The sequence below is a fragment of the Dipodomys merriami genome, unplaced genomic scaffold (assembly GCF_024711535.1).
Source record: "Dipodomys merriami isolate MVZ:Mamm:240054 unplaced genomic scaffold, mDipMer1.0.p SCAF_129, whole genome shotgun sequence".
Classification (NCBI taxonomy): Eukaryota; Metazoa; Chordata; class Mammalia; order Rodentia; family Heteromyidae; genus Dipodomys; species Dipodomys merriami.
Genome location: NW_027202593.1, coordinates 2828357 through 2889304, shown reverse-complemented (window position 1 = coordinate 2889304; position 60948 = coordinate 2828357). Strand labels below are relative to the sequence as shown.

General features: G+C 54.7%; 1 protein-coding gene across 6 annotated transcripts; it reads right to left on the bottom strand.

The window, feature by feature from the left end:
• Positions 1 to 1870: 1870 nt before the first annotated feature.
• Positions 1871 to 53803, bottom strand: Trpc6 (transient receptor potential cation channel subfamily C member 6). 6 transcript variants are annotated; one of them, XM_070018354.1, is made up of 13 exons: positions 27451 to 27654; positions 25217 to 25994; positions 23769 to 23951; positions 22296 to 22460; positions 18889 to 19105; positions 16677 to 16910; positions 15079 to 15343; positions 13261 to 13456; positions 12290 to 12493; positions 11270 to 11344; positions 3473 to 3556; positions 2589 to 2664; positions 1871 to 2304 (listed from the first exon to the last, which is right to left on the bottom strand). In XM_070018354.1, the coding sequence occupies exons 2-13, from the start codon at positions 25907 to 25909 to the stop codon at positions 2150 to 2152; spliced, it is 2547 nt and encodes an 848-aa protein (XP_069874455.1). In that variant the 5' UTR covers positions 25910 to 25994; positions 27451 to 27654; the 3' UTR covers positions 1871 to 2149. The 6 variants fall into 6 exon arrangements, 5 of the variants coding, with proteins under 5 accessions (XP_069874455.1, XP_069874458.1, XP_069874457.1 ...); XM_070018357.1 differs by lacking the exons at positions 25217 to 25994; positions 27451 to 27654 and adding an exon at positions 53759 to 53803; XM_070018356.1 differs by lacking the exon at positions 3473 to 3556 and having other exon boundaries at positions 27451 to 27655.
• Positions 53804 to 60948: the final 7145 nt, after the last annotated feature.

Below are 60948 nucleotides of genomic sequence, written 5' to 3'. Positions count from 1 at the left end.
TCAGGAAAAGGGGTGACGTCATTGAAGAGAAGCCACCGTGGAAGGACAAGGGAGAGCAGAGGCAAGGGCCGAAGTCCGTCTTTCCCTGGTATCATAGGTACTGATGGAGGTTGGGAAGTGTGTGCGGATCTTGGATCATGTGTGTGGATGCACATGCATCATGGTAGACAGGACGTTTATGTGCACGCATATAGATATGCATTCTGTGGGCTGACAAATGATAGCCACAAGGTGATTGCAGGTGAACTTTTTCAGTGCAAGGAAATGCTGCCATCTGCCCTTTCCCAACTCGGCTAATGAAAGCCCATCATGAGAAGAGTGAAGGGTAAATGTCAGACAGTGAGTCACAGAGCTCCTGAAAAGGTTAAGGTGAAAGCAAAGCCGAGCCTGAGCAGTGATAATAGGTAAACTTAATTTCTTCCGAATAAAAAAAATGCTCTTTTTGTTGATAGGAAAGTCTATTTTCCTGGATAATAATTACTAGAACCCAAATGGGGGACGAGGAAGTTGAAGATTCTCTTCCCAAATGTCAGCACCAGCTTCCGCACAGGAGCGAGGGGAAATGAAATGATGTCCTGCGCTCTCCTGGAGGCCGGGTCCGTCCCCCCTTCAGCTGGTGTGCTGTAGTATCGGCAGACGGTGCTAGAAGCCTGGGGGCATTGGAAATAGGAATCTGGCTCTTCGCTCAGTTTAAGCAGTGGAGCTGTGTGTGAGAGGAGTGAGCTCAAAGCCAGACTCCATCCCGATTACAGGCGCTGGCCAGCCAGGTGCCTTCCGTGATGCTGCTGCCTTGCTCATTGCCGTGGCCACTCCAGGGCTGCCACGCTTCGTGTCCAGCCGGTCCGTCGGGAAAACCAGGGCGTGTTTCCTGGGGTTGTCGTAGGCAACGCGTGCATGCCCACATCGTCTTGGCACGCAGCAGCCTGGATGGGCATTGCATTTGGTATGCGGCTGGGTTTTACCAACGCTGGGTGCCAAGACTGTCACGGGACACGTGGGAATGGACTTTCTTGCCTGGCTAACTTCTCAATGAGCAACAGCCACACATACAAAATGACAACATAGATTTTACCGGGGATAAAAAGGTTTTCAATTCCTGTTTCATCTTTAACACAAAATAAGAGACTTGCCCTGAACCCTCCTTCACGGAGTCTAAAGCCCCATCTCTGGCATGCCCAGCGTCCTCTGGTGAGAGGTTGAGCCTTCTCAGTTAGGCTGCTGCAACAATCCCTTGGAGAACACCCACAAAAGCCAACTCTTCTCCTACACACTGGGGAGCGGAGTAAACCAACCAAAAGGAGCCTGGGCGTGTGTGCAAATTCTCACCCCTCAACAGCCAGGTATGAGAATATCTATGGGTGCCCTCAGAAAGTGCTCAAAATACATCCTTTCAATTCACCCTCATAATCCCAGAGGGGGGCCGTTGGCACGTCTCTAAAGGTTCTTATTCAGACAATATTTTTTGAGTAACAATAAAAAACTATAACAGAGCTTTTGAGTATTCACAGTAGCTACAAAAGTTACAGGAAAAGCATTCTGTGTACATATATGCACACATACACACAATCAGACCATCTGTGTTTGCAAGGGTCAGTGGGGAAAATAGTTTTTCGCATGAAGTTCAGTGCCATCAAAGAGATGAATAAGAACACGTAAGCTGTTCTGTCTGCCTGTTTCTTTGAGGATAGAGCAGGTGACGATCGCACCGCATTATTTAAAGATAAGACGACTGCCCTCCCCCTCCCCCGCTTCAAAGCTGGGGTCACCAAGATCAGGTTCTCTAGTCACCTGAGACCCATTCTCAAGCCAGAACAGCCTCGTCCCCACAGTTACCCCCAAGAAAGCAGTCTTAAAAAAACAAGCACCAAACCACTAGACAAAAAAAACTTCTTTTATGATCTGCAATCTTTACCTCAATGATGAAACAATCAGCAAAGCTACAACACCATGATCCCGTGGACCGTGATCCCTCGGACCGTGATCCCGTGGGCTGCGATCCCACGGACTGTGATCCCGTGGACCGTGATCCTGCGGGCCACGAACCCAGAGCATCATCTCACTTTTTCTATCATTGGCACTTAACAAAAATATATCAGAAAACAATATGGCTTCAAGTGGACAAATACAGATTTCTAAGGAAGGATCTGGATTATCTTTTGCTGCTTTCCTCTTGATGTGGTTCCAAGGATAATTTCTCCCCTAGTTTCCTTATGAGTTCTGCTAGGTCCTCTGTGTTCTGGGACTTTTCTTCAAGGAGCTCGTAGCGGAGGCTGGAGATGTCCTGCTTGATTTCCTTCAGTTCCCCTGGGGGAAGCAAGGGCGGAGAGGGGTCAGCCGCTCTCGAGGGGCTGGCCTCTGTCCCCATGTCCTTTCCCAGCAAGTAGCTGCCCAGGGGAGCATGTGGCTACTTCCCTAGACAGACCACAGCAAGTTCTGACGCTGCCCCAGGACGCAGCTGGAGAGGCCAGGGGAGGGCTGTAACCCCAGCCACCCTCCCGACCCCTCACCTTCATCCACCCCTCCCGACCCCTCACCTTCATCCACCCCTCCCGACCCCTCACCTTCATCCACCCCTCCCGACCCCTCACCTTCATTCACTTCGTCGCTCTCCTTGTCCACCTGCGCCTGCAGCACATATCTTTTGATGAGCCGCTTCATTACTTTCTAGACAGAGGAAGGAGACGCTCGGCTCAGAGCTGGGCCGGGGAAGCCCTCTCCTCAACCTCACTCCTGGGCTGCCCCGCGTGGGCCAGTGCTTGGGAGTGAAGATATCCAAGGGGAGCAGGTGAGGACAACAGCACCACCCCACTCCACTTTGGGTGGCCGCCATCTTCTCTGGGCTAAGGACTTCACCTCCGCAGAGAAAACGTCCTGCACCCAAGTCCTGGCATCCACGCCAGCGTTCCTCTTAAAGCGCTAGAGACGCACAGAGCAGCCCTGCTGCGGGACAGGTGCGAGCCAAGTGCCAGGCCCACCGGAAGAGAACGAGGCCAAGTGGTCTCGGACGGCCCCACACGCGGCCTCACCAAGACCCAGGGCCAGCTTTGATGTCATGCTCGCTGTGAATTCTGGAATACCACTTTCAGCATCTAGATGCAGGTACATAGCCACTTAGATTTCTCTCCATGAACACCTACCTATGTTATCTGTCTAACTATATATAATACAGACATCTAGCAGAATATTCATAGCAAGCAGAAATACCTGAATGGTGAGGTCTGAAGTGAATGTTACTCGCTTATGATCTAAGGTCAGCCTTTTGTGGTGAGCATCTCCCAAGGCTTTCTCTAAGTTGTTTACTTACCTATTCAGTACTTAAGACATGCCTGGCATGTTGCTCTGGATAAATATTTGCTGTGGGAATATGTCATTGTCAAGCTGAGAAACATATCCTATCTCATTTCCATTTCGTTACATGGTTTATCTACACATGGCCGGTAACTGGCCCTCCTGCCCTCAAATGGATACGCACCTGATACCTTCCTGGAGGGCTATTGAGACTATTTAAGTGCAAGTCTTCCGAGCTCCTTATACTGGGTTGTGTATCGTGCGCAAGCTGCAATTCGAAAAGATTTAGAAATTGTTGTTGGTCCCAAGTAATGTCTGCGATCATTGGTTCCATGCATAGCCACAGGCAATCTCGTATATGTGAGTAATCTTATCTACCTGTACAGGGCCATTATCCTTCACTTGCTTGAGGTTCTGCCTCCAAACAGCCCTCCCGTCCCTCCACGCCCCTCCCCCCCCCCGCCCGGCCCGTGGCCAGCAGAGGCTGTGGAGACCTCACACTGTGGCTGTTCACCCCATTGCCATGAGACGCTGTAGCCTCAATAAGACAACCACTGGCAATGGTGCCGTTCTTACATCACCAACAACAGCCACACCTGCCATGGGATCCCGAAGACAAACCCGGGAAGGGCTGGGGGGCCGGACTTGGTACGGAGGAAGCACGGGGCGTCCTTTGCATTGGGGGATCCACAGCGTGGTCCATCCCGCCAGCCTTGTCAATGGTATTACGTGACAGAAGCCCACCTGACAGATCTCAACAGAGAACCGTGCCGCGCATTGCCCAGCTGGGGACTTCCTCTACTAATGTCTGTCCAGGAGTGGGGGAGAGATCTCTAAGGCTGTCTCCACAGGCTGCCCTAGCTCACGGGGCAGGTCAGAGGGAGCAGACGCGCTGAGGAGACGCAGTGAGAGCCGCGATGGGCGTCCCCGTGTCCACGCGCTCGCAGGGCGTAGGACTGGGCGCCGGGAATTCAAGGGAGAACCAGAAATAGCTGCGGTGAAATAACTAAGTGAAACGAGGTAAGAGATGGCAAGACTGAAAAGAACTGGGAAAACAACGTCAGTTTGAAATTAGTGAGGCCCCTCTCTCCCGTCCACCCCCGGCAAACACACCAGGGAAGCCTCCCCGCTTCATGCTTTGTGCACAACACAGGGCTCTCCATTCATTTGCTCTTTCCCCAAGTGCACCTTCCTGCCTGTGGCCCAGCGTGTGTGTGTGTGTGTGAACTCAAGGCCCGGCGTGGGTGTGAGCTCAAGGCCTGGCGTGGGTGTGAGCTCAGGCCCTGCGTGGGTGTGAGCTCAAGGCCTGGCGTGGGTGTGAGCTCAAGGCCTGGCGTGGGTGTGAGCTCAAGGCCTGGCGTGGGTGTGAGCTCAAGGCCTGGCGTGGGTGTGAGCTCAAGGCAGGGCGTGGGTGTGAGCTCAAGGCCTGGCGTGGGTGTGAGCTCAAGGCAGGGCGTGGGTGTGAGCTCAAGGCCCTGCGTGGGTGTGAGCTCAAGGCAGGGCATGGGTGTGAGCTCAAGGCCCTGCGTGGGTGTGAGCTCAAGGCCCTGTGTGGGTGTGAGCTCAAGGCAGGGCGTGAGTGTGAGCTCAAGGCAGGGCGTGGGTGTGAGCTCAAGGCAGGGCGTGGGTGTGAGCTCAAGGCAGGGCGTGGGTGTGAGCTCAAGGCAGGGCGTGGGTGTGAGCTCAGGCCTGGCGTGGGTGTCAGCTCAGGCCCTGCGTGGGTGTGAGCTCAAGGCCTGGTGTGGGTGTGAGCTCAAGGCCCGGCGTGGGTGTGAGCTCAGGCCCTGCGTGGGTGTGAGCTCAAGGCCTGGCGTGGGTGTGAGCTCAAGGCCTGGCGTGGGTGTGAGCTCAGGCCCTGCGTGGGTGTGAGCTCAAGGCAGGGCGTGGGTGTGAGCTCAAGGCCTGGCGTGGGTGTGAGCTCAAGGCATGGCGTGGGTGTGAGCTCAAGGCCTGGCGTGGGTGTGAGCTCAAGGCAGGGCGTGGGCATGAGCTCAAGGCCCTGCGTGGGCGTGAGCTCAAGGCCCTGCGTGGGCGTGAGCTCAAGGCCTGGCGTGGGTGTGAGCTCAAGGCAGGGCGTGGGTGTGAGCTCAAGGCCTGGCGTGCGTGTGAGCTCTAGGAACAGTTAGGCCTCCGAGTCTTGTCCTCGCCGGCCCAGCTGAGACGCGGGCATTGTGTTCCCTTCCGGCCGCCCCTCCTCGCTGCCGAGCCACACGCGGGCATTGTGTTCCCTTCCGGCCGCCCCTCCTCGCTGCCGAGCCACACGCGTGCTGTCGGCGCGCTGCAGGCTGCGGCAAGCAGGGCCCGTGGCGTGTGCCCTGGAGCAGGGCTGGAAGAGGATGGAGGCCTGTAGGCACTTCTTGACCAGTGACAGTCACTTGCTTTGCGGGCGCTCCGCGATGCCAGGCACGCACGCCTGGGTTCGAGCCCAGGTTCACATACAATAGACACGCGCTGGGCTTCCCCAGCCACGCACCCTCAGCCTCCGGAGCTGGAAACCCGTGCCGCGCACTGCAGCACCGACAGCTCCTCACCACCCATGCCGCGGCCAAACCACCCCAAAGCCATGGCCCGGGACCGGAGGAGGGGCAAAGTCACCTCTGATTGGGAGCCACTAAGATGGCTAACCAGTCTACGGCCATACCACCCTGAACGCGCACGCTCTCGCCTAATACAGCTGATGACTCAGGACGAAGCGTCTGTGACCAGCTCTAAGTGTGAAACGTTAGATTTGAATGTAAGTATGACATGCGGTTTTAATTTCTATTGATGTCTATTATTAATTCTATTTCTATTAGTTTCTTCTAACACACCATACAAATCCAACAAATACTTATGGAAAAATTGGGAAATGCAGCGCAGGTGTAAGGAGGGCCTGTCGCCACTGGGTGGCAGCAAGTCCTCGTCTTCATTTCCATGCACAGCAGCTCAGCTTCAAACTGGAAAAGTGCTCTGGGGCTGTTCTTGGAGAGCCCAGCACTAGGCTGGGAGCAGGGCGTGCACCGCCGGTGGTGTGGACGCAGGACTCATGGAGGCAGAGAGCACTGGGCGCCAGCTTCCTCCGGTGAATCCACCCTGAGCCTCCCAGTGCTGCTCTCCCTCTGGCCCTAAAGTCCCACAAGCCAGCTCTGTCCAGCTCTGAACGAAGCAGGAGCTTCTCTTATACTTTCCTATTTTCTGCGTGCTCTATAGCTTTTTCATTTTCTAACCCGTTTGCCACGAGCCTGGGCTGATTGTAAGTTCAGAGTGGGAAACATGGCTGTGTGCCGTTCACAGAACGTCCGAGTGTGCGTCTTCTGTCGGCTCTCTCACGTTGCGGGTGGAAGTCTCTTGTTCCGATCAGAAGCCGGGAACGGAGCCGTGCACCAGGCAGCTGCAGCCGTGTCCAACGCATGGTCCGTGGGGAAGCGAAGGTGTGCGCAGTCGTGTTGTACGGGGCTTGAAAACCTGCTTTACAAGTCAACCTGACTCTGGGCCTACCATTTGTCTGAGATGGGACTTCAGGCTGGTAGTCTTCCTCCCGTGGGCCCAGGCTCCTCAAGCAGAGACCAGAGACTAGATCACCTCCTCCACAGCCAGCGTGTGGACCCCAGAGAAGAGGCCCCTAGACACCGCTGGCACGTGGTGCTGGGACACTGCCAACAGCTCTTTTCCCCTAAGTACCAGGCCCTGGGTGGACTGCACGGCTGGTTTAATCTAGTCAGTACAGTGCAGACATAGAGGCAGCTGGCTGACCTGCTCTTTGCAAAGAAGCGATGCTTTTGTTATAGCAGACATTTTGCCAATCATGAATGGAAGGTGACTAGATAAGGAGAGATGCCTCTTTGGATTGTTCTATAAAACATCCATTTCTTTGCCATAAAATGGTAGCTTTTGTACAAGTGTACTTTTCTTTAAGAAATGAGTTGTCTAAGGCAGAGTGGTGAAGGCCTTGAAGCAGAGCATCAGTACTCCAAGGCAAGTCTACATAATATATATATATGTACATATCTATACATATGTACATATACATACATACATATATACATATATATGCATACATACAGACACATGAGTATACATAGAACCAATTGTCTATGTGTACCTACCTCAATTTATTGTGGCTATTCTGCATACTTGAGTTTTATAGAGAATTACTAATAATTTTTTTTTTCTGGTCCTGGGCCTGGAACTCAAGGCCCAGGTGCTGTCTCTAAGCTTCTCTGGGCTCAAGGCTAGCGCTCTACCACTTGAGCCACAGCGCCACTTCTGGCTTTTTGTAAGTAGTTCATTGGAGAGAAGAGTCTCGTGGACTTTTTCTGCCTGGACTGGCTTTGAACATCGCTCTCAGCCTCCTGAGTAGCTAAGGTGACAGGCAGAAGGCACCAGCGCCCAGCTGGGTTACTAATGTTTTTGAGACTAATACTTCATAACCTCTTAATTAGAAGAGACCACGGTGCAGCATGCTGCCGATGATATCACGATTCTCAAAGGGAGACACAAGCACCGCAGACCTAAGAGCTCCATCCCCTCCCCACCCGTGTGCGCGCTCTTCTTAGATGTGATTATTCAAATGCGAATAACATGTACTCTGTTGTCACAGCTTCTCCTACCTTGCGAAGCTGTTGTTAATGGTGTGCTGCTAGCGCAGGGGCTGAGCCGGCAGAGCCGGGTTTAATATAAGCCCCTCCCTCACTACAGTCATCCTGGAAACGTCAGTGTCCATCACCCGTCCTGGTTCTGACGGGAGGTGTGCGGCCGTCCGTCACCCGTCCTGGTTCTGACGGGAGGTGTGCGGCCGTCCGTCACCCGTCCTGGTTCTGACGGGAGGTGTGTGGCCGTCCGTCACCCCGTCCTGGTTCTGACGGGAGGTGTGTGGTCCTCGTTGAACCTCACACACGCAGACGCCAGCCAAGTTTCTCAAAGTTCATCACACTTTGTTAAATTGGTTGGATAAACGTTTGGAGAAGTTAACCGTATTCTTTTGTGAGCGTTCCCCGTCCTTGTCCATCCGTCCATCTGCAATGACCCCAGGACCCCCTCGGAGTCCCGCCCTCCTCCCACCTTCCTCCGTTGGTGAGCTCTTCTTGGCATGGAAATTCCAGAATAATTTCACTGCGCCAAGGTAACTGTAGAAAACTCCATCTGCTACATGTGCCTGGCTAGGTATTTCATCGCAATTAGTTCAGGCTGCCTTCGAGTCTCCAGAACCGAGTGAGGCTTTTCTCAGGCCTAAGTCCATAGCTGGAACATGGGGGGGGGGAGGGGAAGGGGGTTGAGAGTGCTCCTGCCAGAGAGAGAGAGAGACAGGGGGAGGGAGAAGGAAAAGAGGGTGGGAAAGAGGAGAAATAAAGGAGAAATCAGAAGAGAAAGAAGAGTGGAGACAAGAGGGAAGAGTAAACAGGAAGCAGAGTGAGGAGAGGAGGCGAGAACAAGAAGGGGGGGCTGGGAAGGTGGCTCAGTGGTAGAGCGCTTGCCTTGCATGCCTGAGGCCTTGGGTTCGATTCCTCAGCACCACATAAGCAAAAAGAAAAAAAGCCGGAAGTGGCGCTGTGGCTCAAGTGGTAGAGCGCTAGCCTTGAGCTGAAGAGCTGAGGGACAGCGCCCAGGCCCAGAGTTCAGGCCCCATGACCCAACACCCCCCCCAAAAAAAAAGAAGGGGAGAGAAGAGGAAGAGATGAGAGGGACAGACGAGAGAAGGAGATGCGAAGAGCGGTAGCAGAGGAGAAAGAAAGAGAGAGAGAGAGAGAGAGAAGGGACAGAAGAGGGGGTGGCAGAGAAAAAAGGAGAGCCAGAGAGAGGAAAGAGGCTGAGAAAGATGGGGGGATGAGAAAGAAACGGAGAGGGAGGAGAGAGGAAGAGGGGAGGAGAGAATGAGAGGTAGAGGAGAGAGGAAAGAGAGAAGAGAAGCAATAAGAGAGAGAGGAGGGAAACGAGGAATGAGAAGGAGGTAAGGGAGATAGGGAGAGGAGGGAGAGGCGGGGGGGGGGGAGAGGGGGAAGAGGAGGGAGATGGGAGAGGGGGGAGAGGGGGGAGATGGGAGAGGGGGGAGATCTGGGGAGAGGAAGGAGAGGAAAGGGGGAGAGGAGGGAGAGGTGGGGGAGAGGAAGGAGAGGAAAGGGGGAGAGGAGGGAGGGGGGAGAAGCGGGGGAGAGGCAGGGGAGAGAGGGAGAGGCGAAAGAGAGAGGGGGAGGCGGGGGAGAGGGGGAGAGGCAAGGGAGGAGAGTGGAGAGGGCAAAAAGAGAAGGGAGAGGAGTAAGAGGGAGCAAGTGGGAAAGAGAGAAATGGGAATGGAGAGGGAGGAGAGGGAGGGAGAGAGAGAAACGGAGGACAGAAAGAGAGAAATGAGAGACGCAAAAACGAGAGAGGAGGGGAGGGAGGGGGGGAATGGAGGGCGTGGAGAGACCGCCCGTGTGTAATCTGTGCACAATCCAGATCTACTCACACGTAATCATCCATCACCATTTCTCTTTCTTCCACTAATTCGTTCACTTCAAGTTACTTTTTTTCCAGATACATCCACTTAACGTGTTTGAGCTAGACTCGTGTTCGGTTGCGTTCTTTCTTGGGACTGTTCCTGGCCGGGCGGGTCTGACTGCTCGGCCCTCCCAACCGCGGGGCTGTGTGCGAGTCTGTCCTTCCTGCACCGGGCCCTCGGGCTGTGTGCCTGGAAGTCAGCTTGACCGCTGCCACGCTCTGCAAATGGCAGGGGGTCTGCCGGGCACGGGGTCTGCGGGGCACGCGATGCGTCCTGGTGACAGCCTCGGCACAGTGGTGCCATCGGCACGACGTCCTGGTGACAGCCTCGGCACAGTGGTGCCATCACACAGCGTCCTGGTGACAGCCTCGGCACGGTGCCATCGGCACAGTGTCCTGGTGACAGCCTCGGCACGGTGCCATCGGCACAGTGTCCTGGTGACAGCCTCGGCACGGTGCCATCGGCACAGTGCCCTGTCTGCTCACCGTCACCAGACCCGCCCAGACTGCTCTGTGAACCTCTGGATAGAAATATTTTAGGGTGGAGAGGCACAAACTCTGCCCTGTATTTTCTTCCTTGTTTTTCCAGACCTTAAAAATGAAAAAAAAAAAAAAACCCACCCTCAAGAAAATGCTCCTTAACTGATTTTGAGCCAAACCAGGCTGAAGACCAAATACGGGCCGAAGGCTCACTGACTGTGCCCAGCAGCCCAGAACCCCAAACCGCACTTGGCTGTGTTACTTGCAAATGACATCGCACTCACCTGCTGTCCCAAAGGGCGCCGGAAACAAGTGTGGCTCAGAGTTCCCTCGCGGCTGGCTGTCTCTGAGAGCCACGGTTTTGCTTAGGCCGTTGCAACGTGGGTTACTACCTGGCACCGAGTGGAATTCCTGTCTGACACACCGCTCCTGTACTTCTTCTCTAACTTCTTTAACTGTCATTTGTCTCTGACTTCCAGTTGTAGCCTACTCTGTGCTGCACTAAGCAAGGAAGCAAATAACTCATCTCCAAAGATTCTCCTTCTTCAAATTAGGGAGTTATGCCCGCAGGACCAGCCACAAGCGCCACTAAATTCCAGCAGTGCCCGGTCAGCAGCCTCTTCTCTCCATGTCCTCCTGGGATTCCAGGTGAGCCACCACCCCACGCTCTGACAGCCTGCACTGGCCAGGTGTGTTCCCCTAATCTACAGACGCTTTGAGTCGTCCCTGGGTCCAAGAGAAATTCCTCGCTCCACCCCCACCCCCACCTCACCCTCCCCCCCCCTCCAAGGACCTAGAAACCAGCACCACTAAAAAACGTATGCGGAACACATGCACACACGTGCATGCGCGCGCGCACGCGCACACACACACACACACACACACACACACACACACACACACTCACATCTTGCTAATTTTATGTAGGTTATTTCGACCTCCCAATAAGATTTAAGAAAGTTGTTAGAATTCTCTAACTGTCTCTTGCCTATTTCTCGAAGGCAGCCCTGACCGGGGTGAGGCTTTGTTCCCCCAAATCTCATCTCACCTGTTTCTGGTCAAGTGACAATTTTGAAAGATCTTCATGACTTCCCAGAATTCCAAGTTTCTTTTCTTCTTTACTCTTTTAAAGACAGCAAAATGAGTACAATTACAGCGCCAAATCCACTTTTCATTCTGCAGTCTATAAAGCCATCTGGTGCAACTCCCCAACAGGTATTTTGTCTAAGATGGAGACTGCCCTCACTACCTGACACTTGCTTTTGGTCACTGGCTGGTGCTCTACCACCTGATCCACACTCCCAACCCCCCACCTCCTTTTTGAGTTCTTCCTTTGGTAAGTGCTTAAACATTTCCTCTCCTCAGACCTGCACTCTTCATTATGTGATGGGAAACGGCTTCCTCGGGACTGGCAGAATGCCGTGGACATCTGTAGTGAAAGCTAGCCAACCTAGACCTTACAATCGGCCTGAGCGCTGGTGTGCCGGCAGCATGGGCATGCGCACCCTGCCCAGCTTCCTCTGCCAATTCATCTGACTCCGTTATGTTGTGGTCATCATTTCCTCCTGCACTAATACGGTGGAGGAATCCAGGACAAGAACGTTCTAGAACTCCAGAGGGGATCAGCTGGTGCCCCCAGACCATTCCTTCCCCAGCTATGGGCTGAAAACGCTCAGCTCCCACATCGTATGTGAGCAACCGAGTTCAGAACTTTTCAACGTAGATGTGAGGTCCTGCCAGCTGTAAGGAACCGTGACACTTCACGTTGCTCTATAAGCCACTGGGAAAGCGACTGTCACCAGAACAGCAAAGGTGGACCCTGCAGCGTGGGAAGGGGGGAGGCCCGGTTAGCACCTGCCGTGCCCGGCACGTCATTGCTGGGATGTTGTGTGAACTCAGGTAGAAAGCGTCCAGCGGCTCACACTAGGAGGCCTGTGCTGGACCAAGCGGCTGGGCGGGGATGGGTGAGCCCTGCGTGGGGGACAGTGATCTGGACTACGTGACCAGGCCCGGCCCGTCACACACCGTGCCTGCCTGCTCGGGTGAGGGCGTTCAAGCTCCCCGTTACCTCGTTCATCTCCGCGTCCTCCCGGAAGCCTTTTCTGTGCCCCACAAACAGCTTCGAGACCCACTTCTTCAACTTGACTAGGAGATAGAAGAGGGACTTGGGGCTGGGCACCAGGTTGAACGGGACCGGCAGCGTCCTGCCCTCCTCGAAGTAGGAGAACCAGAGCTTGGCCCTGGCGAACTTCCACTCCACGTCGGCATCGTCCTGTGCACAACACACAGCCGCTCAGAAAGGGGGTATGGGGGTGCGTGCCCAGCCCCCCTGGGGTGCGCTGACCACCTGGCACGGCCGCCAGCAGATCAGGCCTCAGAGATTTCTCTGTGTGCAGAGGTTCTGCACGCGCACATGCATGCACGTGCGCGCACCTTTGCTGCGTAACGCTGAGGCTTACTGGACTCAAGTTTCCAATGTGGGGAGGAACGGCTTCTGGGCCCCGTGCTCACTCAGCTGAGCCGCCTGCCTGTGCTCTGTTGCCATACTATTAAAAAAAGCTCGCATGCCTTCATACATACGAAGACAAACGTTAACCGTTTCCCCACGTTCTAAACCAACACTGACAGCGTCCTCTCTCACTCTTCTATAGACTGACTGCCCGCCACACAAGACCCAGATGAAGATCTGGAATAGAGATTTGTACTACTAATTCTCAACTTGGAAATGGATCGATTTGGAGGTGCTACCCAAAACAGGAGGCAACAGAAATGTGTGGAAGCATTGGTATTTGACTAACAATCCACGCTCGCACTGTATTTCTTCCGTCTATGAATTAGACGCATCTAACTTCTTTTGTTCATCGTCCTGCCTACAGGCAAAGACTGAGAATGCTCTGGCTTACTTATTGAGCAGGCATGTAAAAGAGGAGGGAGGAGCGGAGGAGAGGTACTGGACACCTGTCCCCTGCCCACTGCCGCCTTGCTCTCTGGGACACCTCTAACCCGTCCGGCAAGGGCAGGCACGCCGGCCTGGCGTACCTCGATCTCCTGGAAGGAGCTGTTGATCATGGCGATGAGCATGTTCAGCAGCACGATGACCATGGTGACGTTGTAGACACCGTACAGCACGTAGCCGATGTTCTCGATGAACTTGTGGTTGTAGTTGATCACCACAGACTTCACCTCCGAAAGCCCAAAGATGGCCCAGAACAGCGTCTTAAAGCTCTCCTCCACGCTAGGGACAGTCACAGAAAATAAGGAGATGCAGACTCTCACAAAAGAATTACAACCGCACGATGTTTGGATTGACTCTGTATCTTTGCAAATCGCTAAGGATTCATGGGGAAAATTTTTTTTTTTTTTTTAGTCAGTTGTGGGGCTTGAACTCTGGGCCTGGGTGCTGTCCCTCAGCTCTTCAGCTCAAGGCAAGCGCTCTACCACTTGAGCCACAGCGCCACTTCCGGTTTTCTGGTGGTTTATTGGAGATAAGAGTCTCACAGACTTTCCTGCCTGGGCTGGCTTTGAACCGTGATCCTAAGATCTCAGCCTCCTGAGTAGCTAGGATGACAGGCGTGAGCCAACAGCGCCCGGCTTCATGGAAAATTCTTTACTTGCCTGAGCCGCTGTGTCCTTCTCGGCTGAATGTGCAGGATGACGTATTTTGGGGAAGAACAGGGTCATACCAAACACAAACTATCTGGCACAGAACAGGTTCTCAGTAAAGGCCAGCCTCACTTCACCATCACACCTCTTAACATTTGAAAGAATCAAACTGCTTTGTCCACAGACTCGTTAAGTATTTTGCTTATTAATAAAATACAAATTGCTAGTCTTCCTAGGTTTCTGATCCATCTGTACTTTTACTCCTACCCAATAGAAAATACAGGCGTCTTGAAGGAAACATGGCAGCCTGGACTTACACAGCACCCCTGCATCCCAGAACTCAGTGCTGCAGGGATTGCAGGGTGGAGCTAAGGCCCCTGGCCAACCAGGAGGTCCCCTCCCCTGGGCGGAGCTAAGCCCCCTGGCCAACCAGGCGGTCCCCTCCCCTGGGCGGAGCTAAGCCCCCTGGCCAACCAGGCGGTCCCCTCCCGAGAAACCTGCAAGGAGTGCTACCCATGGCAGCCCTGAAAACCCACATCTCAAGGATTTGTGTTGGGTTTTTCATCTTTTTATGGGGGGAAAAGGGTGGCACAGAAATGGAGGGAGGGAGGGTGAACTAACACAGCCATGGTATTTAATACACGCTATGTGAAAAATGAACGCCACAGCTGTGGGCAAGGATGGGAGGGGAAACTGGAGAGAAGGAAGGGGCTGGGTGGCACCATCTGAAGACACGTACTTGTCACCAAGTCTGCTACACCTTAGCAAGAACAAGAAAACTGTATTTAGAGCAAACACATGCTCCATGGGGCAGATTCCTCCCCATGACAAGACCGGAGAGGTTGAATGAGGAAAACGACCATTCTGTTCCATGCCCAGGAATTCTGGGTGAGCAGAAAGCTCAGGAATTTACAGGGTGTCGGTCCAACACAAGGGGCTACAGCCAACTACAGGTGCCAACTACAGGTGCATCTGGAAACTATCTAAATGTTGTGATAAGAGAATTATGTGTGAGAGCTACTTACCCTGATATTCCGTACTAAAGTGTTAGCTATGATCATTTAAGAGGAGGAAGGTTCCTATGTTTTAGAGTCTTTTTTTTAAAATCCTTTGTTTTGTTTTTAAATGAATAACTAGACAAGAAATCTTTGACCAGAGCAAAGACGTATGTGAATACTGTTAAAGGAATATTTGCTAATTAGCCCATCTGCAGCCCGCTCTCCGTCAGCCAAGCCACGCCCCCAGGACACGCACGTGGTGAAGGCCTCATTCTGCTTGGCGCCGATGTAGTAGGAGTAGAGGTTGAACATGCCGATCATGAAGGCCACAAACACCATGATGAAGATGACCATGAACTTGAAGATGTCCTTCACCGTCCTCCCCAGCGAGATCTGCAGAGGCCCGAAGCTCTCGTTCGCTGGCAGGATGTACGCAATTCGGGAGAAACTCAGCACCACCGCAATGGCATACAGACCTTCGGATATGATCTGAGGGTCTGACGGGTCCCACTGTATCCTGGCTGGGAAAAGACAGAGACCAGGGTGAAGGGTGCATGTCTTTAAGCTGCTTATGTAGCCAACTTCTGAGAAGAAATATAATTCTATTAACCACCTAGACCAATACTGGAAGTCTGTCATCCTAATGGACTCTTGAGCCATCAGCCATATTTAAGTTATAAAGGTGAGATTGAGAGGTGAGACCAACCTGTCTGCTTTGCTAGTGATTTCCCACAGAAGCACACGTTGCTAACATCATTAAGAACTCAGACTATAGGTTCAGTTGTCTGTAAAAATTCCAGTATAACCACTGATAGGCTATCTCTATCCATAGCTACGTCTCAACCGACAGGACCTGTGCTAGTGACTCAACTAATCGTAGCTTTCCTTCTCTTTAATATTGCTCCTACCCTAAATTCATGTACATTCAGTGTTTGCAAAGTTTCTGACAGTTCCTTAATAAACTGTAGCATTTATTACATTATTTATATTACAAAGTTATTTAAAATTACTAGAAGTAACATTTCCTCTGAATAGACTCAACTCTATTTTTACCACAAGATTTTGTGATAACTCACTTATGACTTTTCTTGGCATGAATACACAAGGTCATCAAAAACCCAATTAAGAAACCATTATTAGGAAACAATACAAGACGGTACGTAGCAAAGAGGAAAAACATGCTTCTTAAATTGAATTTGTTTATTTGCTGAAAGTATAATTAGAAAAGGGAAACAGAAGCCTAAAGACGAAGCTCCATTTTTGCGATGCTCTGAATGGAAGTATTACCTAGAAATAAGTTTGAGACTTAAAAACTGTATCTTTTGAAATCTTGAGGGGTAAAAAGTACCTAAAATAATCACGCAAAATCTCCTTTATGAGATGTCGCCACTAAATCCATTTAGGTGCCAGTTTTCAGTACGCGACTTACCATTCTCAACCCCGGTCCCTGCTCTGTACGGCAACACGGGCGCACAGAGTCCTGCATCTACCTGCGCCCACCCCTCGGTCCACACGTCCCTCCACACCGCCGGCCCCCTGAGCTCCACCTGTGAGAGCAGGCCGTCCTCCGGACCGGCATCCCCGCCCCCCCACTGCCACCACGTGGCAGCCTTCCCTTCTTTTTGTAATGCTGAATAATATTCCACTGTCTGTGAAGAACTCAAATGCAAATTATTTTTATCGATAAAGGGAAATGAACACAAGCTATAAGACAGATACTTTCCATGGGGTTTGGTCCTGGAGACGAAGGAGCGACATGGGAATTTTATAAGGATTGGACAGATGACCAAGTATAGCTGACGTGTCTTTTACAAGAAAATGATCCGTTTGTAGGGTCTGTGTGTGTCGGCTCACCCAAATTGTAGTATTTCACGTTGTCTCCCAAGGCAACTTTAGTCAAATCCTTCAGCGTGTCGTTGGCGTCGATGATGCTCTGGGCTTTGGAAGCGTGCCAGAACGCCATGAACCTGGCAATGAACGAGGCTGCGAAGATGGCCAGCATGCCGAAGTCCAGCATGTTCCACAGCTCAAACAAGTACTCTTTGGGGCCCTGGATCCAGATTTCTTTACATTCAGCCCATATCATGCCTGCGTCCGAAAGGGTTACACAGCACGTCAGTCCCACGGGACCTCCTCGCTCCTGTCAGTGACATCTGAAAGCTCTCGGCTCACACCGAAAACTCTTCAGCCTCTGGCCCGGCTTTCCTATCCAGCCTATTCCCACCTCCTCCCCGCCCAGCAACGCCAGCCCCTGTCCTGAGAAGCCTGCACACATTAGAGAGCCTTTCTGCAATTAAGTCAAGTTAGAAAGCTGAAAATGTCAGGTTTCAATGTCGCAGCGTAGCAGGTGACCGGTCAGGGGTGCTAATGATGCACATTTTCATGCCACTTTTGATAAAGTTGCATAGTCTTTCCAAACATTCAGTGTTTGGGAATAATACTTGCTTTGAGATCTGACCCTTGGGGGGTTGAGAACTTTAACACTGGTTCTCTGTGAAGTCTCCAGCCTGCCACTTGAGCTTTCTAAACCTTTGAAGATGAGGACGGCCATTGGCACCTCCTTCACACAGTGTTACAAGGCCGAAGTAAAAGTAAACTAGCACCCTGCCTAGCCCGGTGCCTGGGACTCAAACACTCTCAGAGCGCTTCCTATTTCAAACTGCACATACTTCAGAATATTACTTGAGAGGTGGAGGAGGAGAGGGAGGAGAAGGAGGAGGAGGAGGAACAGGAGGAGAGGGAGGAGGAGGAGGAAGAGGAAGAGGAGGAGGAAGAAGAGGAGGAGGAGGAGGAAGAGGAGAAGGAAGAGGAAGAGGAAGAGGAGGAGGAAGAAGAGGAGGAGAGGGAAGAGGAGGGAAGAGAAGGAAGAGGAGGAAGAGGAGGAGGAGGAAGAGGAGGAGAAGGAGGAGAGAAGAGGAGGAGGGAGAGGGAGGAGGAGAGGGAAGAGGAGGCAAGAGAAGGAAGAGGAGGAAGAAGAGGAGGAGTAGGAAGAGGAGAGGGAGGAGGAGGAGAAGGAGGAGAGAAGAGGAGGAAGAGGAGAGGAGGAGAGGGAGGAGGAGGGAAGAGAAGGAAGAGGAGGAGAGTGAGGAGAAGGAGGAAGAGGAGTAGAGGGAGAAGGAGGAGGAGGAGGAGGAGGAGGAGGGAAGCAGAAAGATAATGAAGAGAATCCATGATTAAGAAGAAGATGTTCAGCCGGGCGCTGGTGGCTTACACTTGTAATCCCAGCTACTCAAGAGGTTGAGATCTGAGGGTTGTAGTTCAAAGCCAGCTTGGGCAGGAAAGTCTATGAGCCTCTTATCTCCAATAAACTATCAGAGCACCAGAGGTGGCGCTGTGCCTCAAAGGGGTGGAGCGCTCGCCTTGAGCTGAAGAGCTGCGGGTCAGCGCCCAGGCCGAGTTCAAGCCCCACATCTGACAACAACAACAATATATATGTTACAGATCAGAAACAGAAGCAGAGAGAGCTTAAAGATCTGATGTCCAAAAAGCACCTTTCACATGCCCCGGCCCTCATCAACATCCACTAGGGAGGAGAGGACATCTGCTCCATTTCTAGCCATCTCCACACAAAATCACACGGGTGACAGCTCTTCCCGGCTTTGATTAGTACTATCCCAGGCCTTTCTTCCCGGGGTTTGATTTTTTTTAGTGCAGAAGGCACTAAATGAATGAGAAACCACAGTACTGGATTTGACTCGCTGCATTTCGGACCAAAGACACACCATAGCTCCTCTCATCCCGTGTTTCATAGGAAGAAGCTGCTCTTCACGTAACTTAGGAAATGTGTCCCTGCCGCTCTGCTTTGCTGTGGGACTCAGTGCCCTGCACACTGCAGCAGGTGCCAAGGCCCACCCAGCCCTGGGGCCTCCCTGGGGCTCTCTGCTTGGTCCCCTGACTTGAATCTCTTTGCCTCTCACTCACTGGGGCTAGCACACCCAGCAATAGTGGAAAGCGGGGAGCTGGGAGCGTGGCTCGCTCGTGGCTTGCGCTGCGGTATCTGCATTTGCCGTTCTGCCTGAGCGCGAGGGCTACCAGCGCCGCGAGGTGGGGCTTGCGCAGTCCTCACCGATCACCCAGGATATGATGAGCATCTCCATCCACGAGAAGCAGGACGTCTTCATCCGGAAGAGCTGCCGCGCGTGGTCCACGCTGGTCTCGTTGGGAAGCAGCTTGGTGCCTTCGAATCTGTCTGCCGCGTTCATGACCAGCAGCCCCAGGAAGATGGTGAACGAGGCCGCGTGAGCCACAAACTTCATGAACGGCCCACGCATTATCCTCCCAATCTGTCAGAACACACACGAGAGGAAATCGTCACTCTGTTCTGGACACGTTGGGACACACACATGCACACACACACACGTGTGTAAGAACAAACATCTGCCTGTCTCAATGCTGTTGTAAAATAATTACGTCCGCTCGTGTAGCCACTGGTAGAATCATAAATGTCAGGCTGTAGTAAGATTTCATTCTTCACCTACCCATGCTGGTGTTCTCCATTAAGGACATCTAAAAGTTCTTGAAACGCTACAGCATGGTGGCAAAAATGTGGAGTGGAATATGAGCATTATTCCTGGCGAGCAAGCTCACTCAATGGGCCTGAAGTACTGAGGAAATATCTAAGTGGGTCTAGGGCTCCACACGGAGATCTGCAGGTAACAAGTGTCACTCAGCCCCAGTGAGTGAGAGGCAAAGAGATTAAAATCATGGGACCAAGCAGAGAGCCCCTGGGAGGCCCCAGGGCCGGGTGGGCCCCAGCACCCGCTGCAGTGTACAGGACACTGAGTCCTACAGCAAAGCAGAGTGGCAGGGACACATTTCCTAAGTTACGTGAAGAGCAGCTTCCTATGAAACACGGGATGAGAGGAGCTATGGTGTGTCTTTGGTCCGAAATGCAGCGAGTCAAATCCAGTACTGTGGTTTCTCATTCAAAGTTTCAGTCTTATCTTTTTTTAAAGCAAGAAAACAGACCAATACAAACGAAAAAAACAAGTTTTCAAGAAGGTAGTGTGTTTCCATCATCATGTTCTCTATGCCTGTTACAGACAGTCGAGCATTATCTATTTTCAAGATGGGGTTTCAGCCTGAAACCCAGGCTGGCCTCAGACTCCCAATCCTGGCCTCCTGAGGCTGGGAATTCAGGCATGCACCAACACACTTGGCTGGGTTTCTCTTAAGAGAGACTTTGGTGCTTCTTAGTGGACCTTACAAATTGCAAATGCTATCCATTTCAGAAAAATCTGCCATGATTATATTCTGGGACAAACAAATTTCTGAAGAATAGCTAGGGAGATTTTTAAATAAATGGAGAGATCTTGTTGAATGAACTAAATAAACTGTGTACCCAGAAAATCATGGATGGTAATCACTGACAGAAATACTTACCTTTAAATATTATGTCATACTCTTTTTAGGGATCATCTGTAATGAAGTGCCAGCCGCCCAGCCTGATACAGTAATGATAAAGAGGTTGAGGCTAGCTCGAAGGAAAATAATTTGAAACCATTCAATGATCTATCTTCAGTGTAATCAGTGCACAGCAACTGGTAGTTGGGGACTATACAGAAGAACGAAAACAAAGAAATACAAAAACATTCTAAATGGAGTCAAGACAAACTTTGGGGACTGAAAAACAACATGACACAGACACCGTGCCCCACGGAGGGGACTATTTCTATAATTTGGCCTGGATCTGTTTTTGTGGATGTGTTGGAAGAGCTCAAGTATTTTAAATAAAAATTAAGCTGGAGCTATCTCTTCTGTTTAAAAAATCAACTCTGTGATCTGTAAGCAATATTTATAGACATTGCTAGTGGAAAATATTGTAAAAATCAATGTCTTAATCATGCTTCGGCGGATAGTTATCCTCTCATGTCAAACTGGTAAACAGATTTTACATAGGAGAAAAATGCCCTGGAGAGGTCTTTCATTTGATCATTGGCCTTATTCTCCATAAATGAGCCAGAAGGAAACATAGCTAGAAAAGAAAGAAAAATGAGGAAAATCAGTTCATTGTAATTCAATCAAAACTCAAGAAATGTATACACAGCGCCCGTCACCACGGCACAGAGGCCACACGGTGCGCACGGAGTGCGGTGATGGTGGAAAAGAAAAATGAGTCTGTTCAGGAAAACAGTAACCAACTAGCAGAGGCCCCGCGGCTCCCGAAGACTCGGGAGCAGGAAGAAGGGAGCTGAGGCGCGGCCGCGGCCTTCTGTTCAGGGGAGACCCAACAAACTCGGTGCACAATGTGAAATGTTTATTCCTATGAACAAGAGGAAAACCTCAGCTTCCTATTCTGAAAAAGAAATCTGTGTGCCAAGAATCCTTTCTAATGGCTTGCCGTTCTCCGCATGGGTTTCTCATTTATATTTAGAGGGGGCAGTTTTGGGGTCTCGTGTAGAAGCACTCAGGATGGATGTGTACGGATGGATGTTACCCTCCTGAGAAAACGTTCTGGCCCTTTCTATCCCCTCCCTAGAAATGACTGTGAAATCTCGGCGTCAGGAGCCTGGCACCGGTGCTGGGGACACCTGCACTTCGACCGTCGTAAACCAATGTGTGACTGAGGTCTGGAAACCAGTCCTGCCCGCGTCTGTCTACACTCTGCACTGAAGAGACGGGTCTGGGGGCAGTTAGCTTTGAAGGACTCCGTTCTGCCGCTCGGGTCTGAAATTCACACACACCTGGGCAGGTGGCTTCGGACACACGAAGAGAAGCTGCTTAGCAGAAGGCACACCGGGCTGGGCCAAAATAGAGCCCCTTCCCCCGGCCGCCGCGTCCACCGAGCAGGGCTGGGCCGTCTGAACCCTCACCCGAAAGCCAGGCGGGACTTGGCCAAAGCCTGGGCAAATGAAACTCTGCTAGGAAAACAGGCACGCGCGCAGCGACAGCATCCAGTGCACTTTGTGGCTGATATACATATCCCTTACTGCAACAGCCACGGGCCCTGCTTCACAAAGGTCCCATACAGAATGGAGCCAACGATGCTGGCCCAAACAAGCGCCATTGTATCTCTCACCTCAAGCGTTACTAGAGGACAAACAAAGTTACCACGACCATCTTTTAGGGAGTAACCTGAAACCACAGTTTAACAACCCTAAGACCTCATTAACATGTAACAAAGCGTCTGTACACACAGGGACGCCTAGAACAATGACGCAGACCAACTGGTAACGGGCAGAGGCTTTTCCACGGTCTACTAACGGTGCTGATGGCACAGGCGGATTTTCTCTTCTTTGAATTTTTTCTTATTTCCCCAATTAAGTATGTATTTAATTTTCAAAACAATAAAGACAGCGCAACTGTGCTTCTATGAAATTTTCGTTTGGGGAGTGGACGCAGCCAGCATCCCATCCCCCCAGCCAGCGTCCTGTCCCATCCTTGTCCCCCATCCCATCCCCGGCAGCCGGTGTCCCGTCCCTGACCCCTGCTCCCTGTCCCCCATCCTCCATCCCCCGTGGCCCCCTCGCTCACCTTGCTGCACGGAGCACACCAGTAGATGGGAGCCAGGAAGGGCAGCCCCACAGCCACCGCCAGGACCACCAGAAACTTGACGGCCATCGTCTGCTGCCGCAAGCCGGAAAGGTTCTCGTACCAGATGGACAGGAGCTGCTGCTGGCAGTTTGGGTGAGCCACGAACTGGGGGGAAGAGACAGGACGGGCCGGATGAAGCAGGCCAGGCTTGGCCCGCGCGCTCACACGGGCTCGGCCCGCGCTCACACACACAGCCCTGCGCTTTCTCATGGAGCATGGCCAGGCTCGGCCCGCGCGCTCACACGGGCTCGGCCCGCGCTCACACACACAGCCCTGTGCTTTCTTGTGGGAAGTCTAGCTAGCATTAAAGCATGCACACACCCATGTGCGCGTGCACACACCATACACAAACACACAAGTGCATGCGACTTCCAGTGAGCAAGACTGCCAGAGGTCCTAACACGCGTGGTACCAACACAAATCAATTTTCACTGAGAAGTGTACAGTGGGTAAGTCCTCTTTGTTCGGAACTGGTTACGTGGAGAGGTGGTGTGCCTGCATTGATTACACACTTCCACAACTAGGGATGATGTTTATTTTTAAACATTTTAAAGTAGATTTTTACTGCTGGGTGCCAGTGGCTCACACCTATCATCCTAACTACTCAGGAGGCTGAGATGTGAGGATCATGGTTTGAAGCCAGCCTGGTCAGGGAAGTCCATGAGACACTTTTCTCCAATTAACCAACACAATTGGAAGCAGAGCTGAGGCTCAAGTGGTAGAACGCCAGCTCTAAGTGAAAAAGCTGGGAGACAGCACTCAGGCCCTGAGCCCTAGCCCCAGGACTAGCACCCCAAAAAGGTTTTATATACTCTAACAAGGCAGTGAGGAGAAGGGACCCCTGCATTAAGACAGAAGCACCAGATGCCAGCGGCTCACGCCTGCCATCCTAGACACTCAGGAGACTGAGATCTGAGAATCACGGTTCAAAGCCAGGCTGGGCAGGAAAGTCCGTGAAACTCTTATCTCCAATAAACCACCAGAGAACCAGAAGTGGCGCTGTGGCCTGAGTGGTAGAGCGCTATCCTTGAGCAAAACAGCTCAGGAATAACACCTAGGCCCTGAGTTCAAGACCCATGACTGACAGAAGAAGAAGAAGAAAAGACAGCAGCCAAACGCAAAGGTACTCCACGAAGATACAGCGGCAGGGTTCCGGGGCGTTAAGGAGTTGTAGACATTGGAAAAAGTAACAGAGGGAAAAACGGAGGGCGTCAGACACACGGTCGCCAGGCGCCTGTTCCCACGTCAGGTGAGGAGTCACAGTTAGACGGGACGCGTGGGGCAGAGGAACCATTACGTGGCATCCGCGCACACCAGTCCAGACCGGCCAGCCCTGCTACCAGAAGCACCTGCTTCCCCGACCAGGGCCGAGGCTGCCTCCTGAGCACCAGTAAAAACTGAAACGGCGCTTACTTTCTTTACTTCGTACTTAATGGCGAGCTTCAAGCGGCTGAGGTTCGGACGGCCGTGATCCCCGGGGTGCCGCGTCTCCACATCCCCGTTCAGAATGGCCTCCACCTCCTCCGTGTTCCGGCACAGGTCCAGAAGGCCCACCACGAAGTCCTTGCACTGCATGGACAGCTTCTTGTAGTCGTTCTAGTGACGACAAAGAAAAAGCGAAAGGTGGAGGCAGGCTGTCCGTGGGCTACGCGGGGCCTGGCGGCAGGAGGAGCCGGACGGCTGAGACGTCCACGCTCACTGCTACTGCCGTTCACTCATCTCCCGCCTGTCCCGTTAACCTGCGCTCTGTGCTGTCACTAGGAGGATTCCCCTTGTTCTCTAGCAAATAAAAGGTGCCCAGAGCACTGCCATCATCGCTAATAAAGGTTCTTTTACACCAAGCTCAACTGCCATTCGAGAGAAAGGACCCTGCCTTTCCTTTGCCTTGTGCACACCACATCCTCTTTGGTCGCAATTTCAGGAGCGAGGTGCACAGTATCCGCTTGATGGGTCTTTAGAGGACTCTATAAACAGTGTCATGAACTCGACAATCAGAACATTCCGGCAGGAGCCAGAGCAAACCAGACAAATACAATTATCTTCTTAACAGATGGTTCTGGGGGAATTTTATGTGCTAAACACAAGGCCAAAAGATAAATCTACTTCTGAGCCATTCATCGGTATTCTTCTTTAGAGAAAAGAAAGCTAAGCCAAGTACGGTGGCTTCCACCTGTAATCCCAGCTCTCGGAGATTGCAAATTCAAGGCCAGAAGGGGCTAGGTAGTAAGATCCTGTCTCAAAAATGATACATTTTTACCTATGACTGGATAAGATGAAGTTAAGTGAAATGAACCCCAAGAGAGGGACACAAGTGGTTTTTTTCTTTCTTGCTATTGTTTCTAATGTATTTATAACATACCATGTGATTTTTTTTTGTTGCTTTGTATGTCCCCCCCACCCCCCAATATAACCCGTTTCCACTGTGTTTGATGTCGGTGCCCTGCACTTCTCCAATTTGGGGAGGGGAAGGGAAAACACAAAAGGCTTCAATAGGGATACAGGTTGACCCACTGTAACAATGAGATGTACAAGACACTATGTTGAAAACGAACTTGACAATTGGGGGGGGGGGGTGCAGTCCTGGAGGTGGGAGGGAAGGGATGGGGGGAACGCAAAGGAGGAGGCAACAATGCTCCATAGGGAATGCACGCATGACCTCGCTCAGGTAGCGTGACCCCTCTGTGCAGCGTAACGTACACATAAAAACGTTTTTTCATGAAAAATCACGGTTCGTCTTGAGAGGGGTGATGACGCATTCTGTTGGGGAGAGCGTGCCGTGCCGCGTGGTTGCTATCCAGGTGGGCCCGGCCTCCCGCGCGGCGGGACGTCCAGCAAGGGCCCCACCTCCCCGCGGGACCCACCTTGAACTCCTTCTCGATGTTGGCCAGCACGGCCAGCTCGTGGCTGAGCTCCAGCGCCGTCCTGACGGGGTCCTCGCTGGCCAGGGACAGGTAGGCGGCGCTGGCCAGGCCCCGGTAGGCGTTGATGCGCGAGCGCGCGTGGCTGAAGGCGTCGCGGCGCTGGCGCTCGGCGCAGCGCGCGCACTTGCAGAAGTAGTCGTGCGGGCGCTCGATGCGCGCGCCGCGCCGCAGCAGGATGTGCACGATCTCGAACTCCTGGCAGTGCGCCGCCAGCACGATGGGCGTCACGTCGTGCGAGAAGCGCGTGCCGTCCTCGTCGTAGGCGTAGAAGTCGTCGTCGTCGTCGCGCGGCTCGGCCCGGCCGGGGCTGCCCGCCAGGCGCCGGCCCTGCGCGAAGGCCGGGTGGCCCAGCAGGGCCTCGACGATGCGCACGTAGCCCTTGCTGATGGCCAGCAGCAGCGCGTCGCCCACGCGCGCCAGCGGCTCCTGGCGGAGCAGCAGCTCCGTCACCTCCAGGTGCTCGTTGGCCACGGCCAGCTGCAGCGCGCTGCGCCCCAGGTAGTCCACGCAGTTCACGTCCAGCGCCGCGCGCTCCTCCAGCAGGCGCCGCACCACCGGCACGTTGCCGTACTCGGCCGCGTCCAGGAAGCGCTCCTCGTCCGGGCTCGGCCGCGCCGCGCGCTCGCTCAGCATGTAGGCCGGCCCGCGCGCCGCCGGACGCCGGCCCTTCTCGCGCCCCACCGTCTGCCGCCGGGCCGGGCGCCCCGCCGAGCCGCGCCTGCGAGCGAGCGGGGCCGGGTCAGCGGTCCGCCCCGCCCCGGCCAGGCCAGCCCCGCCCCCCCCGCCCCGGCCAGACCAGCCCCGCCCCCCCCGCCCCGGCCATACCAGCCGCCCCGCGCCCCGTGCCCGCCCCGGCCCGCCCAGCCCCGCCCCCCCCCCCCGCCCCGGCCAGGCCAGCCACCCCCCCCCCCCGCGCCCCGTGCCCGCCCCGCCCCGCCCCCTCCCCCCCCCCCCCCCGCCCCGGCCAGCCGCCCCGCGCCCGCCGTCGGGCGCCTCCCGTCCGGCCTCCCTCCCCCTTCCTTCCTGGCTACCTAGAGGCCAGCCAGCTGGGGACGCCCATGGCCAGGGCGCCGCCCCCGCCCTGCACCGCCCTCCCCTCCCTCGTCCTCCCTCCCTCCCTCCATGGCCCTCCCTTCCCCCCTCCCTCCGTGGTCCTCCCTCGTCCTCCCCAGCCCTCCCTTCCTCGCCCCCCCCTCCCCCGGGCCGCCGCCCCTCCTCCAGTCAAGACGGACTCTGTCCCCTGGAGTCTTGGGGTCTGTGTGAGCTCAAAAGGCTGATTCCATTCGAGTCAGCATTACAACCCTAATGGGGAACCCCAGGGCCGCCAGGTCCGGCAGAATGGAGCCCAGAGAGCAGGGCCAAGCGGCCCAGGGCCGGCCTCTCTGAAGACGGCCACCAGTGGCCCAAGAGACCACACTAGCCAGCACCTCGGCCTCTGCCCGCCTCTCCCCCCTCCTCCCTCCTCTCCCTCTTTCTCTCCCTCCTCCTCCTCCCTCCTCTCTCTCCTCCCTCCTCCTCCTCCTCCCTCCTCCTCCTCCCTCTTCCCTTCCCCCTCATCCTCCTCCTCCCTCCTCCCTTCCCCCTCTTCCCTTCCTCCTCATCCTCCTCCTTCCTCCTCCCTTCCCCCTCCTCCCTTCCTCCTCATCCTCCTCCTTCCTCCTCCTCCTCCCTCTTCCCTTCCCCCTCATCCTCCTCCTCCCTCCTCCTCCTCCCTCTTCCCTTCCCCCTCATCCTCCTCCTCCCTCCTCCTCCTCCCTCTTCCCTTCCCCCTCATCCTCCTCCTCCCTCCTCCTCCTCCCTCTTCCCTTCCCCCTCATCCTCCTCCTCCCTCCTCCCTTCCCCCTCCTCCCTTCCTCCTCATCCTCCTCCTTCCTCCTCCCTTCCCCCTCCTCCCTTCCTCCTCATCCTCCTCCTTCCTCCTCCTCCTCCCTCTTCCCTTCCCCCTCATCCTCCTCCTCCCTCCTCCTCCTCCCTCTTCCCTTCCCCCTCATCCTCCTCCTCCCTCCTCCTCCTCCCTCCTCCCTTCCCCCTCCTCCCTTCCCCCTCATCCTCCTCCTTCCTCCTCCTCCTCCCAGCCACAAACAGCCAGCCCTCCAGAAACAGAGGAGGAACTTAGTAACAGGACTTCAAGAGGCTGGGCCAGTCCCAGAGACTCTTCAAAGATGCTCACTCACCAGGGACTGCTTTAGCAACCGTGACCCACAGGCCTCGTGTTTAGTTGAAGAGTCCACTTCTTACATTTAGGAAAGTGACCACCACAGACGCCACATGACAGTTAGAATCTCTGAGTTGGGTCTCTACCTGATTCCTAGTGACTAAGGAATGGTTTCTATGACTTTGTTCTGGAGGGAGATTATTTAGGGGAGGAGCTATCCTTAGCCTTGAAAGCCTTGTTTCCCTACAGCGTGGCCATGTTGCTGCTTCTTGCTTTTCAGGTGTGCCGCTGCCTGTGGAGAGGCCGCAGTGGAACTTGAGGGCTTGGCTGAGCCTCGTCCAATAAACTTCCACGTCCCTCTCACCGCCTACCGCACAGGTGCGCCAAGCACACTTTGTGCTCCCTAAGTGTTTCCATGTGGTTTCCTCATAACTCATAAAGATGAGTAATAGCCACCACCAATGGCTGCCTACAGCGTCCTTTCCGGTTCAGACTCCTGCAAAAACCCAAAGGCAAAAATGACCTGCATGTGCCTGGCTGTGAAAAGCTCTTAATCTAGGGGAAATGCTGGGGGGGGGGGGGGGGGAGGGTCTGTGAAATATTCTTACCCAGTTTCTTAAAAAAAAATACTTCTTGCCAGCACCAATGGTAATCCTAGCTACTCAGGAGGCTGATATATAAGGCTCAGGGTTCAAAGCCAGCCCAGGCAGAAACATCTGTGACACTCTTGTCTCTAACTAATCGCATATAAAAGCTGGAAGTGGAGCGGTGGCTGGAGTGGTAGAGCGCTAGTCTTGAGCAAAAGCAGCACAGGCACGGTGCTCAGGCCCTGAGTTCAAGCCCCAGGACCAACACAAATAGTAATAACTTTTTTCTTGCTTTTATGTTTTATTTTGAAAGCCTCTTTGAGATGATGGACATTCCATCATTTTTTCCTCAATTTTCTTTTCTTTCCTGCCCGATTTCCACTTACTTATCTTGTTTTTGAATTATGCTCTGGGAGAGCTTGTTAACTTTGTCCTCTAAAATATTTACTGAATTTTTTTTCTACTACTACACGTTTCTGTACAATATATTCTTCTTACTTTCGGCAGATAGTAAAGCTGTCATCTGCACAGGTCGTGCATCAGGGAAATTACTCCCAAATTGATTTTTTTTAATATCTGTTATTTTATGTCAAAGAGTTTCCAGCAAAGAGTTAATGGTCCTTAGTAAATATTCTTTTCTTCGCTTTAAAGGAATAATTTTTCAATTTTTTCCCCTTAAGGAGGACTGGACTTGTTGGTTTGGGCAAAAAAAAAAAAAATAAATAAGATCTTGAGTTGGAAGAGGGTTTGTGGAGGAACATGATTTCTGAGTGAATGGGGTGGAAGACTGTGTGGCCCGGGTCCGCTACACCAGCCACCGCCCGCCCCCCATCTTCTGCAGTGACTCCCGGCCTCCTCCCTGCCTCTGGAGGTTCTGGGGAACCTCCCCGCCCTTCACTTCCCTCCTTCTGTACTTGTGGATCTCCGTAGCCCTGGTACAGACAGGGGAACGCCGAAGGTGGCGGAGAGGACACGCAGCTGGGAATGGGGAGAACACTTTGGGAAAGGACAGACAGACAGTTCAGGGAGACACGAGCCAGGATCCGGAGACGGACGGAGATGGGAGGAAACGTTCTCATGTGAGTTCCGAGCCCAGAGAGACACAAGATGGTGTGCAGTGTGGGCAGGCCGGGAGCCGGACCCCATTTTGTTCTCTTCTGAAAGTTAAGGTGGGAGAAATCACTACTGCAGCCACTTCAAGTCCCGTCTGTGGAAAGTCACGCCACGGTGCTTCCCACACTTGGGAATACGGCTGGCAAAAGCAAGGAGCCTGGACCTCATCCGCTCACAATCAACTAGAAGACTCGTGAAAAAACCAAGAACTAGCCACGTGCTGGTGGCTCACGCCTGTCATCCTAGCTACTCAGGAGGCTGAGATCTGGGGATCACGGTTCAAAGCCAGCCCAGGCAGTAAACTCCGTGAGACTCTTATCTCCAAAAAACCACCAGAAAACGGGAAGTGGCGCTGTGGCTCAAGTGGTAGAATACTCACCTTGAGCTGAAGAGCTGAGGGACAGTGCCCAGGCCCAGAGTTCAAGACCCACTACAAGACGAAAGGAAGGAAGGAAGGAAGGAAGGAAGGAAGGAAGGAAGGAAGGAAGGAAGGAAGGAAGGCAAGCAGGCAGGCAGGCCAAAAACTGTGATAGTATCTGATGTAAGTGGGCTTTAGCTTATAAAGTACATACATATTTATAATATATGCATGCTTATATATTATAAATATATAACATAGCTATTATATATGTATATAAATATATTATAGCTGTCATATTAATATACAAGTATATAATCCATAACTTTATACACATATTTCTAATTTAAGTATAGTTTCCGAAGATTGATTTATTCACAAGATACCTCTAGATCTGACCTGTGAATTAAAGATACCTAATTTTAAATTTTAAGAAGTCATTAATTTCACGCCTATTTGTTTGAAAGAAAGATAGGAGAGGGCCTGCCCCTGCTCAGCACGGGCCTTCCAGTCCTGCGCGGTGCCAGCCTGATGCCCCGTCCTCAGAAACAGCGAAGACGAAGGTGCTCCCATTCACCGCAGAGTCTTCCGTGTTAGAGCATCCGCGGCTTAATCCCAGTGCCACGAAACAAAGCAAAACAGCCCACCGATTCAGCAATGTGAGTTCCACCCACATCTTTATTAGGCCTGAGTTTCCTTAACATTGTGTTGACAGAAAAACCAAAAGCAGGCATTTTTCTTCACTTTGGCAAGATAACGGGCCCTGCCCGAGCCCAGCACCCTGCCTGAGCCCGGCACCCTGCCCGAGCCCGGCGCCCTGCCCGGAGCCCGGTGCCCTGCCCGAGCCCGGCACCCTGCCCGAGCCCGGCGCCCTGCCCGGAGCCCGGTGCCCTGCCCGGAGCCCGGAGCCCTGCCCGAGCCCGGCGCCCTGCCCAGCACCTCCCTCCTCGCCGGGAAGGCTGCTCCACCCCGGGCTTGCAAACTTGAAAGCAGAAAATGGAACACAATTTTCAAAATAGCAGACATTTAAACCTTTCTAGAAAGACTGTGCCAGTGGACGGGAGAGCCACTTTGGAAATAGGACTTCTAGAGAGTACCCGAGAGCAGACCAGCTCTGGAGAGACACCTGTTACCACAAGAACTCCGCGAGCCACACCCCTGCGCCAGCAAAACAGGTATGCTCCTGCCGGCTAAAGGGAAGCACGCCGCGTCGCCAGCTCTTGGATCTAAGAAAAATGCCACGGAATTTTCTTCACCCAGTTGCCTCCATTGCGCATGGTTTAAAGTTTTATATCTACATTTTTCGATTTTTATCATAAGCATAACGTATATAATGGTTCTAGAAAGAGAGTGTGAGTGAGTCACTCTGCCCAGGACGCCGGCACAGGGTCAGGACGCCGGCACGGGGTCAGGTGGCGGAGTTCACCTTCCACGCACCTCTTCTCCCTGGGTCTCCCTCCGCTGCCGGGGGGCGCCTGCGCCCGGGCGTGGGGGGCGGCGCGCGGTGCATCTCTGTGCACAACGCCAGCCACAGGAACAGCTCCCAGCTCCCGGGCAATCTCCTCCGCTTCCTGAGCAAACACCACACACTCTCTCAGACGCTGCTGCCCCTGCCAGGCCCCGCTGTACCGAGTACCCCACCTCACGTCCTCTTTTCCATCTCAAAGTCCTGGCCAGCGCTCGAACGCACAGGTCTACCGAGGCCGACGTTGCATAGATGCAAATGACACGTGGCTTCCCCGGAGATGTGGCGAGGGCTGTGAGCAGACACTGTAGGTTCACCTTAGGAAAATGGAGACCCCAGAATATTCCTTGATTCTAGGCATACACTGTCCAGGAGAACAACGATGCTTGGATCTTTTCAGAATAACAACCAACACAAGTAGTCCTGTTCAGGAACCCTGAGTCTGTCCTCACGCTGGCCACGCTCCGCGGTCTCTTCCGCTGGGGTTTTGGATGCAATAACCATCCCGCGGCTTTCCTGCGCTGCACTCGCCACCCGTCAGCACCTCAGCCCCGCAGGAGCAGCTGAGTCAAAGGAATCAGACTCCCTGTTTAACAGGACAGCAAATCACCTTCATGTACAGCCCGACCACACAAAAAGGGCGGAGCCACGGGGTGGGGGGGACATTGTTTTCTCATTTCTATAGACAGCGTCTTTGTGTGCATTGGAAGCCAAACTGCACAAGAATGAAATGAAAGCACGCGTGCGCAGTGGCACGGCTCTAGCCATGTGGCGTTTGGGGACAGCCGGGTTCTATGCCAGCCGCCCTCCGCGGCCCCGGTTATGGCTCGGGCCGGGTGTCAGGTCTCCTCTGAGAGCTCCGGTAGAGCTCTGGGCACAGGCATTTATTTTTATCGTCTGGGATGGTGAAAGTTCACGCGGAATGGGAGCGGAATGCATCCCGATGAGCTCGGAGGAGGAGGACGCGCAAACACGCTGCTTCAGCTACCGACCACCTTATGGGCCTGAGTCTCCCACAGGACAGTTTCCTGTTTCACAAGTGACGTCTGTTGGAAGATGGAAACGGGAGGTTTCTCAATCTGCGTGGAATGGAGCCCGCAGAGGGGGCTGGCACGGGCGAGGGGCGTGTAGCCCGGTGCCGTGCGGTGTCCGCGCCTAGAACGACAGGCCCAGGACGGTGGCGGGACCGAGGGCGCGGGCTCGGAAGTCCAGCAGGCTCACGGGGAGCCGGGCCCGATGGGGGCTCTGAACGGTTGTAGGGGCCACGGCCACGCCCAGGGGCCACGCCAGAGACCATGGTCTCATGCATCGCGCACACTGAGCGGAATAAACAGATTCCCAGTCCTGAGGCACCTCTGGGGACCCTTGCAGAGCATCGGGGGAGCCCAGCGTTGGGAAGACGCCTGGGTCAGGCGTGCTGTTCTGCGGTTCTCCTGTGTGTGCCACCCCGAGACTCGGCCGCCTGGGTCGGGGTGTGGGGGTGGGGTTGGGCTCCTCACAGCTCCTAGGGCTGCTGTGAAATCGGCGGCCTGGAGTTCCACGTGCAGCCGCTGTCCACGTCGCCGCCCGTGAGGGATGCAACGCTGGCTCGGCCAGGTCGCTCATGATGGTGGGGGACGTGACCCGCACGCAGCTCAAGGCGGGTGCACGGGGCCACCCGTCCGTGAAGAGCGCTCCACTCGCCAACGCCAGGGGAATTCACGCAACATCAGGAAGGGCATCAGCTCGCCCACTTCCCCGCGTGACGAGAGAGGCAAGGGAGGGGAGACTGTACAGGGTTGGTGAGAACGAGAGGCTGTTCCAGAGAACACCCTGGGATCTGCAACAGAGGAAAACCAGAGCCCCCAGCATCCGATGGCCACACTTCTGGAAGCTGAGAAATGAAGGAAAAGAAGCCCAAGTAGGAAATGAACTTTCTACATAAAGAAACAGGGGCCCCAAGTCAGACAGCTACTTCTGGGCCCCTTGACTGAAAGCAAAGACGCGCGTCTGGTCTCACCAGGAGGGATGTGTTCAGGATGAGGCTCAAGCTTCCCATGCAGTCGCTCGGCATTTAGATGGCTGTCAGACAGCAGCAGAGCGGGCTGGGCTGGGACAGGGCAGGCGGCGGGACAGCCTGGGCACCCCCCCGCCCCCCGCGCAGGGGCGATACCACCAGGCCCCGGCGGCGGCCAAGGCGCTGGGCAGACGTGTCTCTGCCGCCAGCGTCTGCGCTGCCCCTGCAGCCTCCCAGGGCCCGTCCAGTTCATCGCTCATTCTCCTTACTTAATGAATTAACTCGGTTTTCTGAGACAAGATTTTAAAGGGACCAGACAGCCTCAAACTCACGATCCTCCCGCCTGGCCTCCTGTGCCTACACGTGTGCCTTCTCCACCTCGGGCTCCTGCTGCTTTGTTTTAAGAGCGGAACACTCGCCCTCATGTCTGATCATTTGGGAGACAGAGCTCACACACTGAGTAACTTGAAATCACATGAGAACGTTGGGGAAAGAAGTCCACAAAATGATGCTCTCTCCAGAATCCATTTTTCCTGATTGTTCCTATCAGTTAAAAGCCAACACTGTAGTTACTTAGGAGGAAAAAAGAACCTTCAGGAAGCATCCTTGACTTCCTTCTCCTAAACCCTTTCATCAGAAAGAAAAATCATCTTGCTGGTACTTTGTGTTTTGTCTCGTTTTTGCTATTTCATTCAGGATTCTTGGTTTTGCTTAGCTTGTATGTGGCGTTTGTTTCTGCAGTAGTGGGGGGAAGGGGGGTGGGGGAGGGGGTCCAAGCTGGGACCCCACGCATGCCACCCCCACGCGTGCCACGCCCCATCCCGCGTCTGCTGCTTTGCTGAGTCCTCACCCGTCACAATCTGCGTCTGCCCATCACAGTCCCGAGGGTCCTCACAATTCATCCAGAATCTGGGCCGCTCCAACTGGCAGGCAAGGAGGGCTCAGCCCCCCTCGCCCCCCCCTCGCTTCCTTCCTCTGCCTTTGCTCCCATCTCTGCACCCCTGCCTGGAGCGCCCTCCCCCCTCCCGTGGCTCAGTGCCCATCCCCCGTCAGCAGATCTAGAAGTGAAACCCTTGCCCTCTCCACCCTTGCCCTCCCGTGAACGTGTCCACCTCTTCCCTCCTTGCTTACTGTCTGTCCCTCCATCTGTCCATCTGTCCGTCTGCCTGGGTCTTCCCAGAACCACCCTACCACCGCCAGCGTGCTCTCGGGGATGGAGCACAGACCCGAGCCATGAACACAGCTTGCAGCTGCCGCTCTGACCCGGGACCCAGACTTCCCCGGGATAAGAAGGGCCAAGGCTGAGAAGAGGAGACAGAGGATGGGAGGGGTTGGCCTCCACAAGAGTCCTGGCTCCACGGCGCCCTCTTCTGTCAGTACCGCGAAGTTCAGGACATGGGCGGGTGGTGCTCCCTCCAAGTGTCTCAGAGAGACCCCAGCGAAGAGCTCCACTACAGGGAGGAGGCTCTGCTCTTGCCATGCCCGACCACGCAGGCGGCAGCATCGGCGGTGTGGTTCAAACCTGAGGACGGGCCCGCATCGCGGTGCCTCTGGAGAGACTCGGCTTCCTCCGCCCTGCCGGTCCACGCGTGGCCGCTCAGCCCGCCCCCGCCTCCCATCAGACCAGCAGCCACCTCTGCACACACCTTCCACACGCCTGGAAGACACCAGGCCAGAAACAGGTGACCGGAGCCCAGGCAAGCTGGCCTATCGGACGTCGGCCAGGACAGAGCCACGAGAACCGAGACAGAACCGCGACAGAGAACCAGCCAAGTCACGGTTCGCTCTGACTTTCTTCTCCAGCAGCCGGCCAGGAGGAGGAGGAGGAGGAGGAGGAAGAGGTCGTGCGGGAGCTTTACTGCGTGCTTTCCTTTCTCTCGTTTTAGTGCTGGGCTGGCGGCGCTGTCTTGGGGTTAGTGCAGCTGTCTTGGGGTTAGTGCAGCTGTCTTGGGGTTAGTGCAGAGCTCGGCTCCGGTGACGTCGGCTCCCCTCTCCCGCTGTCTGCACATCACAAGCGTCCTTTGACGGATTCAGGAGGGAGTGCTCCCGTGATACCTCAGCCCCACACCAACAGGCAGGGGGCGCGGGGCTCTCCATCCGCCTTCTGAATTTTTTGGGGGTGGGGTCCTGTGGGGCCTGAACTCTGGGCCTGGGCACTGTCCCTCAGCTCTTCAGCTCAAGGCTAGCGCTCTACCACTTGAGCCACAGCACCACTTCCAGCTTTTTTCTTTTTGCTTATGTGGTGCTGAGGAATCGAACCCAGGGCCTCAGGCATGCAAGGCAAGTGCTCTACCACTGAGTCACCTTCCCAGCCCAGACTATTTATTGTTGGTAGTGCTTTTTCTACCACTTTAGACATACTCCAGTCCAATAAAAGTAATTAGAGTCACACAAAATTTAGGTTGATAAAGGAGAATTCCTAGTACTTTGACTATTTTATGATAATCTTCATTCAAATGTTGTACTTTCCTCCCCCTTTTCTTTTTTTTTGGTCCGGTTGTGGGGCCTGAACTCTGGGCCTGGGCGCTGTCCCTCAGCTCTTCAGCTCAAGGCTAGCGCTCTACCACTTGAGCCACAGCGCCACTTCCGGCTTTTTGCTTATGTGGTGCTGAGGAATCAAACCAGGGCCTCATGCATGCAAGGCAAGCACTCTACCACTGAGCCACCTTCCCAGCTCCCAGCTCCTGAATTTTTTAATTTGTTTTGTGATGTTGGACAAGAATGCCGCTCTTCACACCACACCCCAGCCCTCTTATTCCCCATACACAATCTGCCAGCTCCTTTTTGCCTGTGATGGCCTTGAACTCCTGATTCATCTGCCTCTACCTCCCAAGGACCTAACAGGAATACCAACCACACCTGACAGAAGACGGAGGGTTTTTTCATTTCAATATTCCTCATGTCTTAACGCAGTGATACATGTGTATTCAGAATTATATGCATGATCTTCATCTATAAAAAGCAGACAGGTGCTGGTGGCTCATCCTGTCATCTGAGGATCATGGATCGAAGCCAGCCTGGGCAGAAAAGTCCATGGGAGTCATCTCCAATAAACTACTCAGGCAAAGCTGGAAGTGGTGCTGTGGCTCAGTGGTAGAGCGCTAGCCTTGAGCAAAAGAAGCTCAGGGACAGTGCCCAGGCTCTGAGTTCAAGCCCCAGGACCAGGGGGGAAAAAAAGTAACCAGGAGAACTGGATGTAATGGTTACCTATAGGAAACATTAGGTGTTTTCTTTTGCATATCTTCTGTTGTTATTCTATGAATTTCCTACACTTTGCAATGAACGTATTTTTCTTGACAACCAAATGGTTTCCCACTTCACGTACTTTCCAATTATTTCTGTTTCCATGCTTTAGAAATAGACAAACGATCACATCTCATTGGCTCACTTGAAAGAGCCACTGCTCCAAGCAGAAATCTTAGAGGAATTGGTGAAGAGATGAATATGTTTAGAATTCCAGTGCCAATTACGTTAACCGCTGATTTTAGTGTCACTGTGGAAAAAACAATTAACTGAAATCAAGTTAAATACTTCAAAGTGATATCGTTCTGGAGAGCGCGGCGTCAGCAGGCCCTGGCTGCGGAGGGCTGTGTGGTTACCATGGAATCTTAGCGCGGTGACATGCAGGGTGGGCTGAGCAATTTGATCTCCCTAAGACTCCATTTCACCACTTCTGAAAAAGGAATGCGCATGATTGATCTCGAGGGTCTGTTTCAATAAGTAGGGAGAAAAAGTGCGCAAGAGGTCAAAGCAAAGGTGCATCGTCTTGGAGTTTTCAAGATAGACGAGGAAACAAAACAGGACGAGGGAAGAGACGGGAGCGGGCCCGTCTGCCTCAGAGGGTAATCCGAGCTGAGGGCTGAGTGCGAATGCTCCAGGAGGGAGCGTGGCAGGCTGAAAAGAACACTCTAGAAAGAGGTAGGTGAAAAGAGCCAGGGACAAGAGGACCAGCTTGGAGGCTTTGGAGAGGCCGAGCGCATCTTCGCGCTGCGGCGTTTTCTTCACCTGTGCCTTTCTAGAAAACGATGTGCACATTGAAGTCTGGAGGTGATGCAAAACAATCCTTTGTGCCTACAGACGGAACGGTTCTTAAATGTCTTCTGGCTGGCTAAGGTGACCTAACAGTGCACGCCAACGAGAAAGTGTGAAACGCTACAGACCACCTCCCATCCACAACGACACACACATGAACGATTCTGGAACATTCCTACTAGAGTGTGAAGTCACGTTAGCCAGCAGGAGGATGAGCAATGGAGCGGGCTGACTTCCAGTGAAAGTAAGGAGTGGTCGGAACGTGTGCAAGGGACACTCGGGCTTTACACGCCAGCCCTCAGCGGGGGAGGGGAAGCTGCACACGTCACTCAGCGCTCAGACGGATTTGGGGAGCCGGGGGGCAGGCGGAGGAAGGGTGCGGGGGCCCTGGCCGGACCCCTCGCCAGACCCCAGGCCGGGTGGCAAGGAAGAGGGCAGTGGAGGCCTCCCCTTTGTTCAAGGAAGGAAGGAGGCGCGGGAGCAGGTGTGCCGCACAGGTGTGCAGACCCGCGCGCGGTACGAGCTGACAAACCCTCCACTGATCCCTCCACGCAGAATTATCTGAAGACAAGGCAGCCGGCGCCACGCTGGGCTCAGAACAGACCGTCTACCAAGTCAGAGTGTCTCCACGCAGGGGGTGCAGCGCGTGTTCATTTCCCACACGCGTGGCCGGCGCCACGCTGAACGCTGTTCCCCACACAACAGCTGCGTGCTCCACCGCGGACTCGGGTGCAGCCTCTTCCATCTGGATCCTGCCTGTGGAATCATCACCCTGCACACCAAAGACCAGCCAGACTAACAGAAGAGCCAGGAAGAAAACCACACCGCGCACACCGCACGCACACCACGTCCATCTGATTCCAGTGAAAGAGCCAAAAACACACGCCAGAGGAAAAGCTGTGGCAAAGCTGGTTGGCCCCACTCAGGAGCGAGGACCTGGGTGGCGAAAGTCAATGCCAGACGGATCCAAAGGCTCAACAGAAGACCAGAAACGGTACACCCGCCACGGAAAATGGAAAGCACGGGAACGTAACAGCATGGACAGTTATTTCCTGAACTGGACTCTGTTTGCCCAGAAAGTAAGAGCAAAAACTGACAAACACAAGCCGGGCACCAGTGGCTCACGCCTGTCATCCCAGCTACTCAGGAGGCTGAGATCTGAGGATCACAGTTCAAAGCCAGCCAGGGCAGGAAACTCTGTGAGACTCTTATCTCCAATAAACCACCAGAAAACCAGAAGTGGCGCTGTGGTTCAAGTGGTAGAGCACTCGCCTTGAGCTGAAGAGCTGAGGGACAGCGCCCAGGCCCAGAGTTCAAGCTCCATGACTGACAAAAATAAAAAAGTGACAAGTATGACATCAAATTTAAGCATTTCTGTATGTCAGGAACGTTTTATTTTAAAACCTTTTTCTTTCTTTTTAGGTCTGAGACTAGAACTTGAACTCAGTTCCTGATGCTTTTACTCTGTCCTGCACTCTACCAAACAAGCTGCGCCTCCAATCCCAAAGCTCTTTATTTTAATTACTAACAAACAACTCGTGGGATGAGAGAAAATCTTCACCAGCTATTCAATAGAGAAGAATATACAAAGAGCTCAAAAATTAAAAGTCAAAAGAACAGATAATCCAATGAATAGGAAAAGGTGAACAGACAATTCTCAGAAGCACAATCAGTTCCATGTGGCATAGTGGTAGAGCGCTTGCCTAGAGTGCATGAAGTCCTGGGTTCGATTCCTCACCACCACATCAACAGAAAAAGCTGGTAATGGTGCTGTGGCTCAAGTGGTAGAGCGCTAGCCTTGAGCACAGCGAGATTCAGGGACACAGCCTAGGCCCTGAGTTCAAGCCCCAGCACTGGCAAAAAAGAAAAAAAGAATAAATGTTCAACATCCTTCACCATAAAGGAAATGCAAACAGAGACAAGTGCTTGCTTTAAAAACACATATTTTGCCATTTTGAAGGTCAATGAATAAAATTTTAAGGTCATTATACCCATTGATATGCAATCTTTATGTTTAATGAGTGGACTGTATAAGCACATAAAAAATTTTTTTTATTTAAGTTATTATTTTTTGGGGTCTGGTTGTGGGGCCTGAACTCTGGGCCTGAACGCTGTCCCTCAGCTCCTCAGCTCAAGGCTAGCACTCTACCACTTGAGCCACAGCGCCACTTCCGGCTTTTTTTCTTTTTGCTTATGTGGTGCTGAGGAATCAAACCCAGGGCCTCAGGCATGCAAGGCAAGCGCTCTACCACTGAGCCACCTTCCCAGCCCCAAGCACATAAAAATTTTTAAATGAAGGATAAAGAGACTACAATTCTCTGAAGACTTGAGATTTCAAGATAAGAGAAAAACCTCTGAAGAAAACATGAGAATATTTGTGACATATTACACAACGCCTTAGGTATAAAAAGCATGAACCATTTTAAAAATTCATTAAAATTAAAAAATTCTATTCTTTGGTACTCAAAAAAGTGCAACCACAAACTATATATTGGGAGAAAATGTTAATGACACACATAGCATTGAGACTTCTCTCCAGGACAGAGAACCAGCTCCATAAAACAACCCCAAATGAGGCCCGAAGATTTGAATACAAGTAGCTGACTATCCACGGGCAGCAGCTGATGCTCAGGGTGACTTGTCACAGACGGCCAGTGCAGGAGCGCCGCGCCGTGGGGGGCGGGGGCAGGGATGTGGTCTGGAGCGTGAGCGCTGCTGCAGAGCGGCCAGCTTGCTTCTCCGCTCCCCAGAGCCGCTGCTGGGTCTTAAGAAGTGAGATTTGTGGGTCCCCTGGGACCCGACAATCCCCCTCCAAGTCCCCTCCAGGTTCCGTGACCCTTTTGAACGTCTCCAGCAATGCGGTGGTCAGGTCCTCTGTCCAGAGGCTGCGGGGGGGGGGGGCAGAGGGGGGAAGGGGGCAGGCGTCTGGGGAATTCATCCATTCTAGAAAGCCACCTCGCCCTCCCTCGCCCTCTGTGTGTGAGGCCCTGGCCCCACTGAGGGCCAGCTCTGCATTAGTACACACTCACACACACTCACACTCACACAGAGACCTCCACAATGTCACCACCATGTTTCACACTAACATGTTTACCAGGCACAGCAGCCTGTTCTGGGATCTGTAAATCGGGCTGACTGCGCGGTGCGTGTGCCTGGGTCCCGTGATTTCCAATCGGAGGCCCAGGAACCCCTCCCGGGTCTCCCGCCCGGGTCTCCCGAGGAGAGCGCACGGCCACCCCCAGGGCTGGTGACATAGTTCCGATATCAGATAGCGAGTTCCATGTTCTCCACCCCCCCCGACGCGGAAGCACATGGGGGGGGCTGTCATTGTTTGTTCTGCCCTGAAGTATGACATCCCTGCGTTTGCCTTATCTCTGAGACTGACTGACTTTCTCCTATCAGCTAGCCAATGTAGCATGGACTTTATCTGACATTTTTGTCTTTGTGGTACCCCTGTGGTCACAGACACACCCTCCTCCTCCCCCTCCTCCTCCCCCCCTCCTCCTCCCCCTCCCCCTCCTCCTCCTCCTCCTCCCCCTTCCCCTCCTCCTCCTCCCCCCCTCCCCCTCCCACTCCTCCTCCTCCTCCTCCTCCTCCTCCTCCTCCTCCCCCTCTTCCTCCTCCTCCTCCTCCTCTTCCTCTTCCTCCTCCTCCTCCTCCCCCTCTTCCTCCTCCTCCTCCTCCTCCTCCTCCTCCTCCTCCTCCTCCTCCTCCTCCTCCTCCTCCTCCTCCGCTTGTTTGTTTTCCTGACGAGCGGCCGCTCTGGTCTGTGAAGAGCAGTACAGACAGCAGTACAGACAGCAGTACAGACAGCAGTGCAGGAAAACAGTGCAGGAAAGTGGCGATGGATGGAGCTCACAGGAAGATGTTTAAAAAGGGGTAGATCTAATATTGCGTTTTAGAAGTGTTCCTGCTCAAGCTTGTGTGTGTGTGTGTGTGTGTGTGTGTGTGTGTGTGTGTGTGTGTGTGTTCCAACCAGAAATAAAAGGAACTCACTGATTCTGACTAAGGAAACTATAAAAGAACTGGAAAAGCGGAAGCTGGGTGGTGCTGACGGGAGTAGGGGAGGCGGGTGGAGGCCTCCCCCTGGGGCTAAGGCCCCCAGGACTCTGCTGAAGGCGTAATTCCATGCAGGGCTAGCAAAACCCCGGCCCGACCCAACCACGACAAACTAGAAGAGGAACGCTGATGCGCAACAGGGAAAATATTTTAGGCTTTTAGAGCATGAACAGAATTTTCGATAAATGTTCCTGAGAAAATTGGTTTTCTTTATTGAAAAGTGCAAAATTTTACACCTAGGAAAAATAAATAAGAAAGCAACGCCAGGCAGAAGCTGAAGATGGCACTCAGCAAGAGAAGCCCTGCCTGATGCACACACAGGTCCTGGGCTAGCTCCACAGCACACATGTGCGTGCATGCTACACACATGCACACACATGCACGCACATGCACACAGGCTACACACACGCACACACATGCTACACATGCACACACGCACACATGCATTCACACATGCACACATGCTACACACGCACGCACACATGCTACACACATGCACACACATGCACACATGCTACACACACGCACATACATGCACACATGCTACACACGCACACATGCATTCACACATGCACACATGCTACACACATGCACGCGCACGCACACACACATGCTACACATGCACGCACATGCATGCATACACATACGCATATATACATTTACAGAATACACATGCTATAATCATGCATTTACACATTCACATGCACATGTATACATACATACTACATATATACATGCACATATGTACATTTATATACACTGTACATACTACATAGACACGTGCACATACATATGTATTTATGTGTGTTGCATGCACATACACATATGTATACATTTATGCATACATGGTACCTGCATGTATATATACACATATATACTACACACATGTGTGTGCATGCCTACAGACATACATACATACAATCCCAGATAGAAAAATGATCTATATCTGAAAAACAAAACTAAAAGACTTATTACCTCAGAGTAAGGAGGAGTTTCTGGACAAGACACACATAACATGCCAGTCATTAAGTAAATGCCTAGGGCGTTAGGTAAGTTCAATTGAAGAGTTCTCTGGCTTTTTAAAGCAATAAGTAGCAGGCAGGCCACCAAGGAGTGGAAGGTGTCTGGAACGTCTATAATTAAGTAACATTCAGAATGTAAAAAGGAACTCTTGGGAAGAAATATGAAATAACTGACAGCCTAATAGATGCACAAGGGTAAAAACCTTGATTGGGCACTTTTTAGAAAGATGATCAAATTGACTGTCAATATATGAGGGACAGATTCCGTCTCTAAGTTAGTGAGATAGATAACGTTTTAACCACTGCGTGATGCCATTATATCTGATGTTCGGCCATAAAGACCTCTAAGCATGCCGTGGGGGTCACGTCCCTCGGCACAGACTCACAAGTAGAAGCCAGAGCCCGGGCACGAACACCCGATCCCAAGGTCAGAGTCTGCAGGGAGACGCCATCCGCCAGGGGAGTCTGTGCAGGTAGGTTCTGACCCAAAAGAACGCACAGTCTTTACCGAGAGCTTAGACCCAGGGACAGGCTGGGCTCATGTCCCGCACCCCAAGAGAGGGGCGAGCGTGGTGAAGCAAATGAAGAGTTCGGAGGTCGGGGCCCTGGCCACCGCTGAAGAGAGGACACGCTTGTGCAGAGAGCAGACCTGAGGGGGTCACAGATGCCCCCCACGGTAGTCCACTGCACCCCACTGTACCCACCGCACCCCACTGTACCCCACTGCACCCAACACACCCACTGCACCCAACACACCCCACCATACCCCACTGCACCCACCACACCCCACTGCACCCACCACACCCACCATACCCCACTGCACCCACCACACCCCACTGTACCCACTGCACCCACCATACCCCACTGCACCCACTGCACCCACCACACCCCACTGCACCCACTGCACCCACCATACCCCACTGAACCCAACACACCCACTGCACCCCACTGCCCTCCACTGCACCCACTGCACCCCACTGCACCCACCACACCCCACTGCACCCACTGCACCCACCACACCCCACCATACCCCACTGCACCCACCACACCCCACTGCACCCACCACACCCACTGCACCCACCATACCCCACTGCACCCACTGCACCCACCATACCCCACTGAACCCAACACACCCACTGCACCCCACTGCCCTCCACTGCACCCACTGCACCCCACTGCACCCACCACACCCCACTGCACCCACTGCACCCAACACACCCCACTGCACCCCACTGAACCCAACACACCCACTGCACCCAACATACCCCACCATACCCCACTGCACCCAACACACCCACTGCACCCAACACACCCCACCATACCCCACTGCACCCAACACACCCACTGCACCCAACACACCCCACCATACCCCACTGCACCCACTGCACCCACCATACCCCACTGAACCCATCACACCCACTGCACCCCACTGCCCTCCACTGCACCCACTGCACCCCACTGCACCCCACTGTACCCAACACACCCACTGCACCCACCACACCTCACCATACCCCACTGCACCCACCACACCCCACTGCACCCACTGCACCCACCATACCCCACTGAACCCACCACACCCCACTGCACCCACCATACCCCACTGAACCCACCACACCCACTGCACCCACTACACCCCACTGCACCCACTGCACCCACCACACCCCACTGCACCCAACACACCCACTGCACCCACTGCACCCACCACACCCCACTGCACCCCACTGAACCCAACACACCCACTGCACCCCACTGCACCCACCATACCCCACTGCACCCAACACACCCACTGCACCCACTGCACCCACCACACCCACTGCACCCACCACACCCACTGCACCCAACACACCCACTGCACCCAACACACCCACTGCACCCACTGCACCCACCGCACCCACTGCACCCACCATACCCCACTGCACCCAACACACCCACCACACCCCACTGCACCCACCGCACCCACCGCACCCACCATACCCACCGCACCCACCATACCCACTGCACCCACCGCACCCACTGCACCCACCGCACCCACCGCACCCAACACACACACTGCACCCACCACACCCCACTGCACCCACCGCACCCCACTGCACCCACCACACCCACTGTACCCACCACACCCACTGCACCCACCACACCCACTGCACCCACCACACCCACTGCACCCACCACACCCACTGCACCCACCGCACCCACCGCACCCACCGCACCCACCGCACCCACCGCACCCACCGCACCCACTGCACCCACCGCACCCACTGCACCCACCACACCCACTGCACCCACCACACCCACTGCACCCACCACACCCACTGCACCCACTGCACCCACTGCACCCACCACACCCACTGCACCCACTGCACCCCACTGCACCCAACACACCCACCACACCCACTGCACCCACCATACCCACTGCACCCACTGCACCCACCGCACCCCACTGCACCCACCGCACCCCACTGCACTTACATACGGCTTTTATAAGGTGATAGAAAATAGAAGGATAAACACTCCACATTAAAGAGAACATATTCTAATCAAATGCAGTCATTTTTACTATTCTACATGGACATGCTTTTGATTTAAAATGCATTTGCTTAATCGTATATCCCTTGGGGTCACCTGTGAGATAAAATTAATACTAACTCCACGGGCTGGGCTGGGCTGGGCTGGGCTGCACTGGGCTGGGCTGCGCTGGGCTGGGCTGGGCTGGGCTGGGCTGGGCTGCGCTGGGCTGGGCTGGGCTGGGCTGGGCTGCGCTGGGCTGGACTTAGGCAACGGAGCACCTTTGTAGCAACTGTGAAGCCCCAGAGCTCCAACCCCAGTACCAGCAAGGGAAAAAAAAGATACCTATGTTTTATTAAATTATAACTATTTAAAATGATTGGACCATGTTAATAACAATATTATTGCATTAGCAAAAGTTAAACAGCCATGCCCATTAAAGGAAAGCTGCAAGTACATCATCAACATGGAGAAGGAAGCGGTGGGTGTTGCTAGTAGTCTGCTCGGGAAGCACACTTCTGCAAGAGGCTGACCAGGGGCCGCCTCTCCCCACAGGAGCGTGTCTCAAGCCAAGGGACTTCCATAAGTAAACACTTCCATTTCAAACTTCTTGGAAATGGAAATAGAGTGTTTAGCATTTAATCAGTAACTACAGCCAATGACACTAAGTAGATTAAAAACACTAAATGAATATCATAATTTGGTGCTGATTGAACACAACTTTAAAGTATTAAATAACATGGCGTATTAATGGCCAATCAATTTATGGCCACTCTTAATAACAATATATTTTTATAATCCATTTGTCAAAAAAGAGAGCCCTCAGATATTGGATTTGGCCACTGAAGTTATTTTTCTTTTTGTCGTATTTATTTTTTTTAAATAACTAATTTCATTCACAATTATTCTCTCAAGAAGTCAGCTTTAGGAAAAACTTCGGCCTACCATTCTGCCACCTAAGGCCAATTTCGTTGCTTCATACCCTTATCCAATCCCACGTGTGCATTTCATCTGTGGTTCTAAATGTCCAACAAATCATCTCTACCATCACCTATCCCCAAAGACCCGACAGCTCTGTACTTCCACGGGGTCTAGTGGTTCTACCTGTCTCCTGTTCAAGGCATGTCTAACCCTTTAGCCCAAACTCTATTTCGAAAGACATGGTGTAGCAGCGGCCTGAGCGGACACAACACTCCCACGGGCGCCGGCAGCTGTGGCGGCCGCTGGCTGGCACAGGTGTCGGTCACTGGCTCAAAGTATATATATTTTTATCACTTCCTGTCTCAGCCATTTGTCAAGAAACAAAATGATGCAGAAGGCATCTGTATCAAATTATAAAGCATTAGTCCAGCCATGAAGTATAAAACAGAAGGTAGGAAATTAAGTCAGAAACTGAGTTTCGCTTTGGAGATTTCTTTACTTCTCAACATTTAGGTTTGTTTATTTGTTGCTCGAAGAGGAGACCTTGGTTGATACTCCGAGAGCCAATTATCAGAGAAATTGAGTTTCTGCCATCAGGTTGCTTGTTTGAAAGATCAGTGTCTAACTAAGATGATGTCTCGAGCTTTGCCAGACAGGGTAGCTCATGCCTCTAGTCCCGGCTATTTGGGAGAGAGGTAGAAGAAAAAGGATCAAACTCTGCACATCTCCCCTAGAATGCCTCCCTTACTATTTTCCTGTTGTCAGTCAGAAGGCCAGGTCTAATTCTGGGTTGTGGTCAGGGCTAGGTAAGAGCTGTGTAGAGGAGAAGCCATGACCATAATCGACACTGACAGGCTTTGCTGATGCACCTGGCAGAAAGAAAGTGAAAACCCCGGAAAAGACTGGTCACCCCGTTCCTGGGCAGCAGGAAAGAAACGTGTGCGGTTGAGCTCTTGTGGAGAGAGCAGCTTCCTTTCCGTCTGGGTTTGCGGAAGTTGAGGATGTGGGGAGCAACATGGAGACGAGAGCCACGGGGCGCAATGCAGCCTGACCCAAACACCACGGCCTCGCTCCCCCGAAGCACGGCCTCCGATCCCCAAGGATGGAGGACCGAGCAGCCTCCGATCCCCGAGGATGGAGGACCGAGCAGCCTCCGATCCCCGAGGATGGAGGACCGAGCGCCCTCGGCCTGCCCGGGCCTGCGCGGCCGCTGGCCTGGGCTTCCTCGCTGCTGATCTTGCCTTTGTTCTTGCCAGCTAGGCGCTGCGCCCAGGCTCTGCGTGGCACCGACCTACTTCCTCCTCTCTGCTCTCGCTGGGTGAGTGAAAGCACAGGCGGCCTGTGTGCGGCTGCGTCCACTGACTGCGGCCGCCGCGCCGTCCCCGTGGAGACCGCCGGCTGCCCACGCGGCCTAAAGCCACGACGGCGGCTCCCAGCGCTCGCCTTTGAGCGCATCCGCTGATGACTGCGGTCAGCCCCGGGCGGGGCCCAGCGCCTGGCCGCCAGCAGCCCCCCCTCACCGGAGAGCCCCGCCACGGCCGCGCCCACCGAGAACCACACCGCCCCGCCACGGCCGCGCCCCGCTCCACTCCACTCAGGATCTGAAGAGGACACACGCACCGACGCCTGTCCCTCCTCAGAAATGTGCTCAAGATTTACCAGACGCCAGCGGCACGGGGGGCAGGGGGGTACGGGGGGGCACGGGGCACAGAAGACAATCATACCGCAAAGGTGCGACTGGGTATTCGCTGTATGCAAGATGTCAGGCGCGTGTGTGTGCTATGCACGCAGGCGCACGGATGCAGCATTCACGGGAATACGGAAACACCCACTGGACTCGGCCTGCTTGCTAGCTAAACTGACGCAAAGGTGACCTTCGAACCCCTGAGATCAGAGGCAGGGGACCCTGTAAATAAGGAGGCGGCGGGGGGGGGGGGGCAGGTGAGGGGGGGCTCGGCCAGCGCAGGCGCTGCGTGGACAGGAAGCAGCACCCTTGTCGTTTCCACAGGAAGAACAGCCCGGAGCCTCCTCCTCGCCGCCCCCACCCTTTCCATGAAGGCCCCAGCACAGGGCAGCCAGGCTGTAATGGGAACAAGCTGGGGGCTGCACACCTTTACTTTGAAGCTCTGTGTGCATTTCTGTTGCACTTCTTGTGCGGACCACCTCGGTTATTGAGAAGCTGAATACCTTGGAGAGTGCGCCCTGGACGGCTGGCCGCGGTAGCAGCTGGAGCAAGCAGCGCTCAGCGCAGGGCGCTGGGTCTGGAGGCGGCCGGGCCCCAGAGACACCGACCCGGGGGGGCTGGGGGGTCCCCCCGGCCCTGTCCAGTCTCAGATCCACAACCCTGCCACGTTCCTTCTTACTCCACCACGGAGTGAGGGAAGATAAAAAATGAAAAACAAATTAACAAAACTTCATTAAAGACAAGTCAACAGGAGCCACCCCATTGCCAAGACTCCGGACAGAAACCGACAGGGACAGAGACAGCGACCACCGGCTCAGAGCAGGGGCCCCTCACCAAGGGCCCTGCTCCCGCCCCATCCTCCGCCCTGCCACCCCGCCCCGCCTCCCCGCCCAGCCTCACTCCATTCATAGCGCAGGCCGCAATGCCTGCATTAGCATTGGAGGCTTTCCTGGGTCGCTCCCTGGGAGCGCCGCTGTGTAATTCTACCACCGACGCCCTGTTGCTGACACCTGTCCGCGGAGGCGGGAGGCCTGGGTCAATCCGTCATGGAACATGCGGAGCTCTGGGTTCTGTCTCCCCCTCCCAACGGCCTTTCCTTTCAACTCTGCCTTTCACAGACCTGTCTGTCTAAAACAGACCTCCTGTTTTTCCTCTGCCATTTCTCGATGGCTTCCTCTTGTCTCCCTCCTCCTCCTCCTGGGGAGGAAGGGTCTGTGGTCTTAACCTGGAGAGTGGCATTGCTGGAATTTTCTACTTGTGGTCACCGGTGTGAACTGTCTGCTTGTCTCAGCCAGGAAATAAATAACCCGAGCATGAGGCAACGGAGCAGGCCACGGAGAGCCACGTTTGATCTTTCTGGAATAGGTGGTAGGAAAAAAAACATTTCATTTTTGAGATGAACATGAGACCATTATGGAATATGATGCAAACTTTCAATGTAAAACACACATCAAAAGATGCGTTCACAGTGAACTGTGCCATACTCTGAGGAACTGGACAGGGACATGAAATGTCGGGGGGTTGGTATAAATAAGTATTTGTAAAGCTGTGCACTTGGCACCGGGTTTTGCATTCAGATCGTTGACAAAGCCAGTCCGCCAGCCTGAGCGGGGCCTCCAGGGACATCCTGCTATCCCCCTGCCTCCGGGAAATTCAGAGAACTTCTTAGAAACTGGGAAGGACTTTTGTCACAGATTTCTCCAAAAGCTGGAGCTCGTGGAGTGTCGGTGCGACCTGTGCTCCGCGATGCTCATTTTAAACCCACTGCTGGCTCTGTTGTGAAAAAAGTAGCATCGGTCAGGAAGGAGACCTGCGTGGCCTCCGCATGGCAGCTTCTCTTTGGCTGGAGGATCCATGGGCGGCGCGTTCCAACGCGCCAGCACTTGCAGAACAAGTTGGCTTCAACCCCCATCACAGATTAAACCCACACACCCCTTGCTCGTTATAAGCATTACACAAGAATCCTGGTACCTCAGAACCAACCTATGGCGTCCCAAACAACTACGGTGAGAAGGAGAACACGTTCCAACCTCACAAGCCACGCCCTGGCCGCCCCGAAACTCCCAGTGTCCAGATGCCAACACCGCCAGGCGCTCTGCCCCGGCTGCAAATCGTGGTGTTCTGCTCAGTTAACTTAGCAGCTGTGTGGCTTACGGTACCACAGCGTAAGCTGTCAGTTTCAGCACTGTGGTTCATCAAATGGACATTAAAAAATATCCCAATTGCATTGGTTTGACAACTAGAAAAAGTCTTGCCACAGAACAGGTATTCCAAAAAGGCTATTCACCCCCCAAATACATGTCAATATTTTGGATTCGCCCTCTGCACAGACAGCGACTCCCGCGGACCTGTGTGTGCTTCCGGGCAGCCTGGTCTGCTGGGGCCCCCGGGGCGCCATTTTTGTAGGACGTCCACCCCACCAGCAAAGAGGCCCGCAAGGCCCAGACGCCAGAGCGCAGCATGGAGGTGAGCTCCCCACACTGAAAGCCAGCAGAAGATTCCTGAACAAAGAGCAATCACACAGGGTAATTGCAACCAACTGGATCCAATTATCCTTAGCATTGTTTATAAAAGGGAAAGAAAAAAAGAAGAAGAAAAAAGAGTGGACTCAAGAAAGTGTTTTCCCTTTTTTATGATGCTTGCTCTCTTAAAGATGATCGCCCTTGTGAAGTTCTAAAAACTCAAGGAACAAAGCTGTCTAGGGGGAAAAATTCTGCGATGTCTACTTGGAGATAAACACTGTTACCGAGTAGCTGTGGGCCATTAAGCCCATCTGGTAACACTGCACAACCTGAAATGCCGCCCCCAAAGCAGCGTCTCCTGACCCTCACTGGTCACAGCGACGCCGACCGCCTCAAGCCAAGGAGACTTGCAAGAGAGACACAGAACACAGCGGCCAAGAGTGAAAGTGGCCGTTAATCCAAGAGGCGGGCGGGGCTGGTGGCTGCTGCCGGAGACCAGAAACCAGAGCCAAAGGCCACGAGGGCCTTTGCTTTCCGGGGCAGCAGCTTCAAACCTCCACATCTTCACCCTTTAACCAGTGCTTTGTTAATCTTCCCTTTATTTATGTCTCTCTGCCCTGGGTACTGTTACCAGTTACTCTTCAGCTACACGGCGCTGTCATTCTTCCTGTCAGTTACACTACGTCTCATCTGAACTTACCTCTTCCATTGAGGGTTGTTTTTTTTTCAGGAACTGCACTTTTTAATGGATGTTCTATCCATTAGCTTTTTAGAACGACTCTCGTTCTTGTCTGTGCCTAACAGTTCATAACATGCCGGTGACTTTAGCGTCTGGTGGCTTCCGGGCGCTCTGTCACTATTGGCATGGCTCGCTCTTTTTCCCGAGGCCCCTCCCCCTCCCCCCCCCCCCCCAGCTCGGGACTAAGCTTTCATGGTGGTTTCTCAGTCTGCGGCTTTCTAGGTCAGCTGGGTTGTATTTAAAAAAAATAAAATACAACCGCCTATGGCCATGTAGGCCGTCAGAATAAAGTTCTCAGGGTCCCGCCCAGCTTCTGACTGGTGAAGGCTGCTCCCCTCCGTCTGCACTGGTGGGCACAGCCCAACTTCTCAGCAAAATAAGGGCCCTGCCTCCTGCCCAGTGCCAGGTCTCCGCCTCTTCCCAGGCCAGGCCTTTCCCTGGGTCTGTCCCCGGTGGGATTCAGCCCCCAGCTCCTGGGACTCTGGGCTGGTGCTCCCCACAGCAGCAGAAGTGCCCCATCACTTAGCATCTTGAACGTGGTTGCTCCTGGTGCACAGCAATCCCCTTTATTTTTTTCTAAAGAAAACAAACTTTTTTAAATCTTTTAAAATATCCAGTATTGCCAGGCCTTGATAACTGTAAGGGTTTTTTTGTTCTTGTTTTTGTTTGTTTTTGTCAGTCATGGGGCTTGAACTCCGGGCCTGGACATTGGTCCTGTGCTTTGTCACTCAAAGCTAACATTCTACCACTTGAGCCACAGCGCCTCTTCTAGTTTTTCAGTGGTTAGAGATAGGAGTCTCAGGAACTTTCCTGCCCTGGCTTTGAACTGTGGTCTTCAGATCTCAGCCTCCTAAGTAGCCTGGATTACAGGCGTGAGCCATCATCTCCTCGCAAGTGTTTTCTTGGTTTTGTTTTTGTCTTAAGATTTAGCTCCCTCTATTTCATTCCTAATGCTTTAGTTGACAGATTACAGTTTCATGATTCATAGTCATTCCCTAGCAAAAAGTTTAGCTGGGTTGTGTTTCAGATGTTGAGATGTCAATAATTCTTAGTGTATGCACACACACACATGTGTGTGTTTCTTAGGTTCTGAAGTAATGGGCCAATTATGTACATGAACATTTCCTGTTAATCACCATTGAATACTGATTACAATGAAATATATTGGTTGCTAACTGCAAGTTGGAAAGAGAACATTTAAATCTTTTTCTTCTGAACACCATTTCAAAATATGAATACTTGTCTCCACGGGCTCCTTAGTATATGTAATGTGTCTCAAATGAGATAATTCACCACAATTTTCCACATTAAAACTTGCAATACTATACATAAAAATCTTACAGAAGTGAACTGTGGGGCAGAAATTTTCTAGCAAGAGAATGCACACCACAGAAATAGCAACTCATACCAAAGATCTTACAAGACGGAATCTCAATGGTTTGAGAAAATGACAATCCGAGCCTGCGACCAACAAGTTGATACATAGTTTTTTCTTTCTTTTTTTGGTCAGTTGTGGGGCTTGAACTCAGGGCCTGGGTGCTTGCCCTGAGTTAGTGCTCTACCACTTGAGCTATAGCACCACTTCTAACAACCGACAAGTTGAAAGCACAGGGAGGCGGCTATGCAGACTGCACCAGAAGAAAGTCACTTTCCTTCGCTTTTCCCCTACATCATAAATGGGGAAGCACCGTTGTTGTTCGCTGGATACGTTTTTCAGCTACTTAATTACTCAAGTGGAAGAAAACCGTGGATAGAACCTCTTGGAAACAATGGATTGGGAGGAGCCGGCTTCCAGCCCAGAGCGTGCTCTGCCTAAGCAAGGGTGCTTGAGACAGGACAGGCGCGCGCGAGGGGAATGGGGCGCACGGGGAGGGGGGGCGCACGGGGAGGGGCGCGCGCCGGGGGCCGGGGAGCGGGGCGCACGGGGAGGGGCGCGCGCGTGGGGAGCGCGGCGCATGGGGAGGGGCGCGCGCGAACAGGGGGGGAGCGGGGCGCACGGGGAGGGGGCGCGCGCGGGGAGCCGGGGAGCGGGGCGCACGGGGAGGGGCGCGCGCGGGGAGCCGGGGAGCGGGGCGCACGGGGAGGGGCACGCGCGTGGGGAGCGGGGCGCACGGGGAGGGGCACGCGCGTGGGGAGCGGGGCGCACGGGGAGGGGCGCGCGCGGGGAGGGGGGAGCGGGGCGCACGGGGAGGGGCGCGCGCGGGGAGCCGGGGAGCGGGGCATGCGGGGAGCGGCGCCCCGGGCCGCCGGTGGTGAGCGGGGCTCACGTCCCCCACAGAGAACAGTAGCTCTGGCCACACGGAGGCTCAGGGAAAGAACTACAGCGGCTCGGCCGGCAGGAAGCCGCTGGCAGGAAAGCCTGACATGGTGGCTGTAGCCGCAGATAGCCAGCCACAGGTTTAAAGCCCGGTGGTTTCCTACAGACACAGGAGTAACTGCCTACCGGACACAGCTGTGTTTATGTTCGGCTCTCTCGATTACTTATACATATGAACATTGTGCCAACAGTGCCAGTCCGAGGCTTCGCTCAGAGCCTGGGCCTGAGCTTTTTGGTTCAGGGCTGGCGCTCCACCACTTCAGGCACGGCTCTACTTCGGGCTTTTCGGTGGTGAAATGAAGCTGAGAGTCTCAGGGACGCTCCCGCCCGGGCTGGCTTTGAACTGAGATCCCCAGATTTCAGCCTCCGGAGTGGCTGGGTTGCAGCCCGCGCCCGGCGTGGGCGCACCTGTGCGGGGCGCGCGCCCCTGCAAGCCTCTCCTCCCGGGACTCCCCTCCGAGCCAATCAGACCGGCCCGCCCGCCTTGTAGACAGAGGCTTTCGAGCTCTCGTTTCTGTGAAGAGTCCCGGCCAAGTCCCGCGCTCCTGCCTCGACTTCCCCGCGGGGCTGGGGTCTCAGGCTGGCGGCGCTGCCTGCTCCGCTCGGCTCCCGGTCCCTTCCCCCCTCCGGCAACTTCCGGTGGCTGGTGGACGCCAGGCCGACCCGCGGGGGAGGCGGGAGACCCCGTGGCCCCGGCCCGGCGCTCCCGCGCGCCTCTGCCCCGCAGGGGCGGTTGCGGGGCCCCGGGGCTGAGCTCAGCACGCCGTGCGGGGCGAAGGGGCGAAGGGGCCCCGTGCGCACGGCCCGGTCCGGGAGCCGGGGAGCGGGGCGCTTAACACCCCGCGGCCCGCCGCGCCCCTGCGGTCGCCCCCCGCCGTCTCCCGCTGAGCCCCGGGTCGCCTCGGGCGCCCCCTCTCCCCCTCGGCGCGCCCTCCCCCCTGCGCCCCCTCTCCCTCCCCTCTCTCCCCCTCTCCCCCGTCCCCTCTCCCTCCCATCCCCCCTGCGCCCCTCTCTCCCCCTCTCCCCCGCTCCCTCCTCCATCCCCCTGCCCGGGCGCGGGCACTCACGGGCCAGGGTCGTCGGCGAGGCCGGGCGCGCGCGGGCCGCCGGGGTCTCGGGGCTCGGGCTCCAGCAGCAGGCGGTCCTGGCTGTCGTGGCGCCGCGCGCTGGCTCCGGGAACAGGGCCGGCCCGCCGGGGCGCGAACCCGGGGCTCTGGGTCATGGCCGCGCCGCCCCGCGCGGGGAGGGTCCGGCAGGGTGAGGCGGCGGCGGACGCCCGGCCGCGCTGGCCACGGCGCCCGGGTTAAAGACGCCGCGCGGGGCGGGGGCGCGGGACGAGCGGCCGGCGGGGCGGGGCGGGGCGGGGCGGGGCGGCGCACGAGAGCCTGGGGCGCTCGAGCCACTGAGCGCAGCACTCCTGCGCCCACCAACCGAGCGCAGCACTCCCGCGCCCGCCCTGCGCGGATGCCAGGCCGCCCTGTGGCCGCGGAGGGGCGGGGTGGACGGAGCCCCCGCGGGAGGCGGGCAGACGGGACCAGGCTGGGCCCCCCCCATCGTCCAGTTTGTGACCCGCAGCCCCACCCCCCACCGAGCTTTCCAAAGGTGCTGGAGCCGCCCTGTGCCCCTGTGCCCTGTGCCCCTGCACCCTGCGCCCCTGTGCCCTGTGCCCCTGTGCCCCTGCGCCCTGTGCCCCTGCGCCCTGTGCCCCTGCGCCCTGTGCCCCTGCGCCCTGCACCCTGTGTCCTGTGCTCCCTGTGCCCTGCGCCCTGTACCCCTGCGCCCTGTGTCCCTGCGCCCTGTGTCCTGTGCCCCCTGTGCCCCTGCGCCCTGTGCCCTGTGCCCAGTGCCCTGTGCCCGGCTCCCTGTGCCCTGTGCCCAGCGCCCTGTGCCCCTGCGCCCTCTGCCCGGCGACCTCTGCCCTGTGCCCGGCGCCCTGTGCCCAGCACCCTGTGCCCTGTGCCCAGCGCCCTCTGCCCTGTGCCCAGCACCCTGTGCCCTGCGCCCTGTGCCCCTGCCCTTGGGCCCTTGCACCATGTGCCCCCTGTGCTCCTGTGCCCTTGCGCCCTGCACCCCATGCCCCCGGCACCCCGTGCCCCCGGCACCCTGTGCCCTGCGCCCCTGCCCTTGGGCCCTTGCACCCAGTGCCCCCTGTGCCCCGTGCCCCCCCGGCGCCCTGTGTCCCCTGCGCCCTTGCGCCCCTGCGGCCTCAGGTCTGAGAGGCTCACAGAGACGGTGCCTGCTGCCCTCTAGAACCTTCACGGGAGGCCAAGCCAGGGTGAAACCAGCCCTGGACAGGGCGGGCTTGGCGGCGGTGGCGGTGGACAGCCCTGTGGCCTGCTGCCCACCCCGGGCGGTCACTGGGGCTCTGGAATGTGGCAGCAGTGAGCTCTGGGAGCAGTGGCCATGGGGAGGGACCCGGGGGAGGGGAGGGGGTCGGAGAAGGGGAGGGAGCCACAGGGAGGGGGCCCTGCCCACCGGTCCGGATGTTTAGGGTCCCATCCCCACAGCACTGGGGCTGAAGGTGCCACTCAGCCGTCCGAGGTGCGGCCTTAGGGAAGTGTTTGCATCCTGAGAGCGCCACCCTGGTCAAGGTGCCAGTCATGAGCTCGGAATTCAAAGGTATTATTATTATTATTATTTATTATGAGTGGATGGAAACTAGGAGGTAAAGTTGGCCACTGCAGGGGTGCAGCTGTCCGGGGTACCCACATCTCCTGCCCGCTCCCGACTTCCTCTGTCCATCACCCATCCAGGAATACACAGCCCAGAGTGCCTCTTTCCTCCTTCAAATTGTCAGTCCTAGGCATCGGCCCCAGCGTTGAAAAGCCAGCACTGCACAGGGCTGGGTGGAAAATAATAATCAAACCTTCTTAGTCACTGAGAGCATGTTTATCCTGAAAACCAACCCTGGACACTTCGCAGGCTCATTACTAAAGAGCCTCATCATTAGCCTCGTTTTTTTCACCTCTCAATGTACGGAACACAAACTAAAATGCTTACTACTTCCTGGCAATGCTACCCAATCGAGTTCTGGCTTGCAGCTGGTTTAGGGGACTGCTGACTCTCTGTCCTCAACAGCATCGAGTCTGGACTGAATTGTTAATAAATGTGGCACTTACACAATGACAGAAACGACCAAATATGGGCCACTGCAGCAGGAGTTAGAACATTCGAATATTGTCTTCTTGGATCAAATTGTGAGTAAAAAGCAAACTTAGAGAGCATGTATGGTGTTGGCCCAAGTGTGAATCTGGCTGAAAAATGGAGAAGAGAGTTCATCTTGTGGTAGCTGGTTGAACTGTCTGTGCCTTTTCCCGTAACACTGTTTTCCATTCACACAGAACCGCCTCCACACTGACGAAAAGACTGCGGTGAACTTGTAACGACATTAATTTATCACTTCCAGGAGAAGACATCCTTGGTCTGTTACCAGAGGTCTGGTATGCGCCAGGCCTGTGGAGCCCATGGACTCGGGTGGGTTCCCAGAGTTTGATGGGAGGACGTAGAACCACATTATGATTTGAGTTCCAAGTGTCCCCTGCAGGCTCCCATACTGGGCCTTGGGGAAGGGACTGGACTCTGGGGCTCTCCCCTAGTCAGCAGATCAAATGGGGTAACGTGGGTGAGAGAGGGTGACTGGAGGAAGGAGCTGGCCGGGGAGAGGCCTCAGCGGCTGTCTCCTCTCTGCCTCTGCTTCCTGACTATAATGCTGGTAACAACTGTAACAGTATGAACAGGAAAGAGGGGAGAGAAAGAGAGAGAAATGCTAGACCATGCAGAAAGGCAGGCTTCCGGGCACTGTTGGACAGAAGTCACTCTAGTAGGCAGTGTTCTGTGCATCTTCCTGTTCTGTGCTCCTTCTGGAGCATTAATGGAATAACTAAAAATTTGGAAAGAAAAAAAAAAACCCACTCTGCACAACAGGAAAAGTCGCCTGCCTAGCGGCCCCTGAATTAGTCTCGGCTATCTTTAGCCTGCGATTCTGTCCCAGTGGACTCTGGAGACTTAGAGGGAAATAGGGGTAGAAAAAATGTTTATTTTTTTCCCCCTTCAGCTTAATGATGCTGAGATCTTCCTGAAATATACTTCAAGCAGCTTTATGCTCCACAGCTAACTCAGTTGCTGTCCATCGAAGAGGAAATGGAAAGGTGCAGAAATAATTTTCTGAGCCAGTGTGCTCTCCCGTGGCCACCGCCAGGCACCGGCTGCTCACAGAGATGCCAACGGACGGCAGCTTCCACAGGAGAAAATTATAGACAAAGCACCCATCCTGTCCAACTTGTCTCTTTACATTTTGTCTGGAATCCGCGTCCCTTCTCAGACGGAAACTTCGGCACCTCCCAGTCCCACGCCACTTGTTCACAACCTTCCTTCTGACAGGCGTGCCGAGCTGGGCGAGCTGCTGAGCTGTGTGAGCTGTGTGAGCTGCTGAGCTGTGTGAGCTGTGTGAGCTGTGTGAGCTGTGTGATCTGTGTGATCTGTGTGATCTGTGTGAGCTGTGTGATCTGTGTGAGCTGCTGAGCTGTGTGAGCTGTGTGAGCTGTGTGATCTATGTGATCTGTGTGAGCTGTGTGATCTGTGTGAGCTGCTGAGCTGTGTGAGCTGTGTGAGCTGTGTGATCTGTGTGAGCTGCTGAGCTGTGTGATCTGTGTGATCTGTGTGAGCTGTGTGATCTGTGTGAGCTGTGTGAGCTGTGTGATCTGTGTGAGCTGCTGAGCTGTGTGAGCTGCTGAAGCTGGTGGTTGGCCCTGGTAGAATCACGGCAGAGCGTGATGCAGGCATGTGTATGTGGCCTCGGCTCAGAACCCTGTGCGTCCGCTCCTGTGGCAGGTCGGGGACCCCACGAAGCCCTGTGGTTCAGGTAAATCGGGAGGCCATGGAAGGGGACCGGTGGGGAGGGGCCGGGGAAGGGGCCGGGCGGTGAGGCCGCATGGGCAGTGGTGCAGCCCCACATGGGCAGACGGGCGCTGCTGGGGGTGTGGAAGGTGGGGGTGGGCACGTCCCGGAACCACCCATGACCTGAATCCAGCGGTGTGTGTGGCGGGGTGGGGGACAGTTGGTGGGATTGGAATGCAGATGTGAGGAATGAGGGGAAGAGGGAAGTCAGACTTCCTGTCTGCAGTGTCTCCGGTCTTTCTGGAAAGTTCTGGTGCGTTCCTGTAGTAGCGTCTGGACCGGAGACGCCCCTTGCTCACGTTCTTCCGCACACTCTCTCCCACATAAAGTCTGATTCCTTTCCCTCTTCACCCCAAAGCCTTGGAAGTCCTTCAGAAAGGAGAAAAGCCCGTTGTTCACAACACGTGGACAGCCCCGCACGGCCCTGCCTCTCCCGGGTCAGCAGGGCCGTGGACGAGGGGCCTCACGTGGCCCCTGCCACGCGCCGTGGACGGCAGCATTCCAGCCCTGCCGGGTCCTCCCGGAACCACGCCCAGGGGACAAGGAGGAAACTCAGAGCGCGCGTGTGCAGAGTGCGCGTGTGTGGGCAGCAGAGTGGCACGAGGGGAAATGCCGGACCCCCCCCCAGTGCCCACAGCTCGGGTGTTCTCACATTCTGCTGGTGCAGTGCAGGGCGCGACACAGCCTTCCCATGTTTACCTATGAACAGGTGAGCAGCAAAAACAACAACCCACAAACTCACAATCCCGCCACTCCGCCATGTTCCTGTGCAGGTTTGGTGCACATTCTTCCTCTGAGAACTTGCCTTTCTGTTTATCTTCTCGTTGGTAAAGAAAAGAAAATGGCAGCTTTTGTAGCTATAATTTTTCTATGGCCACAACATTTTTAGGTCTCTCGAGAAGTTCCTGTTTTCTTGTGACCTTCACACGGCTGCAGAGAGCAAAGGTTATTCTGTCAACAAATCTTCCAAGAGAAAGAATTAAGTCTCTTTCAACCTTTTTGAAACGTTCCTTCTTATGACTGTAAAGTGAGAATGTTGATATTTGATTTCTTAAAGTCCCATAGCTCTAAAATTAAACCACGCAGGCACAAATGCTTTCAGAGATTATTCTTACCTTACCTTAAACCCTCTGGGCAAAATAAAAGGGGCGAGCGAGCCACTGGGCAAATAACAGCGCCCAACAGCCTCGTTCTCCATCATACAACTGGACAGGAGAATTCAATGAACCTGATCGTGGCTCCAGTTCCTGCCTTGCTGACTGGACGCCCTCAGACGCATGCTACCTTCTCATTCTGGAATCCCCTGGCTTAATTTTGCTTGCTTCTCCTCTTCACGACCTCATTTCAGCATGGTGAAGACTTCAGGCTGGGCTGGTAGAGTAGCTCAAGGGGCAGAGAGCGCCCCTGCCTACTGCGTGTGAGACCTGGGTTTAACCCCAGTGTTGCCAGAAAGAAAGAGGAAAAAAAGAGAAGGAAGGAAGGAGGGAAGGAAGGAAGGGAGGGAGGGAGGGAAGGAGGGAGGGGAGGGAGGAAGGGAAGGAAGGGAGGGAGGGAGGAGGGAAGGAAGGAGGGAGGGAGGGAGGGAAGGGAGGGAGGAAGGGAAGGGAGGGAGGGAGGGAGGGAGGAGGGAAGGAAAGAAGGAGGGAGGGAGGGAGGGGGAGGGAGGGAGGAAGAGGGCAGGGAGGGAGGGAGGGAGGGAAGGAGGGAAGGAGGAAGGGAGGGAGGGGAGGAAGGGAAGGAAGGGAGGGAGGGAGGAGGAAGGAAGGAGAGAGGGAAGGAGGGAGGGAAAGGAGGGAGGGAGGGAAGGAAGGCAGGAGGGAGGGAGGGAGGAAGGGAGGGGAGGAAGGAAGGCGGGAAGGAAGGAGGGAGGGAAGGAAGGAAGGAAGGAGGGAGGGAGGAGGAAGGAGGGAAGGAAAAGGCAGCCTCACCTTTTGTCCTCCCAGGATCAGCTTGGGGCCCGTCACCCGCAGAGCCCTGCATCTTGGCTTGGAGCTGGCTCAGCTGGTGATCTGATGGAGGGAAATGTGTTCAGCGTGTCAGAATTCACTTTGTTCAGGCTACAGGTGTTCTGGAGACAGGTGTCGGCCGCAGTCACAGGCTTTCTAATGAAGACTCCCGATCCAACCTCTCAAAACGTTCTTTCTCGGGGCAGGGAGCGGCGTTGCGTGGCGGTCTTGGTGAGCTGTCGCGGGCTGACTCGGGAGGAGCCTCGTCCTGTGCCTGGCGGCACGCGGCCTTCTCTCGCGCAGGCCAGGCCTTTTGCCTCCTAGAACTGGATGTGCTCCTGGATCGCGGTGGTTCTCGCCTCGGGGCGACGGCTCGGTGTGGTTTGGATTGCTCCACACAGGCGGACCGCGTTGGGGACGCAGGGGCGCCGGAGAGGCCCGCAGCCCACCACCCCGATGGTGTCCGCGTCCTCTGTTTGCAGCTCCCACACATCTGCGGTCCTCTGCGTCCCCCTCCGGCGCGGCGCCCGCACACTCCCAAGCTGACCGCTGCCGGGAGGCCGGTGGACACTCGGCTCCCGTCCTTCCCGCCCAGATTGCCTTCACCTACTTAATGCTCAGGGGCCACGCGGGTTCGCTTTTGCCTCTAGTAAGTGATGGGGTATACTCCCCTAACAAGTGAGGTTCAGACGACTCTGCAGATGACCGGGCACGTTCAAGGCCACGGCCACGGCGTGCTGGCAGGGGACGGGTGGGCACGGTGTGCAGCGGCAGGCCGCGCGATGGTGTGTAGGGTCCTCGGGAAAGGACGGGAAGAGGGTGACTGGGAACCTGTCATTGGATTTTGTTCTTCACTGGCATCAGCACGCGGCCTTCTCCGCCCCTGTTCTTGGGTCCTAAAATATAGTCACAATAGGGTGACCCCGCATGCCCGAGCAGTTGTGACTGTCAGGACCGCCACGCGCCTGACCTGCTTACCCTCCAGAGTCGAACACTTGTCTGTGTTTGTCTGACAGGGCAGCTGTCAAAGGTTTGTGCCGCAGGGCGGCTCGAGGGCCACACCCATGGTCCAGGATCGGTGGCCCATGCTCCTGTGTCCACAGTCCCCGGGAGGAGGGCGCTGTGGGCAGGGATGCTGAGCCGGTCTCGTGGCCGCATGGTCGTGAAGGATGAGCGTCCCTCCCCGCCCCCACGTCCTTCGGGTGAGAGCTGCGGGAGGCGGTGCCCGTGGGAGGAATTGTTTCCGTTCCCCTACTTCCTCCGGGCCCCCTGGGGCCTGGCTGGAGGGACAGCCCTCTCCTCCAATACTCACCTTAGTGTTTCCGCTTCTGGCTTGTGGTGCTTTTTTTGTTTGTTTTGTTTTTTACTAACCCCAGGTAAAAAAGAAAGGACATGAATGATTTTTCACAAAACTC

Bases quoted from the DNA above. Each gene is read 5' to 3' on its own strand.
- Trpc6 (XM_070018354.1), bottom strand. From the start codon at position 25,909: ATGCTGAGCGAGCGCGCGGCGCGGCCGAGCCCGGACGAGGAGCGCTTC. The intron at 19,106-22,295 runs GTGAGCGAGGGG...GTGTTCTGACAG, and splicing joins GGTGTGCTCCGTGCAGCAAG to ATTGGGAGGATAATGCGTGG. The intron at 15,344-16,676 runs GTGAGCCGACAC...GTCTTTTCCCAG, and splicing joins CGTGAAATACTACAATTTGG to CCAGGATACAGTGGGACCCG.